The sequence below is a fragment of the Diceros bicornis genome, chromosome 34 (assembly GCF_020826845.1).
Source record: "Diceros bicornis minor isolate mBicDic1 chromosome 34, mDicBic1.mat.cur, whole genome shotgun sequence".
In the NCBI taxonomy this organism is placed as follows: Eukaryota; Metazoa; Chordata; class Mammalia; order Perissodactyla; family Rhinocerotidae; genus Diceros; species Diceros bicornis.
This window is the reverse complement of record NC_080773.1, coordinates 15,950,716-16,022,334: the sequence shown is the minus strand read 5'-3', so window position 1 is coordinate 16,022,334 and position 71,619 is coordinate 15,950,716. Positions and strand designations below refer to the sequence as shown.

Below are 71,619 nucleotides of genomic sequence, written 5' to 3'. Positions count from 1 at the left end.
TATTGGCAAGAATTTGGTGGCAGATGGGAGGGGGCATCAGGATGTCATTAGGGGGACCAGAAAATGAGAAATAAGACCTAGGAGTCTGCCTATTAGTGCCTGCTTTACCTCGGGTAAGCCATTTTGCCTCTCTGATTTCAGTATCACATGTGAGTAAAATAAGGTTGAGAATAAGATCAGGGAAAGGCAGCCCTGAGTTCTTGGAGAAAAAGTTCAGAGGTAGGGGGCAGCCAGAGATCCAGCCAGCTCTCCCCTGGACCTTGGAGGAGTCCAGCGCTTGCCTGAGACTCAGGAAGAAAACAAGCATTGGTGCTGCATGTGGTGGGCTGGTGGAGAGGGGAAGGGGTGAGGTCAGCTCAGATGACATCTGCACTGGTCTCAGAGGGACTCAAGGGAGAGTGTTGGGATCATGATGGTGCATTGCTGTTGTTGATGCTGAGTTACTGACCTCTGCACTCACATTCTTGGCCACCTGCCTGTCCCACCTCCCAGAAGCCTGGTCTAGGCCCCTGTTGTCTCTGGCGACCCCTGTTGGAAGGAAACAGGTCACTTTCAGATGCTGGAAAAGGAAGGGACCAACAGAAATGGCCCCACAACATTGTGCTACCTAGGTCACTGCAGTTCCATTTCTCTTCCTTTTTTTCTCAGGGATCTAGGGTACTTCAAGAGAGTATTTTAAGTGGATAAGGAATTGAGGTTTAAATCTGGCCTAGAGGAAAGCTTAGCTGGAGGTAGGAGGAGACACAATGGCTTCTGGATGGAAGAGAGGACAAAAGGTGGTGGTCAATCAAGATCTTACCACCACCCCCCAACACACACATTAAAATCTTCATGACTTAAGAGTCGAGAGCAAGAAGCAGATCATCTCATAAACCAGTCAGGATTTTCACCTGGCCTCCAAGTTTGCTGTGTTTGAATCCATACTCCCAGTTCAAGTAAAAGAGGATGGTATTCACCTTTGTTCCTCTGGAACAAATCCAGTCCTCTTTTGGCCTCTATTCAAGTCTGTTTTATCACCTGTGCTGTCTTATTCCCATTTTGGGATACCTGAAATATTTTTATGGCAATCAAAGATGATGATTTATAGACTTGAGAATCTGGAGCTAGAACTGGGCCCAGATGATGCTTTCTCTGCAGAGTAGTTTCTGGTATTACTTGTCAGCCTTCACGTGGTTCCCGTTCTTATTTGACTGTGCCTCTATTGTTGCACAGTTATAGTTTGTTGCTTGAAATCTGTTGTGGACTGAATTGTGTCCCCCCAGAATTCATGTTGAAGCCCTATCCCCCGGTACCTCAGAATGACTGTATTTGGAGACAGGGCCTTTAAAGAGGTGATTGAGTTAAAATGAGGCCGTTGTGGTGGGCCCTGATCCAATCTGACTGAAGTCCTTATAAGAAGAAGAGATTTGGGCACACAAAGAGACACCAGGGACACCAGGGATGTACATGCACAGAGGAAAGATCACGTGAGGGTATAGCAAGAAGGTGGCCATCTGCAATCCAAGGAGAGAGGCCTCAGAAGAAACCAAACTTGCTGACACTTTGATTTTGGACTTCAGGTCTCCAGAACCGTGAGAAAATAAATTTCTGTTGTTTAACCCCAGAAATTACCCAGTCTGTGTTATTTTGTTACGGCAGCCCTAGCAAACTAAAAATCCTTCTCCTTCATTGGACTCTGAATCAGTGGCTCAGTAGTCATTCAGCTACATGGTTCCTGACCTATGGTAGGCACTTGGTAAATGTTTGTTCACTAAGCAGGCAGACAAGACAAGTTGTCTAGAGAGGGCCCTCAGAGTTTGGTCCAATCCCGGTCTCCTATTTCCCAGATTCATGCCCTTTCCGCCACACAGATTGAGGGTGTTGCATCATTTCTCTGAGAGCTAGTTTCCAAATGTCCTCATGGGCTGTTTTGAGTGCTGTTAAAGTAATTTAGACAGGCATACATAGCCCCTGCCAGCCCAACTCTTCTAATAGTTTACTCTCATCTAACCTCTACTCCTAGTTCCAGAAGAAAGCCGTAGAATATGAGAGCCATAAGGAATCTTGGAGATTATTTAGTTGAATCCCTTTGTTGAGAAGCTTTTTTTCCTTCTAAATGTAATATAATGATTTTAGGGAAAATTTGGAAAGTACAAATAAAGAAATCTTTACTCTTACCAACTGGTGGTACTTTGGTGTGTTTCCTGCATATGATTTTCTCTATATAGTGATAACCATGCCATGGGAACATTTCTTTTTGTTCACTTTATAAGCTTGTTGCTATGTCTTCTTCATCACAGACATTTTTCATGACTGCATGACGCTCCCAACAAGTATATGTGCTCCACAATATTTAACTATTCGCCCATTGCTGAATATTTAGATTCCTTTATTTTTGGATATTGATAAATTTCTTTGTGCTTGTAACAGTTTTCCAAATGTTGGTCAAGATTCCCAAAGTGGAATTAGTGGGTCAAAAGTTAAGAACAGCTTTGTGTTTCTTGATATCCTTACTGAAGTCATTTTAAAAGAGTTGTACCACTTAACTAAATCACTATCTCCTTTTTTTCAGATGAGGAAACTGAGGCCAAGAGAGCAAATGAAATGTCTGAGTTCACAACGGTAATGGTGACACATCTGGAGCTAAAGCCCAGGTCCAAGATTCTTAGTCTGTTTTTCTTTCTGCAGCTCTGATAACCCTAGTTTCACGGTGTAACTGACAATGAAGCTGCCGGTTACTGTAGTCTAATGTCTCCCAACCCTCAGACAAGTAAGGACCACCTTTATGATTTTTGCTATAGCTTGTACTGCCTTTACTATTATTTACTTCATACTTTTTCTTTAAGTAAATTTAATTTACAAAACAGCCTCATCCTGTGCAATATTATATGTGGGTTTCAGGTTTGATATATGCTTAGATTTTTTTCTAGCATGCATTCAAATAAACATATAACTATTAAAGTAAAAGCTATTTTATGTTCTACCTAAAATCAAATTTGAAAGTACTGATACAGTGGAATAAGGATGGACTTTCAATCCAGACAGACTTGGGCTCAACTACTTGTTCTGTCACTTGACTCTGTAGTCTTGGACAAGTCACTTAGCTTTGGTTCTCTGATTTGTGAAACGAGAATAATAGCATCCACCTTGCAGAGTTAGGAATAAATGAGCTACTGTGGGTGCCCAGTGCTCAGTGCCCAAGTAAGTGTTCAGCACATGATGGTTATTCTGGTTATTTTTTCAGACTTCTATTTTTTTCCCCAAAGAGAGAGTCTATGCTGGAATGTTAGGCTTGTTGCTCTGCTGACTTGTTCGTGTAAAGACGTTACTTCTACTTGTTAAGACTTGTGGTAGATCTATCATTATTTTGACTTCCCAGTTCCACTACATACTTGCTTTGTGATTTTGGACAAGTTGCTTAACTTTTCTGTGCCTCATTTATCTAATTTGTAAATCGGAGCTAATGTAGTGCATTAGTGTTTGTATGCATACATCTGCTTCCTAGCTCTGTCCACTAAAGGGCCTAGATGCAATAGCACCTAGTAGCAATGGGCAATTCCTGGTGTCATGGTTTATGAATACCATTCTCCCATGAGAGGAACCAGGGCTCCTTGGAGAAATGTCTGATTCTAGGGCTGGGGCAGGAAATTTTATACAAGATGAGCCTGGAACATCTTGTGGTGTCAGAAAGTCAGGAACCACTAAGGAAATGATATGTCAAAGTGACATAGAAGTCAACTTGGAGGAGCTTTCAATGGCCAAGTTTGGAATAATACGAGGAACATAATACATACTGATAGTAATGGATTATAATCTACAAATATTCATGAGTCTTTACTTATATAAGTAAATAATTGAATAAATAAATCGGAGAGAAAGAGCAGCTCTTTCTTATAGTAGAATCCCAACTAATAAATGTAGAAGGAAGGATGGAAATAAAAAATCACCATTTGGCTAATACCATATAATGCTTGTTGTAGTCAAGAATTGTCAGTGGATTTTAAAAATGGGCAAAAGTATGATGAGAAGAAACAAGCTATTTGCGTAGTCTCAAAGTATCTCTCCTCAAGATACTTATTAGTTACAATGGGAAAAATAGTAACTTTACAGTAGAGAAACCTGGCAGACACCCCCTTAACCAAGTGTTCAAAGTTAATATCACTGGTAATGAAGTTACTGATATCATTGGCCTTCTGATGTGATGCACCGAGAAGGTACACATTGCTTCTGTGTTTTTTTTGCCAAAAATCCATAATCTGAATTGTTCATGGGGAAACATCAGACAAACCCAAATTGAGGGACATTCTAGAGAATAACTGACCAGTTCTCTTCAAACGTGTCAAGGTCATGAAACACAAGGAAACCTGAGAAAGTACCCTAGATTGGAGGATACCAACGAGACATGATAACTTTATTTAGTGTAGGATCCTGGGTTGGGTCCTAGACCAGAAAAATGACATTAATGGGATTATTAGGAAAATTTGAATACTTGTACATTAGTTAATAGTATTATATCAATGCTAATTTCCTGGTTTTGATCATCCTATTACGGTTGTGTAAGATGTTATTTGAAAAAAACTGAACGAAGGATATGTTGTAACTCTGATTACTTTTACAACACTGTATCAGTCTGAAAAATGAAGTTAAAAAATATACATTAGATTTCTGTGAGGACAGAATGAGGTAATATGTGTGAAGTGCTTAGAACCATGCCTGCCACATAGGATAGGTTAACACATCATCTATTATTATAAGTAATTTTATAATTAATAAGCAGTATTATAAGCAAGGAGTAAGCTATTATTATAAGTAATTTATTTCCTAACATTCTCACGTATTCGCATCTATTTTTCCCCCCGTCCTCTGAAAAGCATGTTAAGCATGTATGTAGTTATTTTAAGAGATAAAGTTAGATCAGATTTTATTTTTAGGGGGTAGGTGGAGGGTGTCACTTCGTCTAGCTAGGCTTCCTCAGGTGTTGCAGGAACTGAGCCGGCACCTGGGATCCCATGTGGTTTATAATTGCGTCACCTGGCGGCACAGTAAGATTTCCCCAGTCATTGTCCTTGTGTTCTAGGAGCTACTGAGAAGTGCTACTCAGTCCGTTTATTGAAGCCCTACTAGGTCCACATTATAGATCATTTAATCTTCACAACAATTCTGTGTGCTAATGATATTTTATTCATTTTAAGATGATAACACTGAGGCTCCAAACGTTAAGCAGATTCTCCAGGGCTGCAAAGTAAGAGGTAGAGGCTGGATTTGGATCTCAGTTCCCCTGACTTCAAGGCTGAGACTAACAGTCTAGATAAATCTAAACGTGTAGCCAAGTTTGAGAACTATTGATAGAGAGCAGTGGTTGTCAACAGGGGAGAGGTTTCCTCCTCCAGGGGACATTCAGCAATGTCTGGAGGTATTTTTGGCTCTCCTAACAGGTGTGTGTGTGGGGGCATGGAGAGGCTGCTATTGGTATCCAGTGCATAGAGGCCCTGCACATGCTGCTAAACATCTTACAATGCAAAGAACTGCACCCTACAACGAAGAATTATCCAGCCCCAAATGTCAATAGAGCTGCTATCAAACCTGATAAATGAAGACACATACTCGTGGAACCTGATTGGGGGTGCTTTACTTTTCCCATTGAGTTGCAATCGTGCTACTCCGAGGCTGCTCAGGGTCAGCGACCTCCTCCTCAGACCTTCTTCCGGGTTCCCAGTCTGTTTGCTCCTCTGATCTCCCCAGGTCCTGGCTCCCTATCAGTTCAATCTGGTTTTCCCCTCCATGAATTTGGGGTGGGGTGTCGGGTCCCGTGTACCATGGGAGGGGCCTTGGGTCCCTCAGGTGCATTGATATAAAACACCCCCAAGACAAACAAACTTTCCTTTTTTAAATATCAGCAACTACTAGAGCCCACCTCAAGAATATTATTTGTGCCAGCACAGTCTCTGATTACAAGGCCCTGTTCTGGGAAGGAAGTAAGCGGAAAGTGGGGAGAAAATACCATTTTGCTACACTTATTTGGTTTCTGCACTCTATAGTGTACTTAGGAGACATTCAGAAATATTTGTTGATCAATTCCATGATTCATGTTGCTCTAATAATCATCATTTATTCATACACGCATTCAGTGAACATTTGAGCACCTAATGTGTGCCTGGTATTTACCAGGTGGTGGCTCCTGAGAGGAGTAAGGGGTGATGCTGTCTCATAGGAGCTCTCACTGTACACATAGACCCATGGAGATCTAATCCAACTGCTTCATTTTAGAGGAGTGGAAATTAAAGCTGAGGGAAGTTATACGATTTGCTCAGTATCACACAGTCAGTTGCCTCAAAGCCACAGGACTAAAACTCAAGTTTCCTGACTTGCTAGAATGTCTGTTAATGTGCAGCTGCCTGGCTGCTGCATGTGCACGTGTGGTGAGCACTAATTGGAGAGAGAGGACATTCAGAATGAAATGGGAACCTCCAGCGCCTTGGGTTAGCCAGAAGGAAATGTCCATCCAACCAGGACTTCAAAAAGGACCATCTGGACATTTGCCTTTTTTATTTCACTTTGAGCATGAAATGAGAAAAACTGAGCCCAGAAAACTAAGAGTGGAAGATTTTCATGGGGTTGAGGAGATGGGCCAAAAAAGTCTGTGTTCACCTTCATCAAGCTGTTTCTCACTGAACTGTAATGTCTGGCTTTGAATTGGGTTCCCCCCATAACCTAGTGCTTGGTGAGGGCATGACCAGGTCTGATCCATCTTTCCTCTCCAGTGCATAGGACATAGCAGGCTCTAATAAATATTTCTTAAAAAATAAAACTGAATGAAAAGTATATACCTGTGCAGGTATGGGATGCCTGAGCAGCAGCACAAGTAGGAAAAGCAGTATCCTCACCTCAGCTGAGGTGGTCTTTGGCTTTCTGCGTATAGGTGTAGGGCCCAGAATGGGGAGGTGGGTGGTCCTGTGGCTCTGCTGCTCTGGTTAGAACACTCCCAGAATTTGGAGTTTCTGCTGTGGTTGACACACTTCACTTGCCCACTGGAAAGAGACAGGAGGTGCAGGGACTTCAGAATATGTCATTTGGGAAATGGCTGAGGGAAGATGGCAAGGGCTCGTGGTGGTTGTTTACACGTGTTTGAAGGTCTGTTGTGTGAAAAGGTATTAATCTTATTTCAGTGCCTACAGAGAGGAGGACTAGGGTTGGAGAGTATGCATCAGACACGTTTTGGCTCAGGAGGAGAAAGAACTGACACAGTAAAATAAGTTTCCTTGGAAAACTGCAAGTTTACTGGCAGAGTTGTGGCAGGGGCTGAAGGTTGGAATATATCTGTCACAGTGGGATTTTTGAAGGTTGCAAAGGCAGAGCTTGGCATAGAGCCCAGGTTTCCTGCTAAGACCACATTTTATTAGGGCTTATAAAAACTGGTCTTTGAAATGTGACAGTATGATGCAGCCTGAGCTCTGTGTGACAGTTACTTCTGGCCATTGTGAGTGGTTGGGATTCTCTTATCTACTGACTTGGACTTCACCCCCTCTGGCAACCCTCCCCTTCCTTTACTGGTGAGAGCAGTAAGATTAAGTGCATTTACTGATCATGGCCACAAAGAGGCAGCGCTGTCCCATTGGTGTTCCTAAGCCCTCGACCTGGATGTGGGCAAATCTGAGGGGAAGTTAGGTAGGAAAAGGGAACAGATGAAGTGAAAAGGGAAGCGTTTTATGTGTGTGTTTTTTTTCCTGTGAACTGACAGAGTTGAGGTGAGTCTGAACACTTTAGAGAAGTGTCTCAAACTTTACTACACTTACAGATCACCTGAGGATCTTGTTTAAATACAGATCTGATTCTTCTGGTTGGGCTTGAGATTCTGCATTGCTCATAAGCTTTTGGATGATGCCTTGCTGCTGGTTGGTGGCCCACACTTTGAGTAGCAAAGCTTTAGAGGTCATTTAGAGATTAATTTTCACTTCATCTGATTTATGGATGAAGAGAAACTGAAGTCCAGAGAGAGAACGTCACTTGTCTTCTGTAGACACGTCTTTATCATGTAACTTTTTGCATTTAGACCCAAGCTTCTGATTCTTAGTCCACTTCTCACTTCACTATATCGTGTGGCCCCCTTTACTGTTGTTAGTGGCATCTCTTTAGCTTAGGAACCCAGAACTCCCGTTTTCACCACCATCCCCTTTGGTCGTTGCCCAAAGGTGTCACTTTGGTTACTCCATTACTCAAACCCTTCAATAGCTCTTCTGTAACCACAAGACCAAGTTAAAATGTCTCTGTCTAGTTTTCCTGGCTGTACAACACATGCTCCCACTTTAGCAAGCTTACCTAACTGCCCTGTGTCTTAACCCTGTCTTTCTGCCATAGCCGTCCCTGCCCCTTCCTGTTCCCTAAACATACTGTGTTCAGGCTTCTCTCAGTGGTAGTGAATTGGCATGGGCTTTGGAGTTAGACATAACTACTTTCTAATCCTAGATCCACCACTGACCTGGGCAAGTTACTTCATCTTTCTGAGCATCAGCATCGTCCTCTGAAATAACCCCATATTGTGGTGGAGCAGAATAAATAAAATAACATATGCAAACCCACTCTCATTCCTGAAATCTCCTTCAGAACTAGCATCTACAGTGGTACCTGACACCTGGTTCCCTGTGCTTGTGTTTCTCCTTGTCCCTGTTTCCCTAAGAATTAACTATTCATGGGTCTAACCTGAATCCTGCCTCTTTCTGAAACCTTTCCCAACCATTCCTGACCTAGTTGATCCCACTCTTCTATAAACTATTTCACCCATGTGTGAGCATTTAATTATGTGCCAGCTCTCTCAGTGAGACCCCAGAGGAGGCTTGAGGGATAATTGGCTGTGTAATAACTGAGGGATAATTGAGTTACTTCCTTGTAAGTACTCTCTAAGTGTTCGAGCTGCCTTCTCCTTAGTCACTTATTGACTAGCAGCAACTCCTCTGTACCAGCAGCACTAGATCCTGGTAGTTTGTGAATACTTGAGGGCTAGTTCTCGTCAGGGTCTTTCCTGCCTCCAGATTTTGGTTAAATTGGTGTTTCTCTTTGCATGTTGTCAGATGGCCCCTCAAGGGAGGGGTTGATGAAATGTCTTTATGGAAACCCCAAGACAGTAACCCTAAGGAAGTTGAGCACAGTATCATTGCTTTAACAGCCTGGTGACAGGAGATGTGTCCACTTTCCTATTTCATGAAATTTACAACAGCATCCTTACTTTCTTACTTCAGGAGGGATTAAGGACAAAAGACCAAGTGGGGAGGGCAAGGTTGTTTAATGGAGGTCACCTACCTCTGACCTAGATTCTGTGAATTATTCATTCAACCATCCCTGGAAGTGTTCATCTTTGCATGTGTGGTGTTATATTTATATCACATGATCCATAATTCCCTCCCTCCGTGGCAATTAGGAGCTCATGTTAGGCTTATGTCAGTAAAATTATATGGTGTGTGCTTTCACTGCAGCAAAGTTTTCTCTGAGGTCTGGAAAGAAAATAGAGCAGGAGGGCTGGCCACTTCCCTGAGCGTCCTGCCTTCTCTTCTTATTGGACAGCAGTCTACTCACCCATCACTTTCTCAATCAGGGGATTTTTGGCCTTTCCTTTTCTCTACCATGGAGCTATTCTAAAGTCCAGATGTATTTATCTGTCCGGATGTATTTATCTGTGCTTGGAACAGCCTGTTATTTTAAAAAGAGAAGCCCAAGGAATGTCTTCCTTGCTGATTTCCAGGATTATAATCTTCGTTGTCTAAGCTGGTGGTTTCCAACTCTGGATGCTGGTTAGAATCACCTGCAGCATGTTTAAAACCTACCAATGCCTATGCCTTATCTCCAGAGAGTCTGATCTGATTGGCCTATGGTGTGGCCTAGGCATTGGTACCTTAAAAATCTTCCACATAAAATTGTCATTTTACAGTGGAGAAACCTTAGGCAAGTGTTCAAAGTTCACATCACCAGAAAGGAGAGATATCGATATCATGGGCCTGATATGATGGACTGAGAAGGCACAGCATCACTTCTGTGGTGTTCTTGCCAAAAGTGCATAACCTAAGTTTAATCATGAGGGAATGTTAGATAAGCCCAAACTCAGGGTCATTCTATGAAATAACTGGCCAATACTCTTCAAAAATGTTAAGGTCATGAAGGGAAAAGAAATTCTGAAGAACTGGCCCCAACTAAAGAGACTGAGGAGACACAACAAGTAAATGTATAGTACGATCCTAAATTGGATCCTAGTTTAGACCAAGGCCATTAGTGGGAAGGTTGATGAAATTTAAATAAGATCTGTAGGTTAGTTCATTGTATTATATCAACGATAATTTATTGATTTTGATAATTGTACTGAGGTTATCTGTACCATTGATATTTGGGGAAGTGGAGTGAAGGGCATATGGGAACTTTGAGTATTTTTGGAACATTTTTGAATGTCTGAAATTATGTTAAAATAAAAAGTTAAAAGAAGTAAAGCAAAGCAAAGAAAGAAGCTTCCAGGTAATTAGTGAGTATCCAGAGTTGAGAACCACTTCCCTAAGTCGTCTTGCCTAACCCTGTCAGAGTAATCTTTCTGAAAATGCTGTTTTCTCCTGTTCCTGACCTTCTCAAAGTGTTCTAGTGACTCCTATCTGCAGGATGAAGTTCAAATTCCTTAGGCTGCCATTGAAAGACCCTGTAGCATGGCCCCAATCTGCTCCCTTGATCTACCTAGTAAGACCTGAACGTGCATTTTACTTTCTTAATCTGAATGGATTCTAATTCTTTTCCTTCTTTCTATCATACCCTTCCCTTCTCACTCAGCCTCCTCAATCGTTCTTCCTTCTAAGGCCCATTTCAGATCCTGTCTCCTCATTGAAGCCTTTTATGAGTATTTCTGCTAGAAGCAATCATCTTTCCGTTCTTTGAATTCTGATAGGTAGGATGATGTGGAGTGAAAACAGAGCTTTAGATTCAGAAATATGTGAGTCTGAATCCTGGTTCCACCTTTTCCCAGTTCTTGGATAAGGGACAAGTTAATTGACTTGGAGTTTTGATTTCTCATTTGCAAAATAGGGATAATAGCCCCGATGTCAAAGGGTCACTGTGAGCATTAGGTGAGGTGCAAACATAAAGGTTCTCAGCATACAGTAAGTTCCTTCCTCTTCTTGTGTGTAGCTCAGTGGTCACCAGAGGGATTGTGGGTGGTGCAAAGGCTATTGTCAAAATTTCCTACAGAGCCTTTAAAAGATACTTGTGTCTGGTCATCACTAAGATGACAGACACTCTTAAACTGAATTGAGTGCTTGGGGCTTTAAGGAATTCCACTGAGATTCCACCCAACCCCCCAGAACCCAACTCAGTCAATAAGTGACCTATGGATAGAGGAAGGTAACCCAACAGAGGGAGCTGGAGGGACAATGGGTGTCTAAATGGGAGAAAGCTGTGATGCCTCCCACACCCACCCCTTGCTCTCAATCAGACAGCGTTGAGGAAGTGTGACTCCCCAGTAAAACTCCTTAAACCATGAGTCCTGCAGAGCAGCCCCTCACCAATCCATTCCCTGCCTGAGGGATATGTACATAGGTCAGTCAGGTCCCCTGTGAGTTGAACACTTTACTCCCTTCTCTGCTCCCTCCACCCACACAGCTCAGTACTTGCTGCTGTGGTTTGGCCCCAGGCCCAGGCCTCTAGTTTGTCTAAGAAGAAAGGCCAGGAGGGGCAGGCTGAGAAGGAAGTCAGATGCCAACAGGCATGGAAAGGGGTCATGTGGAGCTGCCATTGTTCAAAGGCCACAAAGTCTGGGTGTGTCTTATGACTGTGTCTGCCTTTGGAATCTCATTCCATTTGTTACCATTGCAGGGACTCTCCCTCCTCCTGCTTCCTTCTCATTACACTTTCTTTCCCTAATGCACCCCTTTTATGGCCAGAGAATGGCTGTGCAAATAGTTGATGTTTCAGTAAAAATGACTTTTCATTGGGACCAGGAACCTGACTGTGTTTCTTCCCAAGAGGGATTGAAGTTCATAAAAGCAAGCTTTTATGAAGAGATGTGCAATTGTGAGTGCGGTGTCAGGAAAGAGGTGCATAAGTGAAGGGCAAGACAGAAAAGAAAATGCTGATTTGTTGATGAGTCCTGAAAATGGAGGAGGCAAACATCATTCTGGAAGGTAGATTTTATTTGGGAGAGCTTAGAAATCTTTGAGTGTCCTCTGCCCACATTAAATTATTAACATTTATATGGGTGGGAGATGAGGTTAAATTATGCAGTTGTGCAATGTTGGGTAAATTACTTAACCTCTCTGTTTCAGCTCTTTTTTTGAATCTGTAAAAACAGGATGATATCACGCATGGGATTTTTTTGTGAAGACTGTAGCTACATATAAAGCCCGTAAGAATAGTGCCTGGCACATAGTGAGTGCTGAGTAAATGTTAGCTATTATAATTCTGGGACTAGGCAATGGTGCCACCCTGGTTATCTAGGGTGGGGAGGCATTTTCTAGGCAGGGTCCTGGCAGGCCAGCTGAAGATGAGAATGATACAGGATGCTTAACTTCCAGGAGTGGAATTGTTGGGTAACACTAAGTTATAAATAGCACTCTGGAAAATATCTTAATTCAAGGCAGAAATGCTCAGAGGATGTGTCGCTTCTGTCATAGTTGTGCCTGGGGGTCTGGGAATATTTTCTAGAGCTAAATGGTTTTGCTGAAAGCCAAGCCTAGAAACAGTCTTCAGGAGATTCTTGCAAATAGCATTCATCTTGCTAAAGGAATTCCCTATTGTGGCCTGGGCATTACTTTTGTCTCTGTACTATCATTATTTATAAGGTATAAAGAGAAAGACTGAAGAAGGATGAAATAAGGAAATGAATATGTAAATTAACAGAGCAGAATTGGAATGGGCATGTCTAAATTACAAAGAAGTATATATAAGTTTTTAGTGAACATAAAAGGACTATTTTTTGAAAAGAACAGACTTCTGCATATAAATATAGTGGGCTGGCTTGAGTAGATATCAGACTCTGTCCCAGGAAGCATTAAACAGAATTATAAGATATGGGTAGTATGACCTCTTTGCTAAATAGACTGAGGTCAGACTAAATCACTGAAGAGAAAGAAAATGAAGGAGAAAATGGGCAAGAGTGGGAGAAAATGGGATGGCAAAAGGCAAATATCGAAAGGAATGTTTACTGAGGGCTCATTACATTCCAGGCACTGTGTTTACTGCCTTATGTGTCTTAATTTACTCTTTCACTGTCATTTCCTAATGCTGTGAGAGTTAACCAGTGTTACAGAAGACGAAAAAGAGGCTAAGGGAATTGAATTGACTGGTCCAGGGACATCCAGCCAGTTAATGACAGAGCTAGTGTGTTTCACCTCAAAGCTTGTGCTCTTTCCTCTGTATCAGAAGAAAAGTGAAAGAGAAGGAAGGCAAAGCAAATTTTTGTTGTGGGTAAAGTTTAGAAAAGGTACATGTGGTAGGCAGAATAATGGCCTCGCCAAAATATCCACATCCTAACCCCTGGAAACTATGATTGTTACTTTACATGGCAAAAGGGACTTTGCAGACGTCATGATGTTAAGGATCCTGAAATGGTAACAGTACCCGGATGATCCAGGTGGAACCAGTGTCATCACAGGGTCCTTATAAGAGAAAGAGGGAGGCAGGAGAGTCAGGATCAGAATGACGCAACATGAGAAAGACTCCACCAGCCCTCGCTGTCTTTGAAGATGGAAGGGGGCCGTGAACCAAGGAGTGTGGGTGGCCTCTAGAAACTGGATCAGATAAGGAAGCAATTTGCTCCTTGAACCTGCAGAAAGAATACCATCCTGTTGACCCCTTGATTTTAGCCCAGTGAGACCCATTTTGAACATCTGGCCTCCAGAACTGTAACAACTGGAAAAGAAAAGTACATAGCCTTTGCATTCCAGGAGGTTGCAGTCTGCCACCCAGAAAAGGAGACTGGAAGAAGTATGCCAAAATATTAAATAATGATTAAGTCTAGAATATGGTTGGAAAATGGAATATGGGTAATAGTTAATTTCTTTTTCAGACTTTGTCTTAATTTTTAAACAGAAAAAAATTAAATATTATATAGAAACTTCATGATGTTATAAATAGAAGTATGTTCAATGGACTGTGGGAGCACAGCGAGGAAACCATTCATTTACCTGTGGGAATGTCAGGGATGGGGAAATTCCCCCACTATGCATCTTGAGTTCTTATGACTGGACTAATAATAAGACTGACACAACACCAAATTAACAGGATAAAAACTAATTTAATACGTTTACTGGGAGATCATAGAAAAATGGTGCTCAGAGAGTGAACAAAGCAGGCAGTGTATATATATTTTTACACAATGAGACATATTTGTGAGGATTTGACAGGACAAGGAAACTTAGGGTTGGGGTATGTAATCACTGAGGAATTTGTGCAGAGTTTAGGCTTGAGGTAGTAAATAAGTAAAAGTAGCACCGTTTGTTTTTACAGGCTTCCTGGCCCTGAGTTCTCCAGCTTTCATCCTAAGGAGGGTACCTGTCCCATGGGAGATTTATTTCCTGCTTTCAGGGGGAACAAAATTTCAGGAGGGTCAAAACTGTAAGTGAAACAAGTAACTTGAATTCAAAATAATCAATATGCCATTGTGGGATGCTTTGGGGCAGCCTGCCTTAGGCCCCAACAATTCCCTCCTCTGAAACTTCCCTGGAAGTTTCACATATTAAAAGTTGAGCTGGTAGATTGTTCCATTATATCATTGAATTAATCTTTTAGTCTTAAAAATAGTTCAGTTCAATTAAACAGTTGTGTCTCATTTCAGGAGGTAGGTAGAGGAGGTGGGTTCCCAAAATTAGGTCTATGGTGCAAGCAATCAGATATTTAATAAGAGGCATTTCTATGGAAATAAAGAAAAACTAAGGTTCATGGTGGGAGCAAGTTACAAACCAGTTTCTGTGCTTAGGTGGCAGCCAGTCAAGACAATTTCTAGAAGTCAGGGTTGAAGAATCTTTTGCAGTTTGTAATGCTTCTGGTGATGTCACTGGGTGTTCAGGCAAACTTTCTGAGTAGCTTACACAGCAATAGCCAGGAACATTGTCTCAACACGAGCTGTTGTGGTGATCTCTCAAGTTTACATCAAGTCGTCCAGCTTCAGTTTGCGGGGCTTCAGGGAAAAGCGCCGCTTTAGTTCTCAATGATTTCAAGTCAAACGTGGGAGAAAAATTGGAAACGTTAGTTTGGAGAGTTATAGCCAGATATTGGAGGAAACTAGAAGAATTTAGGATCCAGTCCAGTGTTTAGGTAAACAACACAGCTTCAAAGAAAATTAGCAGTGCTGAAATCTAATATCCACAAGTGTGTGTTATAGTTTCTACCGAAACATAAGTTTTCTCTCAAAAATCGCCCTCATTTTTTTAAACCAAATATAGTCAAATTAAGACTCCTTGTTTGCAAAATAAATCTGTTTTCAATAAACTTGGCTTAGTTATTTACATAAGTACAGCAAGAATAGCAACTGATTGTATAGGCTCTTTTAAATTTGCTTTGCTGGAATTTTTCATAAGGAATCTCCAGATTGAACTTTTAATAGCTAAAAAGGCTAAGAAGGCTGTCGAGTTTAAGAAGCCAAGTCAAATATTTGCCCTCAGATTCCACCTGTAATACCTATAGATTTGGGTGAATTCCTCTCTTCTTGAGGTTCCTGCACCTGCCAGGAAGTGACCTTCTTGACTTACCTGATTAAGCTGTTAGGAACTCTGTCAGTAGGTACCAGGCTGTTTTTCCACCGAGCTTTGTTGGCTTCATAAAGTAAACCTTAGTTCCTTAAATCTGTTTGGTCACGTCTGAGTTTATGTGTTCTCTCTCACACATGGCATTTTAGTTAAAGCTTTTGTAATATAACCAGTGTTTCCAGTTGTGTCCTGTTACAAAGAGAACAGTTTCGTATTGAACTTATGCAAGTAAATATATTGTCAAGAAACTAAGGATACTCACTGAGAGCTTCTGAACTCTGAAGGGATCAGGTAGGGAGAAAAAGTAATTGTTTCAGTTCTGCTTATAAAGGTATAATTCACCAAATTGCTGTAAGTCATAGATAGCTTAAGAGAAAATAGTTTCCTTAAATCTGGAAAAACAAAAGATTAAAACAGTGATATTTCAGACAAAAGTCATAAAAATTATAATCATCCTCATCAGTTCATGTAGTCCCATGTAATTAATTCCTTTTCTGCTTGAATCCAGTTTTCCATTAGTTCTCTTGACCTTGCCTGATGATTGAGGGCTATAGGGACAGTGATAAATCCAAGAAGTTTGCAAGGTTTTTGTTACAGCTTGTATTATGTGCCTAGAGAAGTGTGTGCCTTGATCACTGGAAATTGTGGGAGGTACACCCCAAGTGGGAAACATATTTTCTAACAGTTTCTTGGTCACGGTGATGGCATCAGCTTTGTAGCAAGGGAAGACTTGAACCCATCTGGAAAATATACATACAACAACAAGAACATATTGTTAACCCATACTATGTGGGAGTTGAATTAAGTCCAGCTGCAGGTGCTCATGGGCCCGGAGGGTGGAGTTCTGAAGCCTCTGGAGACAAAAATAGCTTTTCCTATGGTGAGTGAAGACATGCAAAAACAAAAATATGTGGTTTTCCAGGAAGCCAGGAAGAACCAAGAGGCTGTCTTTGGTTTCCTATAGCCCAGACTCTTTGTTTAATTTACAGCCACTGTTTGCTCATCTTAATTTCTCTGATTCAGGATCAGACTGTTGCCATGTTACAAGGACATCAGGATGGCGCAAAGTCTGGCAACAAGGAGTCATTTTTTTGCAGAAGCAGAATAGACTTCATCCACACATGCCACAGTCTTTAGAGATTCTGTTGCTGCTGCTTTGCATGAAAGTCAGCTAGGGCATTTCCCTATACTCAGATTCAGTCCTTTTAGTGTGAGCCTCAATTTTGATGATAGACAACATTTTACACCAGGACATATCAGACTTCCAGGAATTTCACACAATTTCTGAAACTCTTCTAACATATACAGACACAACATAAAGAAGATTTCATGTTACTTCTTATTTGACAATGCTTCCCACGTAATTTAACATATCAAATAATCCTGATTAGTTTAACATCTCTCTTTTTAGAAGGAGAGAGAATAAATCCTTCGAAATGTTCCAGGAGCCCTTTAAAAACTTCAGTTGGATAAACACCCAGCAGTGGAATAGCTGGATCATATGGTAGTTCTATCCTTGATTTTTTGAGGAATCTCCACACTGTTTTCCATAGTGGCTGCACCAGTTTGCACTCTCACCAGCAGTGTATGAGACTTCCCTTCTCTCCACATCCTCTCCAACACACGTTGTTTCCTGTCTTGTTAATTATAGCCATTCTGACGGGCGTGAGGTGGTATCTCATTGTAGTTTTGATTTGCATTTCCCTGATAGTTAATGATTTTGAACATCTTTTCATGTGTCTATCGGTCTTCTGTATGTCCAAAGAACTTGAAAACACCAATGCGTAAAGATACATGCACCCCTGTGTTCATTGCAGCGTTATTCACAATAGCCAAGACTTGGAAGCAATCTCAGTGCCCATCAAGGAACGAATGGATAAAGAAGATGTGGTATATATACACAATGGAATACTATTCAGCCATAAGAAACGATGAAATCCAGCCATTCGTGACAACATGGATGGACATTGAGGGTATTATGCAAAGCGAAATAAGTCAGAGGGAGAAGGTCAAATACCGTATGATTTCCTTCATTAAGTAGTAGATAATAACAACAATAAACAAACACATACAGACAGAGATTGGATTGGTGGTTACCAGAGGGGAAGAGGGGAGGGAGGAGGGCGAAAGGGATAATTCAGCACATGTGTATGGTGATGGGTTGTAAATAGTATTTGGGGGTGAACATGATGTAATCTATGCAGAAATAGAAGTATAATGATGTCCATCTGAAATTTATCCAATGTTATAAACCAATGTTACTGCAATAAACAAAAAAATAAAAAAAAAACAAACTTCAGTTGGTTGAGATCAAAATCCTTTATTTAGAATTTTATTTTGGGAAGTTTGTCAAAAATATCAAAAGGGTTTTATGACACTGGTCAAATAGAATCACAGGTCCCTGTGAAACAATGCTTAGTTATCCATTGAAGCTAATCTTGATAACAAAAGATTTTAAAGGCAAATACAGAAGGCTACATAGCTGTTAGCAACATTTAGCTCTTATTATTGAGAAGATTCAGTTTTCTTAAGTAATCAAAGGTCTAATAAAGCACAGACATTTATTTTGATAAAACATAAAATTTTTACTTTCCTTTCATAATCTCATATCAAGAGAAGACCAATATACCAAGAAAACTTTGTTCTCTTAAGAGATGAAAAGAAAATTGTTTCAGTTTTACATAATACACTATTGATATTAAAGTTTATCTTCAAATCTCTTGTAATAACAATTTAATTTTAGCTAACTGACCACACAACATAAGATTTTCTTTCTCTCTTTCTTTCTTCCTAAGTTTCTAATTAATTTCTCATTTTAACAATTTATCATTTTAACAGAGAGAAAACCAAATTTTAATTTTGTACCAGCTTACTTTTCATATTAAATCTCACTCACATAATTACATTCATTTCAGTTTCCTTTTCCATAAATCTTCTATATCTTTCTATTTTGATTTCAGTTTGTCCCTTGCTCTCTTTTTCGCTTGGAAATATGCAGTTTTATTTTCAGAGAAAATTGTTATTTTTCTCTTTCAGCAAAAATGCATCTCCATGCTGCATACTTTTTCTCTCTAAAAATATACATCTTCTTTTCCCTGCATACAGAGATTTTTACCCTATTCTTTGAGTAGCTTTAATTACATCTATTAATTAGACTTCTTAACCCTTAGAAACCTTAATTTCTAATGAAAATCAGGAAGTAAGCAATTGTGAACTGTCTTTTACATTAGCATTCTGTGCATTGGCAGACTTATAAATGCTTTTTATGATTTCTAGATACATGGTTTCTCATCGAAAATTTCTCAGCGTGGCACAAGGCATGTTTACAGAGAGACCCAAATATTTTTAATTCCTGTGTAAAAGGAAGCAAAAAGTAGACAGAACTATCTTCAGTAATTAATGTTTTACTATTTTATCTTATCTGGAAATGTCTAGATATTCAATGAATTTCTCATCATATAATTTAATTTAGCAAAACTCTAAAGTTTCAAGTTAACAAAAAGATTTGGGGAAGCTATTTTTAAGTACACATATCATAAAACATAACTATTGCACCAAAAAATTATTTCATTAACATCTATGTAATTCATTTGTTATTTACAGTCATACTGAGATTGTTCATGAAAATTTCATAAAACATTAAAGCAGTTAGCCATTATCTTAAGTTATTTTTTTCTTGCTGACAAATTTTGTAACAGAAATAGCTTAAACTTATTTGACTAATAACGCAGGTAGAATAAAAGTTGCATGTCTGCATTTTGTCCAATGCTGATAACTCTGAAGACATGCCATTTTAATTAAACCAACAAAATTAAACAAGCTTTTCTTTACCAAATATTATTTTATATATCATGTTAACTTGAAAAACATTTGGCATAGTTTCTATTATATTTAGAAATAATTTATAATAACTTACTTTAAGTTAGTTTAATAGTGCTCTTTTCGAATGAATTTTGATAATACCACCCAGAAGTAGAAAAATAATATCTCTATAATGTACTTACATGCATATAATATATATAGACAGACACAAATAGAGCTCTCATAGGTTTTATTTTAAAGCTTCAGCCATGAACGAGATACAATACAAAACTCACTAGTTTACAAATAATTGTGTCTCTAGCAGATGGAACAAGTGAAGGTTATCTACTTAAAAGCCTTTTTTGTTAATATTTGTGGGGAAGAAGACTTTTAAGATTTATATTTGCCCTAGACAAGTAACGTTAAGGAATTAGATTTTGGGCAAGAGACACTTTCTAGTAGTTTGCATTTTAAAATGGCCACTTTTCTTTATTTTTTTTTCTTTAACCTTTTTTTTTTTTAAATTTTTTGTTTATTGCAGTAACATTGGTTTATAACATTGGATAAATTTCAGATGGACATCATTATACTTCTATTTCTGCATAGATTACATCATGTTCATCACCCAAATACTAATTACAACCCATCACCACACACATGTGCCCAATTATCCCTTTCGCCCTCCTCCCTCCCCCCTTTCCCTCTGGTAACCACCAATCCAATCTCTGTCTGTATGTGTTTGTTTATTGTTGTTATTATCTACTACTTAATGAAGGAAATCATACGGTATTTGACCTTCTCCCTCTGACTTATTTCATTTTGCATAATACCCTCAATGTCCATCCATGTTGTCACGAATGGCTGGATTTCATCGTTTCTTATGGCTGAGTAGTATTCCATTGTGTATATATACCACATCTTCTTTATCCATTCATCCCTTGATGGGCACTGAGATTGCTTCCAAGTCTTGGCTATTGTGAATAACGCTGCAATGAACACAGGGGTGCATGTATCTTTACGCATTGGTGTTTTCAAGTTCTTTGGATAAACACCCAGCAGTGGAATAGCTGGATCATATGGTAGTTCTATCCTTGATTTTTTTGAGGAATCTCCACACTGTTTTCAACTAAGCTAGCCAGGCTCAGTCTCAGGTGAATGTGGGATGTTGTCTCCTGGGGTGTTTATATTCCAAATACATAGCAAAATTGACAACTTCAAAGGACAGAGGGAAAAAAATGAAAGTTTTTTTCCTAGGAGTTTCAGGGTACTTGCTTTTTAAATTTTTCCTGCTTTGCTTAAGTGCAGGACAATTGTAGGTTCAATGTCCTGATTTTGACAGTAGCATATGCTACTGGAATGGGACCTTTACAGCACTAACAAGCAATGAAGGTTAAGATGAGAAAAGCCCCTTATGGACTGGAACCCCTAAGAGCTGGCACCACCAGACAAAGAGAGTGCTGTTTGTGACTTTGTGTCTCGGAACCCCAGTCTATTGACTGGCCACCAGGTACACTCTGATACTGCAACTTCTGGATGGTGGGGGCCGGAGAAAATATTTTCACTCATCACAAAACCAAGCCCTCAGGACAAAGAACAAGATGGAAGGAAAAAACTCATCCTGTTTTACATAGAGGACCCACAGCAAAGTTTGTCTAAATAGATGCCAGTCTGATGAGAATCATAAAACACAACAGTCAGTGATCTGGCTCAAACAGCAGGCTTATAAAGGGCCTGTACCTGCTGTCCTGCCCTATGGTTCTTCCTCCTTATGAAAAATGACACAACAAAGACAAAGGAAAAACAATGACCATCTCTGGGAGGAAAGGATCAACAAAATCAAGAGTACTTGTCCAAATTTACCAGTCACTGGGAACTAAGGAACTAGTTTCACAAATATTTTCTGCTAATCTAAATTTAGAGAGAGACAAAAAAAAGAAAGTCTCACCACTTTCATACCCATCAGATCCTGCAGACAGAGATCTGGGTAGCTGACATGGTAAGAAAGCTTACCTTTTTGCCAGCTTCTGTGTCAGACATTCCAGGATCTCCTAGATGCAGCAGTCACAGTGAAAAAGCAGTTTCCCAGCTGGTGATTCTCCTGGCTGGCTCTCCAAAACTGTCAGGGAGGGGGAAATTCCCCCCTCTACATGCCTAGAGTTCTTGTAGTGGGACTAATAATAAAATGGAAGTAAGACCAGATTAACAGGAGAGAAAACAATTGAGTACATTTGCATGGGAGAAAAAATGATGCTCAGAGAGTGAACAAAGTAGGCAGCTTATATATCTTTTTACACAAAGAGACAACAAATGTGAGGATTTGACAGAACAAAGAAACTTAGGTTTGGGGTATGTAATTAGTGAGGATTTGAGCTGAGTTTTGGCTGGAGGTAGTAAATTAGTCAAATGGTTTATTTATACAGGCTTCCTGGCGCCGAATTCTGTAGCTCTCGTGAAAGGATGTATCTTTCTCCTGGTGCAGGGAGAGTACCCTTCACATGGGGGATTTATTTCATGCTTTAAAGGGGAACAGAGAGAGGAGGGTCAAAACTTTACGTCAAATAAGTAACTTTAATTCAAAATAATCAATACGCCACTGTGGGATATTTTTGGGTGGCTGACCTTGGGCCCCAAGAGGAGTCCCTTCAAGATTTCTGGGAGAGCACGCCACTTGAGTTTGCTAAGGGCAAGGGCAGGAGAAGGAAGAATGTTGCAGCTGGAGGAACACCTTGTACAAGGGCAGGAAGGGAAAAATGATAGACTTTGTCCTGAGGGTAAGCATGCGACTTTGTCCTTCAATCTAAATGATCCATCACTTCAGTGCATCAAACCCAAAGGAATGAATCTCTGGGCATCAAAGGAATATGGTCAGAGACCTTTCATGGGCGCAACCAAGACATTCTGGCAACTCAGAAACATATCAAGTAGCTTTGGACTTATTAGCTGAGGAGAATGTGCTCATTGTGATATATTTGTTGTTCAAGGCTCAGGCTTTTCTTCTTTTTTCCTCTTCTCGTTTCTTGCAGTTCTAATGTGGGCATGGCCCCGGTCCCCAAATAGGTCCCCTATATTTTGCAGGAGGGTTTGTTTCCTTTGTTGAGGGGTGGAGGTGTAGCTCTGAGTTGTTTGGTTTTTTGTTTTTTCTTTCATCAGCAAGTAAGGAAAGGATAGAGTGGCCCCTTTCTCTACTAATCGTCTCATAATGGAGCCATCTAAATCTCATCTTTTTTTTTTTTTAAAGAACTGAGTTGACTTTTTTTAAAAATTATTTATTTATTTGTATATTTTCCCCCAAAGCCCCAGTAGATAGTTGTATGTCATAGCTGCACATTCTTCTAGTTGCTGTATGTGGGACGCGGCCTCAGCATGGCTGGACAAGCAGTGCATTGGTGTGCACCCAGGATCCGAACCCAGGCTGCCAGCAGCGGAGCGCGTGCACTTAACTGCTAAGCCACGGGGCCGGCCCCTAAATCTCATCTTGATTCCTCCATTGTCTAGGGATCCAGGCCTTTTCCGCACCCTCCTAGATCCTGGGGGAGTCAGAGGCCATGCAGAGCACTAGGTGAGGGAAAAAAAACAATAACAAAAAAAAACAAAAACCAGGGGTGAATAGGAACTGTTGTAATTGCCTCTATTTTCTTAAAGTATGTGTTCCTTTCTCCCTTCCCCTTCTCCACCCTGGTATTTTAAGGCCAAGGCCTGAGCTCTAGGCACAAAGCTGGTTTCCTTGCTCCTGCTGTGGTTTGGTTCCACCCACTAAGACAATGGGCCTATTTTTCTCTACAGTCAAAGGCCCTTGTGTTTGGCCCCAGGTGTTTCACCCGGAACTTGTGCCAAAGCTCAAGCCTTTCTGTTCTGTCCCTTCCGGATCATCTCAGAACCTGCATGCTTGTGGGTGGGATAGGGGATCCTGAGTTGTGATCAGGGAAAGGGAAAGGTCGTGGGAATCCCAGACAGTTGTGCTTGGGAGAGTCTTCTAGGCCTGTTGGCAGAAGAAGCAGAATTGTGGGCCAGGACAGCTGAGTCCTACTGATGGTGACTGAGCTCTGACCTTCAATGAGTAGATCTGTTTCTCTAGCCCTTAGCTTTGCCTGCTGCACAATGAGGAGATTTGACGAGATGAACTCAAGCCCTATAGCTTGAATGCCCTGGCCATGCATTGTCTTTTCTCTTCCTCATTGGAAATCTGTATCATCACTTCAAGGCCCAAGGATCCATCATCAGATATAATAAATTTGGCTAATGTCTGTATGAGAGGGGACTAACTCCAAGGTATCATGTATCTGGTTCACTGGCCTTTTAGGCTAGAGTGGAGTGGGTGGATCTTTGTGGCCTGGTCTTGTTTTGGGATTCTCTTTGGTAGCAGGAGACGTGGAGTCCTGCCAAATTGTGAAAGTCTTGACTACCAGCCTAAGGAGTCTGGACTCTTGTGAGTGGGGATCTACCAGAGGCTTTAAGTGGGAAGTGGCCTGGTCAGACCTGTGTTTGGGACATGCACTCTGGCAGCTGGTTTGTTGGGAGAACTGTGGCTGTGGAAGGTCCACAAGAGAGTCTAAGATCTGAACTGGGAGATCAGAGGCGTGGAGAGCAGGGGATAGGAGAGCCATTTGAAAAATTGGCAGGCCTTGGTGAGTTACCAGAGAGGAAGAGGTGGTGAGGAGGAGGCCTGAAGATGATTCAGAGCTGTGTTTAGTTGGGGGTTTTGGGTGGATCAGATGTCATTAGCCCTGAGATAAGGATGAGGGATTGGTTGGCTAGGGACTGAGATGCTAAACTCAGCTTTGGATGTTTACATATGATGCCTGTGGACTCTCCAGGTGGAAATACTGTGTGGGTACTGGGGAGAAGCTATAGAAGGAGGCTGGAGATGGAGTGAGTGAGTTGGGGAGATAGAGATAGAGAAGAAGGAGTGAGCCCAGAGTCTGTACCTCTAGGGTACTGCTCTACCTGGTCTCCTTGTCACAACCCAGAGGGCTTTTCTCTGTTGATCAGAGTGACTTTTCAGTGACTTTGGCCCAGATCGATATTCTTAGCCTGGGGGTCACATGTTAATTGCCTAGAGGAAAAAAAGGACTTTTGGAAAAGATAATAGAGAAAAGCATGCAAACAAAACAAATCCTATAAAACACTTTAACACTCATTATAAAACATAAAAGCACAATGTAAATTTAAAGTTTTATAGAGAATACAAAGTCCATAGGGCAGAAAGGGAAAGGGTGACAGTAGGAGGGCAAAGAGGAAGAAGTAACTTAGAAGGGTTAAGCTAATAGCTAGGCTTCTAGGCCATAAATCTCCTTGGAAGGCTCCCTATAGCTTAAAAATTACTTGGCCTGTCAATTTCTTGGGAGTAATGAGTTTTATATGTATACATTGCAGCATAAAATACAAATAGCCAAAAAACATGGTGTGCTTACTAATTATCGTACAGCTGACAGCTAGTGCAACTAGGTGTGTACCAGTAGAACAAGTTATAGCCAACAAATACTGTGTGCTTACTACATGCCAGGCAGTGTCCTGAACACTGTAAATAACTGGATTACCTCATTTGATCCTCACAACAGCACATGCGATGTGTGCTTTTATTAGCCCCATGTTACAGATGAGGGGAATAAGGTGTAGTCATTTGCTCAGGGCCTTGCAGCTTGTGTGTTGGAGCCAAAATTTGAAGCCAGGCCACCTGGGGGACTCCATAGCAGGTGCTGTTAACCTCTCAGCAGTCCAGTGGGGAAGTGATACAGTAGGACTTCTCATAGAGTGGTCCTCAGACCATCTGTATCAGAATTATCTGGAATGTTTGTTAAAAATTGAGATCTATAGGTCTCACCTTGGACCAACAGAAAGCAGAATTTCTCAGACACTGATAATTGAGACTTACTGACTTGGGGCTGGGTGTCTGGGTTCTGGAAGGCAATGGAGTCATGGTTTCTCTAGTCACCCACAGTTTGGGTCATGTCCCTCTGTGAAGTTGACAATGTAGTCTATGTGTTGTTTCTTTCTCCTGGCTATTGGAGGGGTGCATTCCATTCTGAGATTGGGTGAAATCATGCTGACGTTAATGCTGGAGGAGGTATTTTGAGGCAGTGTCTCCCATTCACATTTTCCTTTCATGCTTCATTTGCTTCTATCCCCTCTATACCCTCTCCCCACCCACTCCCTCTCAGGGGTGGGTTTTACTTCTCTCTCTGACCCCTAGTTGGCTTACCACCTGAGTGGGACAGAGATGGGGAGGGCTGGGGAACATGGTGTAATTTGGTGCTCAGCGAAGGACGTGCCCTGGGAGAGGAGCAGTTACCCTGTGTTTCCTCTCAGGCCCAGCCAGGCTCTTACATGGAGGGAGAACTTTCCATGAAGTTTAGCTGCTTCATGCTGAGAGCAGTGGTGGGGAGAGTGGAGTTGCAGGCTGAGATGTGAAGTGGAAATCCCATTACCCACCACAGTGGTCTGCACACATCCCATGTTTTCTGAAATGGAGGGTTAATCTCCCTAAGGACTTGGAGCCAGGTGATGCAGATAAACAGGAGTAAATATGAATCTTTCTCTCATCCACTAGCAAGTTTGCAGGGCTGATCCACTTACACCCTCTACCTTGAATGAGGACAATGGAGAGTTTTATACAGTTCACTTTCGGGCTGTTCACACACTGTGGCCTTGGGGAGATCTAGAGGTGGAGGGAGAGCCCTGGCTGAGAGTGAGGAGAACTGGTTCTGTGTCAGCTAAGCTACCAATTTCCTTTTTTACCATGGGAGAGTCACTCACCCACTCTGGACTTGAGGTTTCTTATCTGAAAATTGTTAGATTTGGGTGAGATAATCTTTCGTGTTCCCTCTTACTCTGAAGTCCTGATTCTATGATCAGTAGCAGGTGTGGCAGAGCCCTGAATTCTTTTTTTTTTTTTGTCTCATGTGCCTGCCTTCCCCCAAATGAGCAGGTTGTGACTTCTGTTTGTGTCTCCTCCTGCAGAGCTCTGTGTTTCCATGGCCCACTGAAGATGCCCACTGTGGGTGTGGTGAGGAGAGTCTCTGGAGCCTGGAGCCCCATTGGCCCTGAGGAAGGAGGGCCTACTTGGTAGGTTTCCTGCCATTGGACCAACTTCTCGTGTTTTGGTATGATAGGACTTCCCTTCTTGTTCTCCCACCTTCTTCACAACCTACCTCTGAGCATCACATTTACTTTCCAGAGTGGGCTATGATTGTTTGATAACTTTCCTGGCTGTTTGCTGCCTGTGGGTCCATGAAACAAATAACAGGAAATTCTCATAGCCATCAGGGTCTCTGCTTCATGTTTTCCTCTTTCCCCACAGAGCCTGACAGAACACACAGGGCACAGGGAGACACATGTGCATGCTCTAGCTCCCAGCATTCATAGATGGTGAAGGCTGGGGTGGGGTTATATCTTTAATATTGTCTGGGGGCCACATAACACATATGTGAACGCATCTTGTTCCTAATGTCTTGTATGTTGCTGCCACTTCAGAGTGGGTGCTATGAATGTGCACGAGTGTGTTACCTGTGCCTGGGCGTGTACATATGGGTCAGAGCGTGCAGTCAATGGCAGTTGATGCCGAGAGGAAGTAATTCAGGAGCTGGGTTCGCTCCCTTGATGTTTCTCCTTTTGCGCAAAGTACTGGTAACTTGTGTTGTCAGAGGGCTGATTGAAAACACGTTAGAAATTTCCTTAATCTGGTCTGAAATTCACCTTGTTTTATTCTTGGGTGTGTTACATGTGAGGGTGTGGGGAGGTGGAGGATGAAACACCAGACCTTCCTGAATAGTCTGAGATCAGTTCTAAGAAACTAGATGTTGATTTTTTAGCCATCACCACCCTTGAATTTGTGAATAGGACCCAGAGGGTTTGAGAGCTTCTGTGGCAGAGATATCATCCTGTTCTGGGAAGATTAGAGGCATGTTGACAAGCAGTAAACAGGTCATATTTGTGGCTTGTTTCTATCCAATATTTAGGCATTCCAACCTTTAAAAGCAATTTAATTACACTGATACTGTCCTCTACCTACCAAGTGCCAAGTGCTGAATTTTCAAAGATAAGTGAAATTCAGTCCCTATCCTCAGGAGCTAGTAGTTGCTTTGCTCTTAAACAAGGCTTTCTGGGCCTAATTCCCTTAGTATCCAACTCTGCCTCACACGTAGCCTCTGGGGACCCTCAGAACCGGACAGGCGAGGTGAGATGCTGGAGCGGCTGATGGAGGAGAGTGGGGCAAGGGTCCAGCCCTTGCACTTTCTGACTCTCCTTTTCAGGAGCACAGTGACCATGGGAATAGGAAACTGGGCTTCCTAGGGAATGCTGTGGTAGGTGATATGGTGGGGATGGCAATTCTTATGCTCCCTCAGCTCGTCTCTTGGCTCCTTAAGCTCCAAGAGCATGCCCTCCAGCATTCCTAGAGATGGAGAATGAGAGTATTTCCTTGAAGTACTGGAAACAGGCTTTGTGAGCTACACATAAGAACATTAGCAGTGGCAGGCAGGGCAATTTGATGCCTGGGGAGTTGTGGAATTTATGGAAGTGTCTTGTGGAATTGTCTCCAGGGAACTAAAGTTACTTGCCTCTGTTCAGATCAGGAGGTTGGGCAGTAGCTAAGGGTGGGGCAGAGAGAAAGATGTACAAAAATGCTCAGATCAAGTGGTGCCAAATATTGTCTAAGGTTCCCATACTAAGTTCGTATCCCCTCTACCACAGCATGTCCCCTCTGCCATACTGAGGCACTAAATCAGCTGGGATGGGACTCTCCCTTTCTGTTGAAAACCCATTCTGCTAAGGCTTTGTGATGCCCTCTTGTAACTTCTTTTCGCCTTCAATACTGTTTTTGATATTTATTGTAGCCTGATGTCATTTGTGCAAAATAACTGGGGGGAGAGTGAGGGACATATTTCCAGACCCCATGTTCTTAGGGTTGACTCTGGGCCCTGCACATTTCTACTTTTCCAGGATGACCCTGGGAATTTATTTCTAACCTTGGTCCTATTGTGGCTCTTGCACCAGCCCAGCTTCTCCCTAAATACAATTTAGCAAGAGAGAAAAACAGAGATAGAGAGAGACAGAGAAAGAGAGAGGAGAGACAGAGCGAGCTTTCAAGCACTGGGATATGTCAAGTGTCGATGTTCCTTTGGAGTCAGGTAGACCAGACTTCAATATAAATCCTTGCTTTGTCCTTTATTAACTGGTTGACCTTGGCAAGGGACTTAAGCTCTCTAAGACTCAGTTGATACATCTCTAGAGTGGAGATGATGCCTACATAATAGTTATAATAATAGCATCATGTATTGATAACTTTACACTTATTAATTCAGTTAATCCTCATACATTTCTAGGAATTAAGTACTAGTGTAGTAGTCATCTTTCTGATGAGGAAACTGAGACACAGAGAAGTTATTTAGCAGGCCCAAGTTAATGTAACTTATAAGTGGTGGAGCTGGGATTCTGAACTTGGACAGTCCGACCCCAAAGCCTGTATCCTTAACTACTGCACTAGGCTGTGTAGTTCACAGAATGTTAACAAGAATTAATTGAAATAAACACTCTGGGCCGGCCCCATGGTTTAGCGGTTAAGTGCATGTGCTCCAGTACTGGCGGCCCGGGTTCGGATCCCAGGCGTGCACTGATGCACCGCATCTCCGGCCATGCTGAGGCCGTGTCCCACAGACAGCAAATAGAAGGATGTGCAACTATGACATACAACTATCTACTGGGGCTTTGGGGGAAAAAAAGGAGGAGGATTGGCAATAGATGTTAGCTCAGAGGTGGTCTTCCTCAGCCAAAAGAGGAGGATTAGCATGGGTGTTAGCTCAGGGCTGATCTTCCTCACAAAAACAAAGAAATAAACACTTGAAGCACTGGGCATAGTGCTTGGCACACAGTAGGCACTCAGCAAATGGTAGCTGTTACCACCAGATCTGAGAAGCCTGCTTTGAGGTGGGCATGTGGAAGATGTGGCCTTGAGTCAAGGTGAGGCAGGATAGACACAGGTCCTCCTGGCAACCTGGAAGTTCGCACAGTGTCAGGGCTTTGGAGGCTGAGGGGCCTGAATTCCCATCATGTCTCTGCCACTTTTTAGTTGTGTGATCTTGGCCATTTATTCATCTTCTCTGAGCCTCAGTTTTGTCATTTGTGAGCAATTTGTGAGGATCAAGTGAAATAAGATAAACGAAGCACCTAAAATAGCAAGTTACATGCCATAGGTGCTCAGTAAATGTTGTCAGCCACGGGTGGGTGCCGTGGGACATGTGGAGAATTATACAATCCCTCGTCTTTAAGGAGGTTATAGTCTGGGTGAGGGGAGAGGTGGTAAGACAAGTAACCATATAGATCACAACGTCAGGACTGCATGTTCTATAACACAGGTCATCAGGTGTAACAGACAGTGAGAGCTTTGGGAGTTCAGGGGTAGGAGAGCTGCCCGATGGGCTAAGTGGGTCAGAGAAGGCTTCCTGAACAAGTGCACCTTGTGAATGTGCAACGATTGGAGAGGAAGGTGGAGGGGCATTCCAGGGAAACATCTGAGATGAGGCCAAGCAGCATAAGTTCAGGGGATGGAGAAGAAACCAGTTGGATTGGAACCAAGGGTTTGTGGGGGAGACTAGAGGGAGATGACGTTCAATAGGTAGGTGGGGGCTGTTGTGAAGGGCTTTGAATGACACGTGAAGGAGTTTGGGATTTATCTGAGGAGTTTTGAGGAGGGAAATTACATTCAAATTATGATCTTTTTTCAGTCACTTATTCTTTTAACCTCTCTGGGCTTTAGGTGCTTCATCTTTAAAGTAAGGAGTTTGGACGATGTGATTGTAAAGGAGTTTCTCTAGCTAAGGAGTCTGTGATTCTATGATACAGGAAGATGATTTTGACAATAAAGTGCAGAATTGGTTGGAAGGGAGAGACTGGAGGTAGAGGTGTTATTTAGGAAGCCAATGCAATATCAGGCCTGAAGCTTTTTACTGCTGCTTGTAAGAGACTCCAGGTGTAGGTAGGTAAGGTCTTTACTGTATGTTTTAGGGACTGTGACATTATAACTTTGTAACAATTTGAGTTCTGCAAGATCCTCCCCAGGAGACACTCGCTCTTGGGGCACCTGGAGAAGTGGGGAAATTGGTAAACTGTTCCAGGAAAGGAGTGATTATTCTGTGGGCTTCAGGTTTATATCATTCCAGTTCTGCCATGAACCCGAGAAGAGCAAAAGTAACAGGAGTTTCTTATTGTTTGTCTTTAGATGTTGTGTAGAGTTTTCCAATTTACAAAGTGGTTTCACAGGTATCATCTCATTTGCTTCTCACCACAGTCTCCTGAGGGAGATCAGGCAGGTGCTCCCTCCATTTTAGTGGATGAGGAGAGGCCACAATTTCTCAGTTTCTCAAATCTAGGCCTCCTCATTCTAAGAGCAGTTAACTTTCTCTGCTCCATGTTCCTCAGACAACAAATAGGAGCTCACATCTTCTGTTAATTAGTTAATTCAACACAAATTTATTAAGTTCCTCATATGTATCAGGTACTCCACTAATTTGAGGTCCACAAGAGGACATATATTTAAGAAAAAATATATTTTTTTCTGATTATAAAAAGAATATGTGCTTATTATAGAAATTTTGTAAAGTAGAGGAAAAGATTTCCCTTATCACACCACTTGGAGATGTAGATATGTTTAGACTTTTCTTTGGCCCATTTTTCTACTTATTGAGATCATACTGTGTATACAACTTTGTATGCTGATGTCTTTCACTTGTTATGAATTTTTATATTATTAAAATTTTAACAAACGTTTAGAAAATGACTGTATAATGTTATATTAATGGATAATTCATAACTTAATAATTTCCCTATTATTGGACATCTGGGTTATTTCTAATTTTTTTCTCTTTTAAATATCGCTATGATAAACATCTTTTTGCTTTACGTTTATATTGCATTTCTAATTATTTCCTGGGCTATATTTATGAAAGTGAATAGATAATTTGGTCAAAAGATTTGCTTGGACTCTTGATAAATATTGCCAAATTGTTTTCCCAAAACTTCTTAGAATTATCTGTACTTCCACAGGCATTATATAAGTTGAGGTAAAGGGTTTTGAAATGGGAAAAGAACCTGTTTTGGCAAGGGTGAACATGAGGAAGACCTCGGGAAGCAGAAACTTGCCATTGGAGCCTTGCCCAGATGTTGCCCTTAGAGAAAAATATTAAGATACCCTAAAGGATAGAACCATTCTTGACAAAGATCGGGCTAAGATCTATTTTGCAGACAGGTTTTGTTTTTTTTTAGAAAAAGACAGAAAAAAGGTGAGTTTCAGGCAGCAGAAGAAATTCCAGGGTCTCATAATTAGAGTGCTGTCTAGATAGGGCAAAGGAGGCTGCTGCCTGGTGTGCTCAGTTCAGGCTAAATGTCAGGAGAGTGCAGAAAGAGAAAGGCTTTTCTCTCTCAGTGGTCAGAACCTGCTTCCATCCAGCATTGCCCAGGGTTTGGTGAAAGGGAGTGAAAAGTAAGTGAGGCCAGACACTTGGGGAGCTGGTTAGGGTCCTGAAGAGCCAGGTCTCTTGTCCAAGGAAGTTCAGACCTCGGCATGTGTTAGCCAGTGAGAATTCTCTGGTTAGACTTCAGTTATTCTTGGTTGAAAATTTCTGTTTTTTTAAAAAATTCTTTTGTATTGTCTTTTCTTGCTGTTGTTGCTAGTTCCTACTGGATAATTAGGCAGTCTTAGCTGAACTAAGTAGAAAAGATTCATTCCAACGTAGCCAGCATAACCAGGGTGGTTGGAAGAGCCACTCTAGGAAGAACATGGCCATCCCATAGCCCTTTTTATAACTTTAATAGCACTTATTGTGTTGTCATTATGCCTTGTTCTTTGAGTACATATTTAATTTCTCACGTTCCTCTGAAGACAATTTAAGGACAGAAACTGAATTTTTGTTTTTGATTTTTAAAGTATTTGGCAAGATACTACTTACATTATAGATACCCAAAAAGATTTATTAAATTGAAGACTTGTCTCACACATGGATTCCAGTAAATACTTGATACTTTTCTTTCTTTCATTGAATCATTCAATCCCTCTATAAGTATTGAGTTTCCTGAATCCCTACAAGATACTAAGCATTATATTAGGCACTGGGTCTACTAATGGGAATACATACTAAGGGTTTTAGTGCCCTAAGGAGCTCAGAGTCTTGTGAGAGAGACAGTCAAGCAATTATAGAACAGAATGACAAGTGTTGCGATTGAGAGACAGATGGGTGTCATAGGAGCACAAAGGTAAGTGTTCTAACTCATTCTGGGGTGAGGGTGGAAGTGTTGAGACCAGTCAGAGAAGGCTTTTTTCTTTCCTTTTCTTTTTTTTTCAAGAGCTAAATTCTAAAGCAGGAGTGAAAATTGAGGGAAGGATCTTCTAGGCAGAGGGAAGAACATGTGCAAAGTCAGTGATGTGAGGGATTACATATATTCAGGGACCTGCAAGGAGCTGAGTATGTTGTGACAGAGAGTACAGAGGGATGGTGGTTAGAAACAAGCAGGGAACAGATTATGGAGAGCCTGGCATGATAGGTGAAGAAGTTTGGCTTTTATCCTTAGGGTGATGGAGAGCGGCATCTATATTTAGGCGGGGCAATGACATGATCAGATTTGTGTTTTAGGGAGATCACTCTGACTATCAAAGTGCAGAACAAATTGGATCGATGAGTAGGGGGAAGATGAGCTGAAAGTGGGGCAATTTAGTGAGGGAAACCCCAGGAACAGGATAAATTGAGTTAGCTGTGATCGCTGCTTCCTTCTTCTCTAGGATACCCCTTTCCACTTTTAGGGACCATGTCTCTAGTACCTGCCATAGCACCTGGTGAACAGGAGGCATTTAAGAAATGCTTCTTAGATATCTCACTGCTCTTTGTATCTCCCAGCCTAACACAATGCCTGATACTTGGAGGTGCACGGTACCTGTTGGTTAGCTCCACTGCTGTGGCTTGTGTGAGCATCTACTGAGCACTGATTTGAAAGTAAGGTGAGTACACTTTTTCCTCTGGTCACAAACTAGGCAAAATTGCTTTTCAGGTTAGAACTGACCTTGAAGATATATTTTGCATGTCCCTTCTCAAGATGTCTTCAGGGGGCCAGCCCCGTGGTTTAGCGGTTAAGTGCCCGCGCTTGCTGCTGGCGGCCCGGGTTCGGATCCCGGCGCGCACAGACACGCTGCTTCTCCGGCCATGCTGAGGCCGCGTCCCACATACAGCAACTAGAAGGATGTGCAGCTGTGACAGGCAGCTATCTACTGGGGCTTTGGGGGAAAAATAAATAAATAAATAAATAAATAAATAAATAAATAAATAAATAAAATTATTAAAAAAAAAAAAGGATGTCTTCAAAGACATTCCCCATCTTGTGATGAGTCTTTCTTCCAAAGTAGACAGTAGGTTCCTTTAGGGCAGGAAATGTATTTGTATTCATTTTTGTATTCCCAGGACTTTTCACAGTGCATGATACATAGTAGGTGATGTTAGACATTTGTTTCATGAATTAGAAATTCACTGTTTTGGACTTGAAACATGTTTCATGAAATATGTTGTAAAGGTTGATTAGGTGCTGATTTCTCCTCAGAAGCCTTTTAAATCTATAGCCCAACAGGGGTAACTGAGCATGTCTAAGGCCTGAGAAGGAGAGAAACTCTAAGAGATGGGAGAAGTTAGCCAAATGAGAAGTAAGTTAGTTCTCAGAAATATTTAGCAATTGAAATGAAACAATTTCAAAGGTTCTGGGCCAAAGCATGTAGGTTCTTAGAAAGTCCTGTTCAGGAGATTGGGAAGTTCTGGGTTCCCTTTACCACCTACCATTATACAAATGGCTTTTGGTTCTCCTCTTGCACTTTAAACTACAGTTGAATGAGATGACTCACCACCTTCCTGACTTTGTCTTTTTGTTTCTTTTCTTCATTAGGAATGTCCTCCTCCGTTATGCCATTATCATCATCCTTCAATTCACTGCTGAACTGCTCTTTCCATGGAACCCTGTGGAAGAAATAGTCTCTCCCTACCCCGAACATCTCAACTTTTAGATCCCCTCATGGTACTTAATGCTATCTACTGGAATTAAATGTGGGTTATCATATATAAATAATTTAACTATGAGTATTCCATAGCACAAGGCCTTTAAATGTGGAATGAAAAGTGTGGCTGATTTGTATTACTAACTCAGTAGATAGTTAATTTACGTGTCAACTTGATTGGCCCATAGGGTGCCCAGATATTTGGTCAAACTTTATTCTGGGTGTTTTTTTGAGGGGGTTTTGGATAAGATTAACATTTAAATCGATAGGCTTAGTAAAACAGATCAATTTTCATAATGTGGGTGGACCTCATCCATTCAGTTGAAGACTTGAATAGAGCAATAAGATGACCTTTCTCTAAAAGAGAATTTCTCCTGCTCACTGCCTTCCAGGTGGGACATCTGCTTTTTCCTGCCTTCAGGCTTGAACTGAAACATTGGCTCTTCTGGGTCTTGAGCCTGCTGGTCTCTGGACTGGAACCACACCATTGGCTCTCCTGGGTCAAGTTTTCTGACTTACCCTGCGGATTGGGACTTGTCAACCTTTATAAACGTGTGAGCCAATTCCTTATACATCTTTCTTTCTTTCTTTCTATCTATCTATCTATCTATCTATCTATCTATCTATCTATCATCTATCTATCTATATCTCTCTATCTATCTATCTGTCTGTCTGTCTGTCTGTCGGTCAGCCTTTATAAACGTGTGAGCCAATTCCTTATAAATCTCTTTCTTTATATCTGTCTATCTATCTGTCTGTCTGTCTGTCTATCTATCTCTATCTTTATCTCTAGGTATGTATTCATCCTATTGGTTCTGTTTCCCTGGAGAACCCTGACTAATACACTTAGGGTCTGGATTTTAGAAATATTCTAGAGAAAGGAAAAGAGTTTTATCTCCCTTTCCAGGAACTGGATTAACATGAGGCACACTTTAAAATTGATGCTTACCTCTGATACCTTTTCATCTTCTGAACCCTTTTCATGTGAACTCTTCTCCCTTTTCCAAGATTTCAGGCACACAGGACTTTGAGGCTTCCATTAGCCCTCCACTGTAATCCCTCACCTAGGCCCACCCTGTTCCTCACTGAAGGCCCAAATTTTCCGTGCTTTTGAGTCCTCTTCCCAAGCCCACCCCATCAAAGCTCCCAACTCAGTATGGTAGATTGGAGGTAGGTGGTGGGAGAAAAGCAGTCTGACTGTTCAAGTGATTCATACATAGTTGAAAGTTCTCTAACCTTCTCAGAATCATTTGCTAAATGAATTGCATGAACTATCAAGTGGTTTAATAAAGTGGGGTGAAAATTTTAGGTGGAGTGGGGGTGCTATCTTTGAGTAATTGCCCAATGGGTAGGCAGGGTAGCCTTCCTGGGAGTCAGTCTTAGAGTCAGCACCTCCTATGCACTTACTGCTTTGACACATTCTTCCCTTTTCCATCTCTGAAACCACAACTCCTTTAAAAACAATACCAAATAAGCATTTCCGCAGAGGTAGTAACGGAAATTCTACTGCTAATACAAGAAGAGAGAAAGAGGCATGATTTTCATGTTTCCATTGGATCTTTGTATGTTAGCAAATACTTATAGTTTTAAAAGGCCCATTTTAGGAGACTAGAAACTGTTTTAATGAGGATGAGAATTCAGTAGTTTAATATTAAGTGTTGCCTTAAATAGAGAAAAGACCTGGTAGGAGAGCAGATTTTAATGAGGTATCAGAGGCATCCTGTTTGAGAAGATGTTGGTAAGTCAAGTCTGCAGGGAAGCTGCTCTGGCTTAAAATACTTAGCACCTAGCATATGATAAGATAGCTCTTCCTTCCAGGATTCCCCTACCCCAGAGGAGGGGGGAATTTGGGGGAAAGATCATGATTATAATGTGAAACTACAAACTCCCTTTCTCTATTTTAATATTTAAATGTATTTAGATCTTTCTCATATTAAAAAAAATCCCTTTTTTGAACCCTACTTCTCTTGCCAACTTCCACTGAATCATTCTCTTCCTTTTTAATAGACAGACTTCTTTAAAAAGTTGTTTTTAGTCACTTTCTCGTTTTTTATCTCCCATCTACCCCTCAGCATCGCAGCGTTGATTTTTTCCTCCCATCATGCAATTGAAACTGCTCTAAGTAAGGTCTCCAGGGGTGAAGTTGTCTCCAAATACAATAAACCCTTCTCATCCTTGTTTCACCTGATGTCACACACACTTGCCACTGTTGACCACTGCTTCACTCTGGAGCTGCTGCTATGGCCCTCACTCTGTCTTCCCACCAATCTGGCCATTCCTTTTCACTTTGGCCACCTCCTCTGATCTGCACATCCCATAAATGTCAGTGGTCTTTAGAGTTCTATCCTATGCCCTCTTCCCTTTCTATATATACTCACCTGGCCCTCTGTGGCTCCAGTTATAATCACTCTCTCTTGAGTTGTATATCTCTGTCTATTGGATATCTACTTTTGAATATGGAACATGTCCAAAACTGAGCTTACGTTACCTCCAAACGTGATTCTTTAAAAAAATATATATTTTAGTGGCTGATAGCCACAGTGATCTCTGCCAGAAACCTGGCCACATCCTTGAGTCCTCCCTTCGTCTAGTCAGTCACTGAGTCTTGACAATGCTGCCTCCTAAATATCTCTCTAACCTGTCCACTCCTATTTCCAACCTTACTCACACTACTGATTCAGGCCACCATCATTTCCTTCTCTAGATCACTGCAATGGTCTCCTCTCTGACTCCCCTCCTGGCCTCCAGTGTAGTTCCATGCCCCCTCTAATTCACGGTCCACAGTGCAGCTAGAGTGGTCTTAGAGAACAAAACTCTGATCATATCTTTTTCCATTATTAAAATCCTTTAATCATTCCCTGTAGCCCCCAGGATGCACTTTGGTCTCTTCAGCGTGGCTCACAAGTTTTTTGTCATGTTACAAATTTAAAAGACCTCAGTCTTCTCCAGCTTCATCTGTGCCAGTCCTGCCCCTCATCCCACCCCAGCTCTTGCACTTTATGCTCCAGTCACCAAACTACTTTAATTCCTTAAATGCCCCTGCTCTCTATAGCGCCCGGGACTTTGTACTTCCTCAGTCTGCCTGGAACACTCCTGACATGCCTCTTTATTTTCCTATTAATTTTAGTTATCCGTCAGGCCTTGGTTCAAACATTACTTCTTCTGTGATCCTATGCTAACACACCAACCCCAGATTATGATCCTGAAGTGCCCAGTGCTCACCCCTTTTGTAGCACTTACCATGCTCTCCTGAGACAGCCTGGTGAATGTACTGTAAGCATCTTGCAGGCAGGGTGTCCGTGTCTCATTGTTGAATTCCTGGGGCCTAGAAAAGTACCTGTCACATAATGGATACTCAGTAAATATTTGTGATATCAGTGAATGATTTATCCTAGTGACTTTGGACACATTTCTCATTAAACCAGTTGAACAAACGGTGCAGAGCTGGTAGGGAGTGAGCAGAAATGAGGCCAAGGCCTTGATGTCAGTTTTTTTAAAAAACTAAAGCAAATCTTCAGCTGGCTATGGATCTTAAAGGACTTATCGGATAGTATAGCTAAATCTAAACTTCAGGCAGCTGACATAGGCCTCATCCAGGTCTTAAGATTCTTTTTTTTTATATAACAGCTTTATTGAGTTATACTTCATGCACCAGACAATTCATCCACTTAGAGAGTATAATTCAATGGTTTTTAGTCTATTCACAGAATTGTGCAACCATTACCACAATCAATTTTAGAACATTTTCATCACCCCAACAAGAAACTACATACCTATTAGCAATCACTCTTCACTCCAATCCCTCCGCAACATCTCCTCCCTCCATCCCCTGGAAACCACTAATCTACTTTTTGTCTCTATGACTGCATATTGTGGATATTTCATATAAATGGAATCATACAATATGTGGCCTTTGTGACTGGCTTCTTTCACTTAGCATAATGTTTTCAAGATTATTCCATGTTTTATCATGTATCAGTACTTTATTTCTTTATATTGCCAGATAATATTCCATTGTAGACTCCATTTGGTTTATCCATTCATCAGTTGATGGACATTTGGGTTATTTCCACATTTTGGCTATTACAAATAATGCTGCTTGTTAACATTTGTGTACTAGTTCTTGGGTGGACATACGTTTTCATTTCTCTTGGATATATAGCTGGGAGTGGAATTGCTGGGTCATATGGAGGCCTTAGGATTCTTAAGAATAGAGGTTTCTTTAGAGAATAAGCTTACAAAAACATAAGCACTAATAGCTCTTCCCCTTTAATTTGTTAATTTGGTGATAGGCAAGTTGTACAGATGGTTCTTTGAAAAATTGAGATTAATCAAATATCTCTGTCTAATGTAAAGTAACCAACGAATGTGCAAAGTCTAATTCTTCTGTGTAGGGTAATAAAGTCTTTCTGGGTTTAAATGGAAGTGAGAGAATTTGGTGTCTGTTTCTGTGTGCTTCCACTCCCACTCCAACCCACCCCTGGACCACACAGAGGTACCTAGGAAAGCTTCAATTGGGGGAGTGTGCGTATTAGCGGATTTGAGCCACAATTAACTCACTGCTTACATGTCTGTGTTTACAGTGGGGGTTTTGTTCCTTCTGTATTACTCTTCTCTTTGACTTTTCTTTTCTTTTTTCTACACATCTCTGCCATCATATACACTCCTGTTTATCCTATTCCTCCCGTTCTGCTCAAACTCTTGGTCATATCAAACTGTTCCTTGGTCTTATTTAAGTTAAGATAATAAAGTTATGAGACTCACATGAGTAATAGGATTCTTTTTACAAGTATATCATATCCAGGTAAATATGGGCACCTAAAAAGTAGTTGTGCTGGGGGGCTCTATGTTTATTCCAAAAGTTCTGTCATTACTCAAAATGTTTTGGTCACTTATGTAGAGTTATTCCCAAAACTGGTCATAGCCCTACAAGAAGATCAGTTTCACTTCATTATAATCACAGTTAGTATCTCAGGGAGCCTGCCACTCTGCTTGTATTTATTTGTCTTCCAGTTCCCAGTTCCCCTTTTCCTTCCTCGCTCTAGTCCCCAAGCAAGAAGAGTTCTGCGTTCAGCTGAGGCTCCAGTGTGGGGCAAGGCTGGTGGTCATGGAGAGCAGTGAAGGAGATCGGCATGCTCTACAGGATGTTGACTTTAAAAGACATCATGCTTAAGCTGCTGTTTTTAGTGTGTTCTCTCCAGTGTCCCATTTCTGCTTTGTGACCTTTTCCCCTACATTTTTTACAGAAAAGAACCATCAAATTCTAGGCCTGGGGACATAGGCTTGCAACATCCTCCTCTGAGTTTACTTGGGGAGAATGGGTAAGGAGAGGTACTTCAGAGGGCTCCATTTCCTTCTGCTCCTGGGTAGTTAGTTAATGTTCTACCAGCAGTTCCCACTCTTGGGGAGAGCAGGATCATGTTCCAGCCCCACATCACTGCTCAGGGCAGAGGGCACTTTGTACAGAGAGTTGTGATTCGAGAGAGACCTGCATCTGACCTTCCTACTTCATCTTTAGAGTCCAGCCATCTATGGTCTTGTATCTTCTCAGTTCTCAGGCTCTGGATCTTCTTATTCTCTTCCTCTCTGAGTCTCTTTTCTAGGGGGAGAATGAGGAGGTTTACTAGTAGGGGGAAAAAGAAACCTTGAAGTTTGTAAAGCAAAAATTAACATGAAGCTGGGCTCCCTGCCCGTCATGCCTCCCTCTCCTCTCCAGCAGTTTCTGAATCCCCCCAAACCCCAGTGAGATGTTAGCTGACTGTACAAATATGTCTACAGGATTTCCTCAAAGATGGGGCTGTGTTTGAAGGCTTTGTGTTTTGGCTACCATCTTATCTGCTTTTCTCTTTTCCAGAGGATTCTACCTCTCACAAATAGGTATGAGGCCAATGGTCTAGAAATTCAGCCTCCTTTGACACTTTGTTAGTCTCAGAATAAGTGATTCAGAGGCTGTTTAGATAACATAGCTGTGGGGAGAGAGAGAAAGGAGGCATTGGACCTCCTGCCAGGGAAGGGGCTGGAGAGCACCATTGGTGAATGCACATCTCTGGAGCAGAGTAAGAGAGGAGGTGGGAACAAGGATGAAGCTAAAGGAAGGCAAAGAATTGTGGGGACTGAGAGTATAATCCATAGGGGAATCGTGAGGGGGTAGACAGAGGCTGCTGGTGGTCCGTCCCCACCTCCCTGAAAGAAGAGCTGCCTGATAGTGCCTATTGTGGGTGTGGCCTTAGGCTGGGTTCTGGGGATATAGAGATAAGTTAGACACAGTCCCTACTTTACAAGTGTACAGTCTAACAAAGAGAAGATAAGTGACAAATAGGAATTAGATGAGATTTTCAAAATGTGTGGCATTGTGGGCTGGGATACTGCTGCCACTACTAACAGCTAACATTTATTGCTCACCCACTGTCTTCCAGGTGTTTTACATCCGGATTAAATCATTGACTCCTGACAACACCCTGTGAAGCTTGTATTGTTATAATCCGCATTTTATAGGTAAAGAATCTGAGGCCCAGGGACATTACAAATAGCTTGCCTGAGGTCTCACAGTGGCGATTCAGGAGCAGGAACTCCAGCGCAGGTGGTCTGGCTCTGGAACAGGTGCTCTTAGGTAACATGGCCTCTCTCAAGTCATCCAGAGAGCGTGCGGAAGCTCTGCCACTGCCCATCTGTGTGCCTTTGTACTTCTGGGCTGCCCTTGTGCCTGGGGCACTCTTCCTTAAAGACGCTGGTCAAGGGGGCGGCTCCTGTGACATCTTCTCTGACTCCTTCTGCCTACCCCGGGGCAGTCACTGTCCTAGGAGCTTGAGCAGCGCTTTGTGTTTATTTTGTTTAACTACATAGGATTCTATTTGTTGGAATATCTGACTCCTTGTGTTAGAAGCTTCCGTAGAGCAAGAACTTTTTTTCTTTTCTGGAAAATTTCAAATACGTGAAAAGTTAAGCTAATGATATGATGAATCTACATGGACTCACCCAGCAGCTCCAGCAATTATTTCATGGCCAATCTTGTTTCATCTATACTCCCCTCTCCAAACCTGGAGTTTTTTGAAGCAAATCCCAGACATCAAATCATTTCATCTGTAAATATTTCAGTTGCGTTACTAAAAATATCAGAACTCTTTAAAAAACATAACCACAATACCATCATCACACTAAAAATTAATACTTCCTCAATATCATAAAGTATTTGATGTTCAAATTGCTGCAATTATCTCAAAATTTTTTTCCTTAGCTTCCCGTTTTTCTCTATTCCTTTATTTCTTCCTCCCCTCAACACTTTTTTTTTTTTTTTGCTGAGGAATATTCACCCTGAGCTAAGATTTGTTGCCAATCTTCCTCTTTTTGCATGTGGGCCACCACCACAGCATAGCCACTGATAAGTGGTGTAGGTCTGCACCTGGGAACCAAACCTGGGCCGCCGAACTTAACCACTAGGCCACTAGGCCACTGGGGCTGGCCCTCTGCCACATACTTTTTTTTTTAACGGTAGAGTTGTTTGAATACAGATGAAAAGAAGGGCTTTACTTTTTAATCAGCATGTTCTCCTCAGCACCTGGCTTCATGCTTGACATACAGTAAATCCTCAGTAAATGTGTGTTGAATGAAAGAATCTTCAGGAATCTATAAAATCTCCTGGGGGGCCAGGCTGGTGGTGTAGCAGTTAAGTGTGCGCACTCCACTACAGTGGCCCGGGTTTCGGACCTGGGAGCAAGCTGCCACACCGCGTGTCAAGCCCTGCTGTGGCGGCATCCCGTATAAAGTAGAGGAAGGTGGGCACGGATGTTAGCCCAGGGCCAATCTTCCTCAGCAAAAAGAGGAGATTGGCAACAGATGTTAGCTCAGGGCTAATCTTCCTCACACACACACAAAAAATATCTGGTTGGATTAGTGTTGCCTTCCTGTCATTTGTGGTTGGTTTCTTGGGATGGCTTTGGGTTTAGTTAGGGATTAACTGAGATGCTAGCTACCGTCAGTGCCTGAGAACATTACTAAAGGTTTGAGAGTAATGAGTGTGTCTATGACTCAGACATTCACAGGCTAGAAGGACATGGGCCATTGCTTTCTTGTCTCTGTTTTTTGTCCTTAGTCTCTTATTGTCTCACTTTGAGTTTGGACTGACCATGTTTGGCTTTTTTGCTATTTCTTCAGAACAGGACCTTGAAGGAGCTCCCTGAGTGAATGAACAGCTTTCGTACGGTGTTGTGGTAGGCAGAGTTCTAAGATGGTACCCCTGTGAATATGATAGAATAGCATACCTAGGATTATGTTACCTTATGTGGCAAAAGGATTTTGCAGATGTAAGTGGGATTACTAAGCAGTTGACTTTTGAGTTTAATAAAAAGAGAGATTATCTGAGTTATCTATTTAATAAAAATAGAGATTAATCTAATCACACAAGCCCTTTAAAAGCAGATAGTTTTTTCCAGCTGGTTTCAGAAGGGAAATCAGAGAGATTAGAAGTGTGAAAGGGATTTGATTTAAGGGATGTTCTCCATTGCTGAGATGGAGGGGGCATCAGGAGTAGGACCTGAGAACAGCCTCTAGTAGCTGAGAGTGGTCCCCAGCAGGACAACAGGGACCTCAGTCTTACAACTTCAAGGAACTGAATTCTTTGAGCGAATAAATGGTTGTTATTTTAAGCCACTAAATTTGTGGTAATTTGTTTTGCAAAAATAGAAAATACAGGTGCTTTGTACCTGATAGATTGAATTAGCTGCTCCTTGGCTTGTTTTATTTTTTAAAATTGAGATAAAATTAAAATACACTGAAATGCATACAGATCTTAAGTGTACAATTTGGTTTTTGATAAATGTATACACCCATGTAATCACCACCTGCATAGAGATGTAGAACATTTCCATCAGCCTAAAAGCTCCATTGTGCACCTTTGCAGTTAATTCCACCCCCTTTGGTGAGTTCTAACATGATTAATTACTATTGCCTATTCTTGAACTTCATTTAAATGGCATCATATCATATATGCTCCTTTGTGTCTGGCTTCTTTCACACAGCATGATGTTTTGGAGAGTAATCCATCTTGTTTTAGCAGTAGTTTGTGCCCTTTTTATTGCTAATTAGTATTCCATTTATGGATATACCACAATCTGTTTATCCATTCACACGTTGAGGGATATTTGAGTTGTTTCCCCTTTTTGGCTACCGTGAATAACGCTGCTATGAACATTCACGTAAAACTCTTTGTGTGGATATCTATTTTCATTTCTCTTTAGAAAATATCTAGGAGTGGTATTGCTGCACGGTATGAGTATGTGTAACTTTATATGAAAATGCCAAACTCTTTTCCAGAGTGGTTGTGCCTTTTTATATTTCTATTAGCAATATGTAAGAATACCACTTGTTTCCCATCCTCACAACACTTGGTATTTTACAGTTTGAGAAAAATTTCTTTGTGATTACTTCTCTGTGCCTTGCAGAATAGATTTTTCATCTCATGCCCATCTCATGGAATGTTCTCCTAACTCCCCATTGTTTTAGTCCTCCCTGTTTTAGGTCAGTGTTTCCTAACATAAAATATATGCGAGAATCACCTGGGAGTTTTTCAAAATACACAAACCCAAGTCTCACTCTAGACATACTGTATCAGCTTCTTCAGGGATAGTTTATAGGCTTATTATGTATGTTGAAAAGGTTCTCTAGGTATTTCTGATTCATACTTCTAGCTAAAACCCACTACTTTTATGCTCAAGTCCTACCTATTACAGCAAAGGTTCTCCATCCTGGCTACATGTTAAAAGTATCTGAGAATCTTTAAAAAATTACCACTGCATGGGTTGTAACCCACACTAATTAAATTGGGATCTGTTGGTGGGGCCTGAGTGTTAGTCGTTTTAAAACATTTCCCGGTCGTTCTAATGTTGTAGCCATATTTCCCTTTGGATTTGTTGGTCTTCTCTTGTGGCATTTATCCCTTTCTATCTTTGTATTATAATAACTTTTCATGTCTTATCTCCTGTCTTAGGCTTTATGTTCCCTGGGATTGGGACCCTGTCTTTCTCATTTCTGTCTCTTTCATGGAGTCTAACACTGAGACTTGAGGCACAGTAGGTACTCAATAGGATTTCTTGAACTGGTCATCAGGAAAAGTTTCCCAGCAACAGGTAGGTTGTGTCCTCTGTCTCAAGTTCACATGTTAATGCTACAGGGTACTCGTCCTCCCCCGGGGTCGGAGTAGTTGTGTGTGATGACCGGTGTGGGTAACGCCTCTGTGAGAGAACAGGGAGAACATTGCCCTGTTTGGTGTTTGTTTTTTCAGGCATATCATTGAGACTAAGAACTATATGTGTATATGGGTGGAGGGGCAGGGATGAGTAAGGAGACAGATATAATTAGAATGGAGGAATTATACTAGAGAGTAGTGGTAAAGAAAGTAAGAAATGTCCATAAAGAGAAAGAAATTTGAGCTTATCTGGTAGGCCAGGCTAGACCAATGTAGATTCTTGAGTAGGAGAGTGAACCAGTTTTTAGGAAGGTTATGAGGCAGTAGTATGCAAGGAAGATTTCAGTAGAGAGACTGGAGACAAGACGTCAAGCTATACTTCCAGCAGCAGAGTTGTTGAGGGTTTGGGTTATGAAGGTTTATGGGAATTGAGAGAACAACACAACTGAGAGATATTAAAAAAGAATCAACAGGTTTTGATGACATATTGAGTCTGGGAAACAAAAGAGCAAGGGCTGAAGTTATTTAGATGTATCATGAGTTCTGGGAAGGAGCAGGGGCTAGAGATAGAGATGTAGGAGGCATCTGCTGAGAGGTCACTGAGGTGTGGAAAGAGGGTGGTGGAGGGAGGCAAGCAGAGTTTGAGTACTAAATCTGGTGTGCGGGTGCAGTGCATTGGCTGTGGATGGGAGGAGGAGAGTGTCCAAGAAGGAAAAGTTATCTGTGGTCTTAGTTGTTGTAAAAGTGAACAATGTTAGGACAGCAAAAATAGCTTTGAGTTTGCCCAAGAGATGAATACTGATTTTATGCTGCTTCCAGTAGTCTTGTGTCTGGAGGCACTACGGCAGAGGCCCTGGAGAAATGAGGTCATGAGGAAGAGGAAAGACAGCACACATGTTTCATTGCTTGAAAGTGAAGATGAGATAATAGGTTAATCTTTAGTGGAATTAATAAATGAAGTTGATTCAGGTCAGAGGAGATCTGATCCTCTGAGGGAACAGAACAAAGGAACTGGGGACAGGAAGAGAGAAGGTGCTGGAGAGGTTTCTATGTGACTGAATCATTGGAGATACTTGTGAGTGAAAGCCGTATTGTTGTGACTGATTCACTGGAGCCACCTGTGCGGGAAGGGTCACTTGTCCCTAAGAAAGAGGCTGGGAGATCTTCTCCTCATGAAATCCTCTTCTTTCTGGGAGAAAGACAGGCCATTCTTCCAGGCAGGTTGGAGCTGTGGCCTGTTGGTTCTAGATAGATCCATTTTGTTAGCAGGTGTGCAAATGAATTTAGCTAATTCTCTGATCACTAGATCAAATATCTGCAGGCTTAGAAATAGGCTTACTCCGATGCCCAGTTAAGCAATTTCTCTTTCTTCTGCCTGTAAGGAAGATATTGTCTAAATTAGTAATGACTGTGAGGCAGCATGTTGATGTCTGATATATAATTTTTATTATAAATATAGAGCACATTTTGCAAATAATTCAGAAGTGGCCTTAGCCGTGCAAAATCATATGACACAGAATAGCGTGGACGAGGGGAAGTATATACGGTCTGTGTCAGGGTTAGAAAACCCTGAAAGAGGTACCTGAGTACAGAGAACTCCCAACTAACCCTCTTTGAGGGGCCCTCTTGGACACAGCATGAGATCAAGTAATCAATATTTAATAAAACCTTTCTCTCAACAGCCCCAAAGTGATTCCATCTGTACAGAAGAAGGCAGGGTGTGAAGTACATTTGCCTCTCCTTCTCCTGCCCTTCCTTTTATCCTAACACACATTGGGATGCATAGACCCCATGAGAGAAAACACATTTCAGAGGCTGTTCAAGAAGCCTAGGGCCCGGTTATAATAGTCCCGTTGTGTCCTAAGGAGCATCGGCACCAGTGCAGCTTTCTCGGTTGTAAAGAGTGCCAATGGAGTGAATGATAGTGTTCCCTTCAGGGTGCTCCCACTTCTCAAGGACCAAATGCACCTTAGCAGGGCCAGGGTTTCCTGAGAAAGTGAGTGGGCAGACAGACAGAACATGCACAGGCAGATACATGGGATAGAATGGTGGCTGGTGATTGGTCTGAGATGCCTAGAAACTGAGTTAGATCCATCTCTAGCCATGAATGAGGAAAACAGCTTCTCCTTCTTTTCTATTTAGAGCCCTTGACATAGAAGCCTTGAGGAGCTCCTGGCCAAAGGGACTCGAGGGATTTTGGTGGCTTCTTTCACCTAAGGCAGACAGATTGGCTTACATAGCTAAGCTAAGTTAGAATAACCCCTCTCACATAAATAAGCAATTACAAAAATTAAAATGGCAGAATGTCTCAGACAAAGGGGAAAAAAAGTATCCTCAATTGTGCATTCTTTAACAATTGTTCAATCTCTGAAGGGTAGCTCTTTGATTCCTTTCCCAAATTCCTAGCAGATTGTCTCTACTAACAGCTCACTGTTCCCTACAGCTGTAACCCCTCCTTCTGTGGGCATTTAATTGAATAAGGTCCATAAAGTTATTAAAATGTGTGTGCAATTTTTTTGCTTTTTTCATTAGGACTCACCTACGGACATCGGCAAATTTTGTTTTTCTAGTTTTCCTAGTTGCTTCTAGTGGGTTCTCTGAAGACAGGCTTGCCAGAGGGCTTAGGTCGTATTCCACTAAGCAATAAGCTTCTTAGGCCCTGGTCCTATAGGTAGACAACCCTGACAGTGGACAAAGGTTCAGAATTTCTCAGTTCAGTATATGTTGCATATTTGTTTTCCTGTGCCTGGTGGGTTCACACTGGGCCTTGGAGAGACAGAGAAGCTTTTAACTTTTATTTTTGTATGTTCTTTTCTGGCACATGCATTTCAGTGGATAAAGACATAACTCTCAAGGTTTTGGCAAATTCAAGTTAGACTCCTATAGGACAGGACTAGGGTGGAAAGGAAGGAGTGTGCTCTGAATAGGCAAGTTTAAAACAAGTCTAGGTCAGGAGAGGCGGAGCGGCGGGAGGTTCTGGCAACTCTCTCCCAAGGTCTGCTTTGCCAAATTTGAAAGACTAGGAAGGATGGGTTTCCTACAGATTCCCAGATGTACCTTTTCATGTACTGACACTGAAGGGAGGGGCTGTGACTGGGCAGCCTGGAGATGCCTCATTTGGCAATTAAGGGGAGGAAAGAGGCTTCTTCCTCTTTTCCCTGAGGGAAAAGGGATCCTTCTAGTAATGGGGATGAGAAGCTTGGAATAAGTCCACAGTGCGGTGAGCAGGGAAGGTTGCATTACTTCTTTTTTACTTCTGAATAAACTGTTTCTGTGGCTGATGGGGATGGGGAGGCTGAAGTTGGTTTCTTTGATTCCTGGGCATTGAAGTTCAGGGAAGAATATGTAACTTCATCGACCTGAAAGGCATGAGCAGTGGTCAGTTAAATCAGTGTCATAGGTCAGGCCCTCACCTGGTCTAGTGTGATTCAGTACCATGTACTATCACCACTTTGAAACTTTGGCTTTAGAGAAGGGCTTTTATCACCCATTTCTCTGCTTGCTAACATCCTGTTGAATGATCATTAGAAGAGAGAGATTATAGTATCCGTACAACAGAATATGATGATATAGCAATGAGAATGAACACACTACAAATGTATACAACAATATGGATGAATCTCACAAAACAAGTTTGAATGAAAGAAGCCAGGCACATATAAGGATATACTGTGTTTTTCATTTATGGAAGAGCATAAACAGGCAAAACTAATCTAGTGCACTGGCAGTCAGGTTAGTGGGTACTCTTTGAAGGGAAGTAACTGGAAGGATTTTTATGGGGAGGATGACATGTTTTGTGTCTTGATTTTGGTGCTGCTTTCCTGGGTATGTTCATCTTGTGAAAAATCATACATTGTTAAAATATACTTATGATTTAAGCACTTTTCAGTATATATCTGTATGCTATTGAAAGGTTAAAATGAGAAAAATTTGGTAAAATTATTACAAAGTAAAGGAACTAAGACCTCAGATCCATTAGAATGGAAATTATCCTTTGACAGTAAGAGCAGAGTCAGACTGGAGGTAGAGGAGGGGGAATGATCGAGGCCTTCCATGTGTTGGGCACCGTGCTGGGTGCTTTACGTTTGTATCTCATTGAATTCTTTCAGCTTCTCTTTGAAGTAGGCAGCATGCCCATTTACAGATGACAAAGCTGAGGATCAGAAAGGTTAAGCTGCCTGCCCAAGGTCACAGAGCTACTAAGAGTCTCAGCCAGGACTCAAACACAAGATGGGGATAATTCCAAAGTCCACATGCTTGCAAGAGGTAGACTTATGGGAGTCGTTACCAACACTTCTTTGTTTGCTGCTGCACCAAGGATCTTTGACCCAAACCTGGTCTCACATTGGTGTTTTCAAGAATAACCCCTTCTACACAGAGATATTTCCATGAGAAAGTGAACCAGTGAAACTGGCTGTGCTTACCTTGTTAGGGGAGTTGTCAGAGTGGCCCTGACCTGGGGAAGCAAAAGAAGAGTTACCCACCCATGGAAATACACAGCTGACTTAAGGTCTTAGAAAGATGGTGTTCCTAAGCTGTTGTGATACTAGCTGAAGGAGGTGGCAGGTGGTGGGAGGGTTGAGTGGGGAGGTGGCCTGTGATCACTTAAGGAATTGGCTTCCCTCAGAGTGTGTGGTCCAGACCCAGGGCATTAGTACCAGAGGAGGGGCAGGAGTAGAGCCACAGGAGGCCTCCATCCACTTCTGAAGATTTTTTCTCTAGGCCACAAGGCCTTGATTTTTTTCCCTGATGTATTTCTCAGCAACAGGCTTCGGTGGAGGGGCACTGAGGCCCACAGCACCCAGAGCACCACAAGACAGGGAAAGTCTCACCAAAAGAGAATGCCCACATCCTTAAAAAGGAAGGAGGGGGAAGGAGTAAGAATGAGGAAATGGCTCCTGGAAACATGTCCATCTTACTCAGACCTGTCCAGCCTAGGCAGAGTGAACATCTCTCCTGGGGCTGTCTCAGGGGAGTCTTTTGTGGCTAGAAAGGGTGTGAGGACCTATGTCAACTAAAGACTGGTAAGTGGAGATCCCCTCTAAAAATTCAGAAGGTAGGGAGTGGTCGGGAATCCAGGATTCTCTGCTAGGGCAGGGCACGTGGTGGAACACACCAGCTGTCACTGGGTGAGGGACTTTACTTACTGTGTGGTTGGAGGCTGAGGGTTTGTGTTGCGTGAGAACACGCTGGTCACTTGCCCTAAATAAATATCAGACACTGCGACTGCTATTCTTTGCTCCTTGAACGAGGAAGGACACTGTCAGTAGATAATACCTTGGGGCTCCTCAGTGTTCATTTATACCGTGGTGGGTACTGCCTTTCCTCTCAGGGCCTCCTTCCTCAGTCTACCCACAATTCCTTCTAGTGTTTACTCCTTTCTTGTTTGCTGGTTGTGCACATTTAGGTCCATTCTTTATCAACTGCTTCTGAGCCTACTTCTACCCTGACACCTTTCCCCTTTTGTAGGTAGATGCTTTTTTTTTTCTCACTTTATTTATTGCCCAGAAGGCCTTTATTTGTTTCTGCTCTTTCTTATGTCCTCTTCCTGTCTTAGTCCTCCCTCCTATTGCTATGGTTCACAGAGCACAGGACGTGCTTTCTCCTGCCCCTCCTGTCATTTCCTCATTTGTTTTACTTCTTGGACCTTGGCTTCCCTGACTAGGGGACAGAGGAACATAATTGGATCTGTCCCCTCTAAACCCGATGGGGTTGGGAATGACCATGTCCAAGAGACAGTGGGATATAGAAAGCATGAAGAGCAGAGAACAGAGACCCTCAGGATTTAGTGCCGAAGAGCAGGGGTTTAGGAACGATGAGGAGCAGATCCAGGCCCACAGACAGAGTTGAAGTCTCCATTCCTATCCCAAACATGGTGGTTCACCTTGGAGAAAGCGAAACACTAAGAAAGGCCATCATACCCTCCAGTCTTTCAGATGTACAGAGAGTACAATGGAGCTATCAGAGCTACCCCAGCCAGGACTCCAATCACGATGCCATCAATAGCCCCAGCTGAAAGGCCAGCAGAACTTCCTTGTGTTGGATCATCTGTCATAGAAAGAAAAGAGAAGAATGAGTGAAGGTGACATTATTTTATAGTGGGTTTGCCCGGAGAAACAGCTCTCAACATGGAGTAAGAACAAGTCTCTACTTGTTCCTTCAAGGGATAAATTTTCTGCGGGAAGCCTGCTGTGAGGTGATTAGCCGACTATGTCCTTGTGAATGTTTCCTCTCACTGTATTCCTAAGTTGGTGATCAGACTTGCCTCAATTGCATCCTGGTCTTTCTGTACTCAGATGTTTTTGAAGGCTCTGGAAATGTGAGAAAGACTGATGGCTGTTTTTGTATGTTATAACGTCCCACCTTTTCATGGTTGCATCTTTTGCTGTGTGCCAGTCATGGCAGCCATGAATATGTGCCTCTCAGGTCTCTTGTGGTGGGGACTTAATTGAAGGGAGGCCTGGGCTAGTGCACTCTGAATTCCCCATCTCCATTCACCATCACCATTCACTGCACAGAGGCCACATTTCCCACAGGCACAGATCACTCCAGCATGACCCAAGACTGGTTCCCCATGACATCTCCATACTATCAGCAACAAGAATCTCTTCTCAGGCCACGTGTCCAGCATCTTCATCATCAGGTGGAATTTTTGTCCCATTGGTTCCTCTGTGACCCTTTGCTAGAGCTTTCTGTGACTATGAATGATCAAGCCTGCTCTCTAGAGTGGTAGCTTTACATAGAGAAAGGAAGGTGTTTCCTTTTTGTTAAATAATTTATTAGAGAATGAGCATGGCCCAGCCAGTCATCATAACCTTAGGACCTGGAGAAGTTCCAATCTAAAGGATTTCTCAATCTGAATAGGACTTTTACTTCTGGACTGTGGACTGAATATCACAGAGAAGGAAATCTCTACAGAGAAGTGGTCACAGTTTTAATAAAAGGCTGGTACTCTTAGCCTTCTCTGTAAACTCTAAACTTTTTAGCACTGCTCCTTCCATCCCATGAAGGGACTTCATGGATGAATCTACATATTTTTCCAAGTGTGCACCATCATTCACTGTTCTCCATTGGTATATGTATGTCCTGGTGTCACACAGTGTCATACAGCTGGTGACTTCAGAGCCAGGACACAGCTCAGCGGAGTCTGCACTGAGGCTTGCTCTTTTCCCATTTCCCTGAAGCCTGGCCTGAGAAAGGCTCTGGTGTCAGTGGGTGGCACAATTTGGCCAGATTGAGGACAGGCTGCCTGTGTACCTTCCCTACATGCCCCTGTCCCACCACAGATGGCATCAGAGCAGAGTCCGTCATAAGGAGAGCTGGGAAAAGAAGAACCTTCTTCCTTTTCCCTCTGTGAAGCCCCCTCCACTGTATGGGGCTTTCTGGGGCTGGGAGAACCCGCTCGTCAAGTTCCAGGCTGGACCCATTTCTGCCCTGAGAAATCATAGAGCAAGGAAAAAAAGAGTCTGCAGAGATATTGTGGGAGTGTTCAGGGACAGATTTGGGATTTGCTTGTGTCCATGCACACAGGACGGGAAATAACTTCTTCCAAGGTCTTTTCAGAAAACCAGACTGATCTCTGCCCCAGAGCCTGGTGCCGATGGTCCAGGGACCCACTTACCAAAAACTGTGATAGTCTTGGCTGTGGTCCCAGTGAGGCCAGTGACAGAGTTATGGACGAGGCAGGTATAGGATCCGCTATCATTCGCAGTGATGTTGGGGATAAAGAGCTCCGGTGTGGATTGCTGGGGCCTCCCATTGATAATCCAGGAATACTGTGCAGGCGGGTTAGAGGCCGCGTGGCAGGAGAGGCTGAGGTTTGCCCCTGGATGGTAATAGGAGTCTGAGGGGGAAATGGTGGGGGCATCCGGGCCATCTGGAGCAAACAGATAAAAGCCGTACGTGATGTAATCAGAGGGAAGGGGAAGCTTCTGGTCTGTACAAGGGCCACAGTATCCTTCCAAGCTGGGTCACAACCTTGTTTTAAGAACCCTCAACCATGACCTCTCTGTGTTCACTCATGATGAGTCTGAGACAATAACCTGTTTCTCCCATCAGAGGTTGTTGACCCCAAGCCTCTCAAGACAGCAGCAGCCTGTCCCCTCCTAGTCTTGGCTCAAGACTGGGCCTGGCCAGATTTCTTCAAAACAGGAAGTCAAGGCCAGCTAGGATGTCCAGGGGTGATGGTCTGTGTACTGGGACGGATATGGCCGGGCCTCTGGTAGTGTGGATTTGGGCAGACATGCTGGGCCAGGTAGGGACAGAAGTTTCTCACAGAGAACATTGAGGTAGAATGGGTCACTGCGACGGGCACTCACTGGGTTCTGGGTTTCACACTCATAGGGTCCTGTGTCATTCCTTGTGACAGGGAATAAAGTGAGAGTCCTGTTGTCCAGAGACAACTCCAGCCTGGCGCTGTCCTGGAGGCTCTGACTGTTGATCAACCAGAGGTAGGTGGTGTCCTGAGTGTCAGGTTCACATGTTAACAATACAGTGTCCTCGTCCTCCACGGGGTTGGAGTTGTTGCCTGTGATGTTGGGTTTGGTTAACTCCACTGTGGAGATAGAGAGAGAATATTCCCCTGTGTGGTACCTCTGATTCCCTCAAAGGCGTCTTCGGAGTTGGCATCTCTCACCTCTCAGCCAACTCAAGTCCTTAAAAGAATAAGGCAGGTCTGTATATCCCAAGGCAAATGCATAAGGATCTGAGCACTCAGAGAATGTAAGGCCACCTGGTCTATGTCTGGGAGAAAACACAGACTTTCCCAAGTCAAATAAGCATCAGGGTTGGTCATGGAAAGACACGGAGTGATAGTCAGAGAACATCTAGTGCTTTTCCTGGCTCTTCACTGACCAGCTAACTGTTGGACCAGCCTTGGGGTCCTCACCTTGGGGAAATTGTGGGTTCGGAGGCCCTTTCTATTACACAGACCTACAGCGCCCAGCCAGATGTGATTTCCCTGAGGACTTGCTTTCCATGGTTATCCTAGAGATGGGTAATGATGGGCCTTCCTATAGTTCTTAAACCCAGAGAGGACTGAGCAGCATAGCCTGGAACTGGGCATATGAGCAGAAATATTATACTGGGAGATCAGGAGCAGGCCTGGAGGTCACTTCAGTCATCATGCTGCAGGGCCATGAAGTGGGGCAGGTCTTCCCAGGTGTTCCAGGGTGACTGGCATGAGACTGTGACTCCATAAATGGTAGAACAGAGTTAAGACTAGAAATGATCCAGAAAAGAGTGAGGGGGACAGGTGGGGGCTGGCTGGCTTTGGCAGCAGAACCATGTGCTCTGCCATTGGTGTTTAAAGTCTCTTCTCCCACTGCAGAGGGCAGTGAGGACATGTTGATCTTTCCTGAAATACAAGTGGATGTTTTCAAGTGCAGAAGGACTGACCGATGGAAAGTGGGGAGGAAATCTAGCCTTCATGGATCATTTGTAATCACAGTTATGAGACAAAAATCAGAGGAGAAGTTAAATTGTTTCCATATTGAAAATTAGTATTAATGCCCCAAAGATCTAAGGCCAGTTTCTGGAGGAAAATCTCTCTAGAGAGCACTAAAGGTCATAGGCCGAGTTCTGAAGTCCAACCAGGATCACATTATGATCAAAGGAAGATGCTAAAGTGCGTTTGAAATCAGCGACTCCCTGCATGGAGAGAGACATGTGAGTCCTGTTAAGAGAACACAATTGATCAGGCACATTGCATCTGAGGTGTCTGTTATATAGAGGGAGAAATGCTACCAAACTAGTCCAAATGATATATGTTATGTTAGTAAATTTAGGAAAGAGGTCTCTGTCACCAATGTATATGAACATTCAGGTAAAATGGGAAGAACGTCCAATGCTTTCATGTGGCTCTCTTTTGACCTCAGGAAACACAAGTTTGATGAAATTCATTCAAGTTGGGCAGCATCTAAGTGAAAGGAAAATGGCTGGTGGATCTCACCATCTGAGAGCATCCCACCCTATGGTAAAGACGTCATCATGAGGACCCACGTGTGTGAAATAGGCAGTAAACCAGTCAGACGGTGCAGGGTCTGGCCAGCCCCACATTGAGAAGCTCACAGAAACTGCTAGATTAATGGGAGCCTCACCAGGATGAGGATGTGAGTCAGGAGTCAAAGGGGCAAAATGAGCCTGTGAGCTTTTGGGGACTGCAGACCTGTCCTTCTGCTTTTGACTCCCTGTTAAGTCATGTAGAGACCAGATCAAGGGGTCACACATTCTTGTCATATGGCGTATTCCACTTGTTGGCATTATGGAGGGAAAGAGCCCTGGATGAGGGCACAACGGAAGCTTGTTGTCCTGGTGACCTGGGGAAACTAGCTCATGATGGAGCCTCAAGGGGCTTCTGCTCCCACTGATTTGTGTCCTTTACTATTGCCCAGGAGGGTGGGCATGGCCACAGGTGTTAGCAAGAAAATTGAGGGAAGCCTTAAGAGTGGAGGAAGCTGTGCAGAACTGAGGCAGTCCCAGCTGGAATGAAGGAGGAGGAAGGTGAGGCACACATAAGGAGCAGAGAGAGCCAGAAATGTCCAAGGCTGTGAACAGTGGGGATTACAAGTGACCTCAAAGACGCCAGGCTCCAAGAGCCAATGGCTGGCCCAGGGGCGGGCCCAGAACAGCCCTGAAAACCCTCCCAGGGCTGAGCAGCCCCACAGTCATCATGAGACTCTTCTCTCGGTTGGCCTTAGGGACTGGTGGTCAGAGGGATAGAACATGGATCTTAGCCCCTGGAGAGACAGGGAACATGGGTGTCCATAACCTCCTAGGATTCTGCATCCAGGTTCCAGTCTGTGAAGAGATTACGGATCATTCATTCATTCACCATTCATTCCTTCCCTCCTTCATGAAAGAGCAATTGAGTTCTTGGGACCCAGTGCAGGTTACAGGTATAGAGTGGGGTATGAGATAGCAAAGTCCTTTCCTTTATACTCCAGTGGGAGTGACACCAACACATCAGGAAACAAATAAGTGATTTCATGTCCAGTGCGGAGAGGTTGGATTGGCCACCTGAGGGGGCAGCCTGGACATTCCATGCACGGACTGACTGTTGATGAAAGTAATTTAGTTTTTGAATAAAAATAGGTTAATTCTCCATTTACTGTCACTCCCTAGACCAGAAAATCTACCTTGAGCTGTGGATCCCTAAGAAGAAAGGATCTGATCCAATGGCTGCCCTTGGGCTGGTCTTATTAGGCATCCATGGTGGAGTGGTCAGGGTGTTGGAGAGGTCAGAGCTGTGGCTGCACAAAGATCTTGCCGTGACTCTGATCTGCTGTTCATGGTCTGTGTGACCCTGGTTCAATGACTGTATCTCCCTGTGCCTCAGTTTCCCTTGAATAAAATCAGGTAAATGGTAAGTGGTCTTTGGATTACAATGTTGTCTGTGAATTAACCTTAAAACATCCCCAGATATCTGACCTAAAGCATAGTATGGAGGAGCTGCCCAAATGAAAGGTATTCAAGAGAGAGAGCTCCCTGGGCCTGATTCCTGGTGGATGAGGAGCCGCCAGGAGCTTCTGCTACCCTCTGTTCCTCCTGGGGATGGTGACCATCCTCTGGAGTCCCCTATATTCCCAGGGAAGTTGGCTAATGACCTAGGGACCTTGTCCATCTGTGGCCTCCTAGCCAAGTCTCAGGTGATAGATCAGGCTCCGCCCCTGACTGGATGTGGCTCTTAGGGCCAAGCCCTGACTACTGACCAGCTCAGGAGCTTTGGAACTTAGGCAGCTAGGAAATCATTGCTCCCAGTCAGCCCTGCGCAGAAGGTCAAAATCTAATCCTGGCACAGGATCCCCCCGGTCACTAGAGTCAGGACCCCTGGGACAGGGGTCTGGGCAGGGTCTTCCCAGGTATAGCTTCCCTGTAAGGATCCCAGGCATTCTCTCTGGTCAGGCCCTGACCGAGCTGTGCAGGGTCTTCCTCAGGGTCATGTTCACAGGGAGGTGCTCAGGGGGGTCGACTCCAACTGATCTCCCTCTGCTAAGTTACTCTCATCAGGTTGGTCCTTCTTTCTGTTGGGAATGTCTGCAAGGGCTGGATTCTGGGAAGGGTATTCCAGTCTTATGAAATTTGTCTCCCTTGTGTGTGTCCTGCACTAAATGCTCAAACCCCAACACAAGACATCATGCAGAGGGGGATGTAGGCACAGTCCAGGCCTGTTAATCCTGTGTGTGTGAAGTAGAATTCACCCCACCCAACACCAGAGGTCAGAGAGGAATCACTCACAGTGTACGTGGAGCTGTCCAGTTCCTACTTCAGTTAGCAAAGTTGTCTTTATGACTTGTAGGGTGTAGTATCCTGTGTCCTTCTGGGTGACATTCTGGAACAGCAGGGATCCATTGGGGTATATTTTCTCTCGACCACTGTACACAGGCCCTGGGGTAATTTCTTGTCTGTCTATCACATATGTTGCAATTTGTTGATTGGGACCTACTCTGTCCCCTTTGTACCAGGCATAGCCAGAAACGTTTCCAGGCAGATTGTGGACAAGTAGAAGAACATCCTTTCCTTCAGCAGCTTTGGTCGGCACCGATTCGATAGTGAGTTGAGCAGTGGTGGGTGGGTTCCAGAAGTTTATGAGTGAGACTAGGAGGGAAGAGAGAGAGATCAATCAATATTTGGACCTATGTACTAGGGTGGAAAGATGAGGCCTTGGGTCCTTAGCAGCTCTCTCCATCTCTTAGAATTGTAGCGTGTGTATGTATTTGTGTCTGTGTCTACTGGTCAAGGTCAGCAGCATGACCACCATTACTTCAGCCCCTCTGAACTTGTTATTTCCTCTGTTCCCAATACTCTTCCCCAGGTGTCTGCCCGGCTCACTCCCTCACTGCCCTCAGCATGCTGCTCACTCTCAGGGGCGTCCTTGGAGATGCCTTCCCTGACACTTGCTCTAAAGACTCTCAGCCTTCACTTTCTGACCTTTCCCTGCTCTGGTCCCTTTAAGATGCTTGTCAGTCCCTGATATCACATTCTAGATTTCTTTGCTTATCTGTGTTCCTCCCCATAAAGGGTGAGCTCCATCAAGGGAGGGGCTTGTCTGATCTTATTGTATCTCTAGTGCCTGGAACAGGCTGCAAACACCTGTGGATGAATGAACGAGTGTTCCCAGGGCCCTCCACATCCTGGTATTTATTTGGCAATTTCTAAGGGTGGTGGGTAAGGACAATGTTTAGTAGCCCTAATTAAGTTTTTTCAAGTGTCATCTTCAAATAAATTATTATCATCAGTTTTCAAATATTATTGGTCAGTGATGACTAACTTGGAAAGGTACAGCAACTGAGATACTCCTGCCCCTCCCCACTTCCAGGTCATGAGAATTTCCTGTTGCTGAGTCCCCTCCTACCATCCTACTCTGCTCCCATGTCCTCTCCCCTCAGGGCCAAACAGAATTCCTCTGTCTCCTCTCAGAGCCCTGTCCTCCCCAGGAGACCCCAGCCAATCTCTGTTCTCCCATCTCCTGCCCACCCTCAGGGAATTGTCCCTTCTCACCTGCCAGCAGGAGCCCCTTCCAGGGGCTGCGCCCTCTGTGGGCAGTGGCTGAGGGGGACTCCATGGTGTCTGCTGCGTGCTCTGTTCCTCCCTCTTGAGAAGAGCATGGGCTCCAGAAATGCTCACAAGCACTGCTGTCCAGATGCTTCAGCTCTGTTGTCCTTCCTCCCTCTGTGCTGGGCCTCCTCCAGGGGCAGGAGTGCTTAGTGGGGTCACATATACTGTGGGCGTGGTCTCTGTCCAGGAGCCTCCCTCTCTCTCCTCTCATTTCACCTTCCCTAGTCCCTTCCTTCCCCTTTCCTTTCTGTCCACATTTTTGTTCCCTGGGAACTGTGGAGGCCTCTCCCTCTTTAGCTGTGATTCCCCCCATACACACACGCACAAAAACACACACACACTCCCACCGTTGTGTGGACAAGCACAGCCTGGGGCATTGGTGTCCTGGGCAGTCCCCACAACTCTGGGTCAGGGTGCACAGTCAGTCTCCCCCACAGCCCTTTCTCTTTCACACTTGACTTTTCCCTTTAGAGCAGGAGTTCTGGGGCTACATCGGGAACTCTTGTCACAGGGATGTCACCCCTGCTCTGTGTCAGAATCACCTGGGGAACTTTATAAAGATTGTCAATGTCCAGGTGACACAATAGAAATGCTACTTTAGCAGCTGCCCAGTTTCGTGGCTACCTAGCCAGGTTGATGCTCATTTTGTGGGTGTAGGGCAGGCTCTCCCCTCCTCCTGTTCAGAGTCAGAAGACTTTGTTAAAATGCTAATTCTTACCTGGCAGGTGTGGGGTGGACCCGAGAGTCTGCATCTGACAAGCTCTCAGGTGATGCTGATCACACTGGCCTGTGGAGCACGCTTTCAATAGCAAGGCTGATGGGGACCGCTGGCCCGTGAGAGGAGGACCCACCCTCCCCCCAGCATTGGCCTCTGCTGCGTCCTGGCTTTGAGTCTGCTAGCACCACACAGAGACCCAGGGTCTCCAAACCCAGGGAGATTATTTCTGTTTTTGACACAGAAACCTATCTGGACATCAGGGTCTTCCCAGTGTCCTCAAATGCTCTGGGAAGGTTGGATTTACTCCCAGCAGGAAGGTCATAGAGATGACTCTGGGGATGAGAAAGGGGCAAGCTGAGTGATGACTGGTGAGGGGACCAGCCTTCCATCTCCAGGTGTCACCAGCCTGGCCTCTGCTTTCAAGGACAGAGACCCAGTACGGGTATCTCTCGAGTGTGAAGGGGGAGGTTTCCTGCGTGTCCTGAGTGAGAGGATGGTGGTGGTGGGAGGTCAGGTGGCTGTGGGCTTCTTGGTCTTCAGGAGAAGGCCTCAGGGAGACCACCATCCCCTCCATATCTGTTGGCTGAGCTGTGGGTCAGAGACTGTCATGTGCTCCCTGACCATCCTGGGGATCTCTGTCCTGTGCCTAGCTGACTTTCTTGTGGTCACTCTGCCATCCCCATGGGTGGTGCCAGGCAGGAAGTAGGAAGCTGCACAGGGACCCCTGATAGAGCAGGGTCTCTGAGGCCTTTAGAAGGGGAAAGTGTGACAAACAGGTGTGTAGGAGGGGCCTGAAAGTGTCTGTTAGAGGGAGTTTTGGAAATCAGGTTCCTTCTTCGCCTCCTTAGCCAAAGCCAGGTTCATGTGTTAATTTCCTGTGTGTTGTCTCTGTGTCCCAATGTCACCCCCTGGAGGGCATAAGGAGACCTGTGGCCAATGTCAAGGGGCTGCAACAGGGATGCTGACCAGGCTCCAGAGGGTGTGAGGGGGCCCTGAGCCCTAGACAGGGGTAGTCTCTGATCTCTAGGCTGGGAGGCTGGTAAGTTTGTCTCCTGTGCTTTGGGGATCCCAGGCTGCCAGACTGCATCTCAGTGCAGGGTAAACCCAAGGAAAGGACAGATGTTGTCCAGAGGATTCCTGATCCAGTGTCAGAAGAACTGTCCTCTGGGATTGTGCTGTCTCAGGATGAGCTCTCTGTCCCTGAGATTTAAAGAGTAGGCTTGGTGGGGTGTCTCTTGAAGCTTTTGGGAGAGGATACCGGCCTGGGAGCTGGAGCCAGACTGTCCTGTTTCCTCCATCACAGCACTGGGGTCTTGCATCAAGTCACCTGTGTCCCTGTCTGTCGTCTGCTGTAGGCCTACCCACAGGGCACAGGAGCTGGAGCAACTCCACGTGGAGACTCAGACAGGGGATCCCGTGGGTTCCTCTGTGAGGAGAAGGGAGGTGCCCATTGGACCCTCAGCCCCTCTGAGACGGAAGCAAATGCAGATCCTGGTTCTCCTGTTTTATCCTGAGTGGTAAGTTCCTCTCATTCCCCGGGATGTCTTGAGCTGATGAGATGCCTTCATGGGACCACAGCCAGGTGTCCCCGTAGACTAGCGACACTGGAGTTGGGGAGTTGCCCTGATTATTTTGAGGTCAAGATGGGGCTCCCTCTTCTCCTGGTGGTAAGTCCACCTGGTGTTGAGAATTCAGAGTTTGTACCAGGTCAAGTGTCTGTGAGAAGAAGAAGGACACAGGCTGCTGACTCAGGCCCTCTGAGGAGAGAAGTCACTCACAAGGTAGAGATGGGGAGGGGGTGTGATTTTCTGGGAGTGAATAGGGATTCGACCTCCCGCTGTTAGGAGGCCCCTGTCCTCTCTCTTGACTCTGCAAGGGGAAACGCCCATCCCATGGGCTCCTCCCATGCTGATGCCAGTGCCCGATGTCTACGCAGAATGTTCTCTGACCCCCAGATGTCAGACAAGGATGACAGGCTTCTGTTGTGTCATTTCCTTCATCTATTTAATGAGTATTTTCTGAGCATCTGTGATGTGTCAGGCCTTGATCTGGGCCCTGGGAACTCCACAGAGTACAGGACACACGTGGCTCTGGGGTCACAGAGTTTACCTTTTCACGGGGAGACAGGCACTCAGTGAAAATCGTGGAACTAAGGAGTTAATTGTAATCGAGAGAAGGGCTGTTAAAGGAGTGTCTGGTGCGTCCAGAGCATGTAATGGAGTCTCAGCTGGTCTGGGAATCACTGACAACACCTTGAGAAAGTAACCTTTTGGCAGAGACCTGAAGTGTGAGTAGATGTTCACCCCGTGAAGGATGAAGGGTGCGGAGGGAAGAGCTGCCTGCAGAGGGACCTGAACATAGGGAGGAAGACGCCTGTCTGGATGGGGGTGCTGAGAGAGTCCAGTGTGGGGAGCTTGGAGAGTGAGGAGGACAGTGGACTGAGTGAGGCTTGCGAGGGACAGACCCTGCTGGGCTGTGGGCAATGCTGAGGGAGGTCAGCAGCCCCCTAGCGAGGCTCTGCTGCCCTCCCTCTGCTGGACACGGATGGAATTGTAGAGAGCAGAGTGACCCCTAGACATTTCACTGAGTTAGCAGGACCCTGAATTTTTGTCAGATGTATTACCCATGTTCTGACATGCAAACGTCTTGCCAATAAGTCTAGAGTTGTTGTTACTTCCTGCTCCTAGGTCCAATCAGCATAATGTCATCAATGTCATGGACCAGGGTGATGTCTTCTGGAAGGGAAAGGCTCCCAAAATCATTCTAAACTAAAAAAAGGCTCCCAAAATCATTCTAAACTAAATTATGACACAGGCAGGAGAGTTGATAGACACCTGAGATAGGACAGTGAAGGTGTGTTGCTGGCCTAGAGAGCTGAAAGCAAACTGCTTCCAGTGGGTCTTTACTGACAGGTGTGGAGAAAAATGTATTTGCCAGATTGATATCTGCATAGTAAGTACCAAGGGATGTGTTAATTTGCTCAAGCAATGAAATCACATCTGGTATAGCAGCTGCAACTGGAGTTGTCACTTGGTTAAGCTTATGATAATCCACTGTCGTTCTCTAAGAGCCATCTGTCTTCTGCACAGGCCAAATAGTGGAGTTGGATGGAGATTTGGTGGGAATCACCACTCCTGCATCCTTCAAGTCCTTGATGTGGGCACTAATCTCTGAAATCCCTCCAGGATGCAGTATTGCTTTTGGTTTACTATTTTCCTAGGTAGAGGCAGTTCTAGTGGCTTCCACTTGATGTTTCCCACCATAATAGCCCTCACTCCACAGATCAGGGAACCAATGTGGGGATTCTGCCAGCTGTTGAGTATATATATTCCAATAATGCGTTCCAGAACTGAAGAAATAACCACACGCTGGCTTCGGGGCCCACTGTGAGATAAACTTGAGTTAAACTCCATTGACCACATGACCTCCAATAAGACCCTACTCTGACTGGTGGGCCACCATGACATTTTTGGTCTCCTGCAATTAGTGTCAGCTCAGAGCCTGTGTTCAGCAAGCCCCCAGAAGTCTGATTGTTTCCTTTTCCCCAGTGCACAATCACCCTAGTAAAAGGCCATGGGTCTTTCAGAGGAAGCCTCGGAGAAAGATTAACAGTATACATTTTTGGCAGTACAGTGGATCATCCTCAAGGGGACTGAGCCTCCTCTTTATTCAAGGTGTTTTGAGTCTTTAAACTAGCTCAAGTCTGGGAATTGATTGAGGAACTGTAACAGTCTGTTTCTATAATTCAAGTTAAACTTCCATTAACTTGACCTAGACCTCTTCTGCTTATGTAGATCAAGTAAGAATTTGGTAGATTTCCCATCCATTTTATTTCTAGGAACACCATGATCAACTAGCCAATGCCATTGGTCTCTATAAATCACACTATTCTGATTGCTGCTTTGACTCTGCTGTCCATTATGGTGACCACGGTCACTATGGTGACCTTGCCTTTGGTGATTAAATGCCATCTCTTGGCCCTGATACCTCAGGACCCAGTTACCCCCATTGTGTTTAGGTTTCCCCATTCAGTGGCGGAAGTTCCCACTGTAATTTCTGTCCTACAGAGAAAAGCCATCAGAGAGCTCTTCAAGGATGCTGGGGCTCCCTTACAAATTCATATCTCACAGTCATGGTGAAATGTGTGTCCTCTTAACTCTCCCAGAGTGGGTGAACAAGTATTAAATGATAAATCCACACCAATCTCCCTACGCTTTGTAGCTTTTCCTCTGTCTCTGAGTAAATGGTCTATTCTCTGATGCAGAGACCTCATGGTTCTGTCAGGATAGACAGACATAGACGTAAAACTTAGCAGTGCCCTGGTGAATTGAGTGGGAAGGACTTGGAGGTATTTTTCTCTGAAAAGGCCTTGAGCTTTCCCAGCCCATGGAATCCCATAGGAGAGAGAGAATACCCCACACAGAGCCCCAAGTGCCTCTGGAGTAGCTGAGGGGAGTGAGCCAGGTGAGGAATTGCCCATGGACATCGCCTTCTGGTCAGTCTGGAGAGTCCTCTCTCTGAGGATGTCTGTTTCCTTGGGAATGTTCTATGCCTTGGGGGGAGTGTGAGGTCCTTTGTGCTGAGCCTTTGGACTTGAAGGGAACTTGGGCTTAGGTGACAGAAATCTCAGTGCAAGGAGGTAGATGATGGAGGATGTGGGTGCCCTTGGAGCCTTTACTCCCAGCTGTTCCCTGGGCTCACGTGACAGAGTTGGTGGAAGTGCTGGGTGTCTGGGGTTGCCTTGGTCAAAGTCCTATGGAAAAGTCATCCTTTTAGATGAGTGCAGGAGAATGCCGTGCAAGGGAAATGAAGGATGAGGATGAGAAGGGAGACTCATTTGCTGATGAGAGGTTGCCCTCTGTCTCCCCCTAAGCAGAGGAGGAGGGAGACAGAGGGGAGCCTGGTCTGAAGAAGGGCCCCATTACCCCACAAGTTTCTGAGAACAGAAGACAACAAAGGGTTCCATGTGAGAATCAGCACAGCCTGCCCCAGTCATGATGCTCATGTTGGTCCCAGCAGGGAAAAACGTGCTGAGGCTCCTTGGGCAGGTCTATGAGGGGGGAAAGAGCAAGGAGAAGGAACTCTGCAGTGTTTGCACTTACAGGAGACTCACCTCGACCCCATCAGATGGGACCCATGTCTCTTCAGCACAGCTCTCCTTGGGAGCTGCACACTGGGACACGATGTCACTTCTCCTGAAAAGAGGGACATTTTTCCAGCAAAGGCACATCTATCATTTTGTCTAAGGATGGTGGTCACTCTCCTCCTTGACTCCATGCTCAGGGTACATGAGGACATTTGTAGGTCAAGTGAGTCTATCAGTTCTGTGCATGTGGTGTGTGATATATGGTGTGTGTGACTGTATGTGAGACAGACACCTTTGTGTGTCCCGATGTCACCCTCCAGAGAATATGAGGGGACCTGTACCCTCTGTCAAGCTTGGGACCAATTGTCTGACCAGCGTTCAGATTAGTGCTCTGGACACCAATCCCTGGGCAGAGATGCGCTCTGACCTCTTGCACACAAGGACAGTCAATGCAGGACTCTTGGGACCCCGGGTCTATCCTGCAGCACAGTAGAACTCTGGTAAGACCAGATGTGCCACATTCCCCTGGCGCCACACTTACAAATGTTTAAAATGGTGAATTTTAGCTTATGTGAACTTTATCTCAAAACAAAAAATTTAGGAGAGGAACCTATACATTGCCTTGTATAAAACTGGCACCAGTGCACCACTGGGAGTGTACATGAATGTCCATTTCTGCACCTCCGCAGCACTCTTGTAGTGACTACATGGGAGCAGATGCAGGTGTCACCCAGTTATCCATCTTTCTTTCCTTTATTCATTCTCTGAACACCTATAACCATTTTCCTTTCAGGCCCTTGTGTGGGAGTGAAGGGTCTGTTGAGAACCAGGACTAGGCTCATCCTGCCGGTCTCTTGGGAACTTAGGGATCTATAGGACACATGAGATGAGCATAGGTAACTGCTCCTGAGCATGTTGTCACAACAAAGGAGAAGAGTCAGAGGAGGCTCATTGGGTCCACCAGTGGACGTTGAGATAAACTGGTGGCAAGATGACCAATGAGGTTGACTGTAAAGAAGGGGAAGGAACAGGGTCATGGAGAAAGGGGCGAGGGCATTCCACACGGTGACTGTGTGGGATGCAGGGAAGCAGGAGCAAGTCTAGGTGGACCAAGAGTTATGAGGGGCTGTGTATGTGGAAATGGGATGACAAGGAGCAGGTGACAGGGAGCACATGGGGGAAGATGAGATGAAACAGATGGTGGCATTTTGGAAGAGTTGATGGTTTTTATGTGTGCCTTTTCCCCAGCTCTTGGGGTGAAGAGGGCAGGAGTGCTCAGGACACCAGGGGAAGGGGGCAAGTAGAAATTACATCCATGAGGAGTCCATCACCTATGGTTGCTCTTTCCTTGCTCATATTTGTGTGGACATCAGCTGGCCCCATTTTCTTTTTTCCTGTCTCTACCTGCCTGTGCAAATGGAAAGAGGCTGGGAGCTGTCCATGGTTTGAGAATAGCCCAGTGCTCTCCTGGCTGGGCAGAGGCTCTTGTGAATCTCACCATTTCCTGTTAATATTGTCCCCACCGCATTCCGCCACCATAATTCTTGTTTTCCAGGAAATAGTGATGGTTTTGGGATAATTTAGACATAATATTTTCCCTGTGTGCCCTAGGAAAGAATGTACCTGGAGTTTGAGGTGAATTTCTGCTAAGAGAAAATTTCCATGAGCAGAAAAAGTGCAAATGATGGGAAAGATCCTCTTTATTCAGATCCTTTCCAGGTGATCCCCAGTGGGTCACAGACCTGTTCACTTTCCCTGGAAACTCCCTATTCAGCTCCCTACTCCCTTAGAGAAGGTCAAAAAGCCTGGAAATAAACATTAAATATTTAAAAGCTGTTCTCAGCTGGGGATGGCACTGCCCCCCACTCAGAGAGCATTTGGAAATGTGTGTGTATGTGTGTGTGTGTTTGGGGGGTGTATTTTGGCTCTGTCAGGGACTTTCTAGGTCTTCCAGAACTAGGAATGTGGGGTGAGAGAAAATAAATGTCGTAAGAGGCTCAGGATGTCCCACATAACAAGGAATTTCCCACCCAATTGCCAGTGTCAGCTCCTCAGAAGAAATGAATCAATTGATATTATTTTTCTGTATAGCCCATATCCTCAACTGACATAGTATATAATTATTTACGTGGTTATCTTTTGTCTTTACACCTTTTAGAAAGTGAGCTCCATTGGAGAAGTGACCTAGTTTAGTTTATGGCAGTATTTTCTGACTCTATAATGAGGGAAATCCATGAGATTCATGTTTGAACAGTATTTAAAAATGCTTTGGATGCAAAGAACAGAACATGCAAAGTGTCCAAAGGACCTCCTACCTGGTTTCTGATCTTCCCTATTGTGCTCCAAATATAATTTAGTATTTATTCAAATGGCATTGTGACACACCTAACGTCTATCTTGTTTTTTTCATTAATCATTATCTTCTTTTAGTTTTAGCCTTTAAAAAAATATTTAGTCTAGTTCGGTGGTTCTCAACTATATTGAGTTTTCCTCCCAGAGATATTTGGCAATGTCTGGAGGTATTTTTTGTTGTCAGACCTCTGGGTGAACTAATGGTATCTACTGGATACCAATAAGCCTATAGTGCACAGGACAATGGCCTATAACCAAGAATGATCTGGTCCAAAATGTGAGTAGTTCCAAAGTTGGAAATCCTTCTGCAGACAAACATCTTCCTATATGAGTTTTAACAAGAAAGAATATGGCAATATCCATGATAATAAAGCAACCTCTTAATATTTTATGTGAGAACAAATCCATATCTACACACTGGACAAATGGGGGAGGTGGGGAAGGAAGCATGACTTCCTGGCAATTATGCTACTCGGGGCAAAGGCAGGAAAGAGTGGGTGTTCAGGCAGGAGACAAAGGATTTGATAGGAGCACTGTCTCTCCAGTGTGGAGAGCAGGGTAGTTCATGTCCAAAGGGAACCTGCCTGGCCTCCTCCTGGGTCCTCTGTGGTCTTGGGCCTCCATCTCCTTGGAAGAGAGGCTCCAGAATCTCCCATGGTGACCACTAGCTCCTTGATGGCTGAGCCAGAAATCTGGGAGTGCTTGAATCACAATAGTGGAAGAAGGTGATGTAGCTCAGGTTTGAATTGGAGTGGGGATGACAGGAACACATGCTGCTTCTTGTGGGTGTGATGCCCTTGTGGTTAGCAAAAATTGGGGCTGAGGTATTGAGAGGGATGGGGGGGTCTGGGCTGTGCTATAGCTGTGACTGGTCTGGGACTACAAGGGGGCCCCAATCTTCTGTTGGTGGGGCCCAGAGTGGATTCAATATGGGGGGACCAGGGTGTGTGCAGGAGGTGGGGAGCAGGATTGTGGGGAGTTGGGATCTCAGCATTCCAAACAAAAGTCTTTGCTTGTTGGACTCCACAGGAGAAGGCCACGGAGTCTGGGAGCTTGAGAGCCCTGTCAGCGGGACCCGTTTGTGGTGGCCTGAGGTGGTCAATGACCCATGGCAGTGAGATGCAAGGACCAGCAGGGTGAAAGAAGTTAGGACTTGAATCTCCAAAGGGGCCTGGAAGACCTCAACTCTTAACAGGGGGACCCAGCAGGTAGGTGTCCTCAGTGGAAAATGGCCCCACAGGTGGCCTCTGCTATGGACAGAGGTAAGGCCCAGGGCCCTGGATTTGGATTCCTCAACTAGCTGAGGATATGGGTCCCAGTCTGGTGCTGTCCTCAAAGCAGAGGGTCAGCAGACAGGGACAGCTGAATATCAAGCCCTGTCTCATTCTCTCAGATGGAAGCAGAAGCTTTTGTGTAGAGTTCTCGCCTGGGCACAAGGAAGAGACTGTCCTATTTCCCATCTGGGGCTTAGTCTCTCCCTAGTTCTGTCTCCTACTCTCACTACCCAGCTCTTAAAGAAGAGCAGTTCTTTGCAAACCTCGGTTGGTCTCCCTTTCTCATTGCCTGAGGCCTCAGACAGTCTCCCAGGTACTTGGGTCTGGGCTCTCCTCCGATGGTGGACGCCTTGAAGAGCTGGGTGCCTATGTGGGGATATGGAGGGGCCTCTCTGCACTCAGAAGAGTGATCGTGAAGTACCCAGGCTCCATACCACTCTCCATTGCCAAGCAGACCAAACCCTATGCCTCAGGTAATTCTCTGGACATCGGAGAGAAGGGCCAGGTATTGGAAACAGGGCTTCCTTATGGGAAAGTGCCTCTAAGCCTAGATGAGCACCACACGTAGGGATTGGCACTTCCCAGGCCCACCGCATCTTGGCTGGTGGTTGTGGGGTCCAGGTGGGAACAGTGCTCATGGTGAAACTGAGAACTAAGGGGTTAAAAAATCTTCCCTAGAGCAAAAACTTTGAGATAAACTTTGCTAACTGCAGCTGTGCATATTCAATGTAATCAACTGTTGTTCAAAACTAACCAGGTCTTTCTGTCGCTCCTTAGTATATGAGTGAGCTGTCTTTCCCAGAAATTCAGGGTCCAGACATCAAGATTCAGTCTTCAAGGCCAAACGAAGGCTGGTGGGAAGGTGCCAACCAGCAAGGCCACGTGCTCCTCCTCTCCTACCTAAAACCCTCGCATGTGAAAATCTCTACCTTTTTCCCTTCGAGTAGGTGGATCTGAGTTCTAACTCCCATCTCCTCGTCTGGCTGCCATTTGATAGTAAACCGCTTTCCTTGCCACAAGCCTGACATTTCAGTTATTGGCCATACTGCGAGACTGGTAAACAAACCTGTGTTTGTGTTCCATAACGATTTGGTGAGCCAGCCAGGAGGCTCCTTGCCCATGGCTCCACTGCCCTGAGCATGACCGGGATTTCCTGGGAAGCAGTCCAGCAGCGCCCTAGGTGATTTGTCCTAGGGACTGTCCCCAGTACTTTCTGTCTGACCTGGCACTGCTGGCCCTAGACACATTTCTTGTGGTAAGGAAACAGGCTCTAGATTTGTTTGTTTTTGCTTCTGGTGAGTTGACGGGCTCAGTCTGGAGTAGGGTAAGTTGCTTTGGCCCGGCCTCGCATGAACTCCCTGTCTCTTGCAGGGGACATCCTGGTGGAGTATCCCCATCTCAGTCTGGGTGCTGACTAACAAGAAACATAGTATAGGACTACCCAGAATCTGTTGGGTGCGCCTGTCTGTTTTGTTTGGGATCCCATCTGACTGTGTGTTCTGTTTGGGATCCCGCCTGAATGTCTGTTGTGTTTGGGATCCCCGTCTGACTGTCTGTTCTGTTTTGGATCCTATCTGTGTCTGAGTGTCTGTATGGTTGTAATTCTGAAATGGGGGGAACTCCATTTGTCCCTAAGAAAAGCCATCTGGGCCACCTTTTGGCTAAGTAGGCTGACTTCACCTATGAGCTCATGCCCAAGAAGAAGATAGTTTTCTTTTGTAACAACATATGGCCACAATATTTCTTAGACTCCAGATAGAAAACGGCCAAAATGGGCAATTTCAGTTTACCCAAACTGGAGTATTTGCAAATAAAATTGGAAAAAGCTGGCTATAAATTTAAACAACCAGTAGGAAGCCTGTTTTACTCTTTTGAGGTGTGTCAATGAAACCAGGAATGCTTTACTGCCTCTTTAAAAGAAAACAATTAAATAATTAAACATGCCAGAGTGGGGGATGTCAGCAGCCCTGCTCTCGAAACGAACCCTCTCACAATGCACTGCAGTCTTTGATTAATATACAAAAGCTTCCAAAAGACAGTTATTTAACATGATATAAAATTATCTTTGGTAAATAAAAGCTTGTTTAAATTTGTTGGTTGGTTAAAATAAATACGTTTTCAGAGTTATCAGCATTGGATATGGTACAAACATGTTATCTCTGTTACAAAATTTGTCAGCAAAAAATAATAACCTAGAACAATAGCTGATTTTTTCTGATGTCTCATGAGGGTTTTGTAGGCAATCTAAATATAATCATTGGGAACAGGTAAACTAAAGGGATGTAATAAGGATAAAGGTTTGGGGGAACTTTTTAACAATAATTGTGTGCTATGATGTATGTACTTAAAACAACTCAAGATGATGGCTAAATGCTTTAATGTCACATGAAGTTTTTATGAGTAATCTAAACATAATTGTTGAAAATGAATGATTTAGGAAGATGAAAATAGGTAAGAGTTTTTGTTCTGTGTTATAATATGTATGCTTGAAAAATACTTTCCAAACAATAATTATGTTTTATAATATATATGCTTGAAAAATACCTTCCAAATCTTTTTCGGTAATTTAAAACTTTAGAGTTTTACTAAGTTAAGTTAAATGATAAAAATTTGTTTGGTATGTAGGTCATTTCCCCCATAAAAGAAAATATTATAAATTGATGACTAAGCATAGATTTGTCTGCCTTTGGTTTTTTAACTCATAGAAACTGAAAGATGCTTGAGTTTATTGATAAAACTGTTTTGTTCATGCTGAGAAATTTTCTATGAGAAAACGTATTTCTAGAAAGTCTGCATACAAGGAAAGTAAAATGCATGTTTTCAGTAAAGAAGGTATAAATAATAGAGATATTTTTGTTTGTTTTATTTAAAAAGATAAATTTGTCCTAAAGTACTAGGAAAGAAAATAGGAAAGAAATCATGAGACAAATTCTGAATGTAAAAAATAAGTGACAGAAGGTTTGTGGAAGTAAAACCCTGAGGAGTTTTGTGTATGGTCAAGTTGGCTAAGATTGAAATAAATTTAATTAAATAAATGTTTCAATATCAAAAGTAAGCAGGTACAAAATTTGAATTTGGCTTTCTCTCTTAAAAAGATAATTTTCTTGAACTTTGGTCTGTTCTTGATAAAGGGGTTATAAAATGTTTTTCTTTACCTTTGAGTAAGTTTACCTAACAGATAGAAAATCTATGTTTTGTTAAAATAATTTCCTCTGTTCAAAAGGACCAAATTCTCTCCCTTAAGGTTTTTTTGACTGTTTTAACTCTCTGTTTGCCTTTGCATCTTCTGTTGTCACCGTGATTGAATGGATAACTAAGCATTGTTTCCTATTTGACCAAGTGTTTTAAAACCTTTTGATATTTTTGATGAACTTCCCCCCAAATTAAAGTCTTTCTTTTAACTTAAAAAGGAAACTTTGAGCATTTCCAATAAGCCCTGAGACTTCTCAAAAAATTTGTTCTCTCTTTCTACAAAGAGAAAGAGATTAAAGTTATTTGGTATGTTAAATTACGTAAAAAGCATTGTCAAATAAGTGACAATAAACCTTCTTAGATTATATAGGTAAGTGTTATTAATGTAAGTACTTAAAATTATATAACACTCCTAAAATTCTGATCTGTCCTGGTTGTCAGTCATAATTCTAGTTATTATCTCAAAGTGTTGTATGTCACAGAAATAGCCAAGTTTCTTTGTCAATTGCCACTTTGAGTATTTTGTCATTTGCAGGCAGTTGTTGTTTTACTCTGATGTTTTTGCAAATATGTTTCATCTTCAGAGAGGTTCATGGAAAGATCTCTGACACTTGCTCTAGAATGAAGGTCTCTGATAAACTTTCAGATAATGAAACTCAGCTGGGTGAATAAAAATCACAGAACTGTAATGGAGAAACTGATGGCCTCTTAAAACTGCTAATAGAAGATCAAGATTAAAAATTAATTACATAGGACTAAA

The 71,619-nt window shown here is 43.4% G+C and overlaps 1 protein-coding gene and 1 long non-coding RNA gene across 2 annotated transcripts; one reads left to right on the top strand and one right to left on the bottom strand.

Moving 5' to 3' along the window:
• The first annotated feature begins 26,446 nt into the window (after window positions 1-26,446).
• On the top strand, window positions 26,447-35,052 carry LOC131396916 (uncharacterized). Its single transcript, XR_009216703.1, has 3 exons — window positions 26,447-26,546; window positions 34,395-34,523; window positions 34,896-35,052. It is a non-coding gene; the product is annotated as an uncharacterized LOC131396916 (long non-coding RNA).
• Window positions 35,053-46,368: 11,316 nt separating this feature from the next.
• LOC131396909 (carcinoembryonic antigen-related cell adhesion molecule 8-like) lies at window positions 46,369-58,244 on the bottom strand. The gene is made up of 7 exons (XM_058529408.1): window positions 58,181-58,244; window positions 56,918-57,277; window positions 52,959-53,237; window positions 52,305-52,559; window positions 50,605-50,731; window positions 49,108-49,139; window positions 46,369-48,042 (listed from the first exon to the last, which is right to left on the bottom strand). The coding sequence occupies exons 1-5, from the start codon at window positions 58,242-58,244 to the stop codon at window positions 50,616-50,618; spliced, it is 1,074 nt and encodes a 357-aa protein (XP_058385391.1). The 3' UTR covers window positions 46,369-48,042; window positions 49,108-49,139; window positions 50,605-50,615.
• Window positions 58,245-71,619: the final 13,375 nt, after the last annotated feature.

Excerpts from the sequence above, each read along its gene's own strand:
- LOC131396909 (XM_058529408.1), bottom strand. The coding sequence starts at position 58,244 with ATGGAGTCCCCCTCAGCCACTGCCCACAGAGGGCGCAGCCCCTGGAAG. Across the intron at positions 57,278-58,180 it reads GAAGGGGCTCCTGCTGGCAG|TCTCACTCATAAACTTCTGG; the intron begins GTGAGAAGGGAC and ends CTTCCCTCCTAG. Across the intron at positions 53,238-56,917 it reads TGGACAGCTCCACGTACACT|TGGAGTTAACCAAACCCAAC; the intron begins GTGAGTGATTCC and ends CTATCTCCACAG.